This window comes from Aegilops tauschii, chromosome 7 (genome assembly GCF_002575655.3).
Source record: "Aegilops tauschii subsp. strangulata cultivar AL8/78 chromosome 7, Aet v6.0, whole genome shotgun sequence".
Taxonomy (NCBI): Eukaryota; Viridiplantae; Streptophyta; class Magnoliopsida; order Poales; family Poaceae; genus Aegilops; species Aegilops tauschii.
Window position 1 is genome coordinate 33,734,338 of NC_053041.3, and position 72,089 is coordinate 33,806,426.

The following is a 72,089-nucleotide window of genomic DNA, read 5'->3' on the forward strand; positions in this document are numbered from 1 at the left end:
CCGGGTGATGGAAGGGAACGGGACCAGGAGGTGGGTGGAGGTGACCACCATGGTATCATGCGCTCTATGGTCGGATCCGTGCAGTTGTGTGCCCTTGGATCCATTGAAGGAGAGATATGACAAGGCCAAGTCGGGAAGAGGCGGCAATGGCGGGTACTAGTCTGTTGATCCCGAAAGTAATTTGAAATTCTAGGTGTTGATGTATTTTTCTATAAATTTGATCAACTTAGAGAATTTTACTTAGGATAAACCTAGGATTTTATTTAATTTAAAACAAAGGGTTGGCTACATGGAAATCATTGAGCGATGATTGTATTTTTTGGTGCTTCCAAAACCAATACTCCTACTATATTCATATCCATTGGAGGAGAGATATGACATTCGAGTGAGAGCAACCAAGAGCATCGACAGTCATGCATGTGTCAGTGTACACCTACTTGAGCATGCATGCACAGATTCACGTTAGCGTGAGTGCTGCGCATTACGAGTGCAATACATCGTGCGTGCACTGGTACTTGCTATTATTAGTATTTTTGCGGGGGACACTTGCTATTGTTTTTTATAGATTTTTCAGGTCCGGCTCATAGGCCGTGCAATTTAGTGAACACTATAATATCATCTGCTACATTTAAGATGCTATTGAATATCAGAAATAATAAAAGGCTCAATTTGCACAAGCAAATGCACAACACGGACCAATACCACGTGTCAGGTACAGAAAAACCCAATATGATTGTGGGCAACGTGTTTAATTAGGACGCTAGTCTCTTTGATGGATATCCTACATGTTATGCTGAAACCGAGATTTCAATTTTAGTTTTGTTAGAAAATATTTCAATTTTAGTTTTGTGCAAGACTAACTTGCAGGAGCACTTGTATACACCAGAATACGAGATGATAGCAAGTGCATTGCAGGCGAGCATATGTAGTAATAAAGTGTATGTAAGCAGAAGTACACTGATATTTTTTATGTGTCCCGATGATTACATTAAATATGTTATTTCATACAGGTGTAGTATGCACACATTGCCAATATTACTGAATCCGTTGTAACTAACAGATTCACTAGACCAACAAAATACCTGCAATCAGCTAAAGAATGTCAATGATTGTACTTATACTCTAGAAGTTCCTACAAATATGCTTTATGTCAATGGTTCAACTTACATACTGTAGAAGTTTCTATAATTGTGATTTACTAAGTATACACTAGAAACCGCTATTAAGATATTTGTTTGGTTATACGCTTTACAAGTGGTATGTAAGAATATTAAGATATACATGAATGTACACTAAAAAATTCACACTATATATAGTATATGTGATTGACTACAATAATTCAAGGTGGTTTTGTTACAAAATACAATAGTTTCACGCTTGCTCATCCTCTACTTTTCGGTTAAATTTGTTGTTGCCAAGTGAGGATGGACAGAGGGTCGCCATACTCAAGTAATTAATGTACTAGTTTTTTATTTTTCTGTAGCCTAACTGAATCATAGGTCTAGCTAAATTCTGGGTTCAGTAGGCAATATTGTTATTTGAGATCTCCATTTACTTGTTGGTATAAACCAATATGTTCCAATGCCTCTAAGGAAAATATGTTACACTTAAATTATAGTCCAAGGGGATTTTGATCATGTATTATATTTTTTATTTACTAGATAGCCACAAAAGAAAACTTCTTTGTTGCTTCATGCTGCTATACCATCTTTGACAAACTGTTTGCATTGTGTGTAGGAGCTCGTTCCTCCAAGTACAAGGACCCAGAGATATCATCCGGTGAAGAAGAGGAAGACTTAGGTACATATTCTTATGTTTCTTGTTTCTTTACTAATATTGCGTCCGGAATTGTATGGTTTAATATTGATTCCGGAGTTGTATGGTTCAGAATCAAACCCTGCAAATAGTGCTTATATTTAATCATTAGAACAAAATAATTTGGGGCTAGACAAAAATGAAGAACCTGATGTCACATTAAATCATGTATGCTGATCTGCACTGACGTATTTTTTGTATATATAACTTGCAACATCCATCAATGTCTATTTTATAGAATTATATCCTTCAGTGTATGAGACTACCTAACATATTGGAAACTGCAGATTTAGATCTGACCCTGAACATAGAAGATGACTACAAAGACGAGGTTAAACCCATGCCCGGCTCACCTCCAACAGATGTGGTAGACTCACCTGATGAAGACGAGAAGAGGGCTTGGCACAATGAGGAGAGGAGAAGAAAGATAGAAGAGAAAATAAAGGAGGCATTGGAGAGGCGGAAGAAGAGGAAGCAGGAGCAAGAGAGAAAGAAAGAGGATGAAAAAAGGGTACAAAAGCGCATCGCAGGGGCTGACAGTATTGCAATGGCGCTGCATTGATTAGCGATTTCACCTAGTATTTGAACATGAGGTTGAGGTCGAGTCAGAAATATGGTTTCGATGGAGTCCTAGCTAGTTCGAGTATGTTTGGTCGCAATGTAGAGTCTATATTTGCCAGTCATTGTAATATGATACATCAATAAATGAAATAAAAATAACCGATGAAGCCCTTCGGGCCGAGGCAAAAAACAAAGTTGAGTGTGTACAAATTGAGTTTCCTAGTGTGGCTAAGTATTAAGGGTGCGCCTATTTAACAGGCGCACGATTTTTTTTACAGGACAGTAGCATTTTTTGGTAAAGACTATATACTCAAACTAACATAAAAACTAAAACAAAATCAAGAAATTTAGTTTTTTAAGGAATAATGAATTAGTAGCATTGGTATTACCCTAAGAGAAGTAAGAAAATGGAAAAAAAACTTTAAAAATGATGAAAAAACTTGTGCACCATTTGCGCAGAAATTACATTTTGTTTCGGGCATCCATACACGATGAAGCAGCTTAACGGATATGTTATGTACTAATGTGTGTCTACGTCCTATGAACCGTCCCTCGCTGCAGGGAGACAAGAAAAACATCGCTAGTGATAGTAATTCATAATTCTAAGTTGGGATGGTGTTTGGTAATAATAATAGCAAAGGGTTCGTGTACAGTCACGCCAAAACAACAACCAAGTTGTTATGTGACTGCTCCCTATGTTTCTTATTGGTTTAAGTTCTAGGTTTATCTTAAATCAAACTTGCTTAAATTTGACTAAGTTTTACAAAAATATTGTAAGATCTACAACCCCAAACATACATAGTACTGATGTATCTTTATCTTTATATTTACTAATTGGAGGCACCGTAAGAGGCCTCACGTTAATCCACATCAGAATAATTAAATTAGCCTTTAGATTTGAATTTTAATGGTCAAGATCTACTGGAGAACGTTACCTAAATAAAAAATATACCACGTACAAAAATAGAATTGAGCTTGCACGTACAAAATAGAATCCTCAATGCTCACGTCTAAGTTTTCTCAAAAAAAAAACCCCACCCAGGTAAGAGGCCTCACGTTAATCCACATCAGCATAATTAAATTAGCCTTTAGATTTTAATTTTAATGGTCAAGATCTACTGGAGAACGTTACCTGAATAAAAAATATACCACGTACAAAAATAGAATTGAGCTTGCACGTACAAAATAGAATCCTCAATGCTCACGTCTAAGTTTTCTCAAAAAAAAACCCCACCCAGGTCTAATTTCTGTAATGCCCACATCTGAGTTTTCTCAAAAAAAAGACGCCCAGATGTTATTCCGTAAAAAGAAAAGCAACGTGCCTTTTTTCCCACATGTACAAAAAAGCAGGAGTCCCCAACGGCCACGTCTTCCTTAAAAACAAAAGCAATGTGCCTTCCTTCCTTAAAAAGTGAAATAAATACATGTACAGAAAAAAAGTCTGCAGGCAAGATAAAAAAAGTCCTAAAAAAACGCCCAGGTCTAATTCCGTAAGAAGAAAAGCCATGTGCCTTCTTCCCACATGTACAAAAAAGAGTCCCCAAAGGCCACGTCTTTTGTATAAACAAAAATAATATGCCCTCTCCCTTAAAAAGTGAAATAAATACATGTACAGAAAAGAAGTCCTCAGGCAAGATAAAAAAAGTCCTCATGCCGCAAGTTAACAAAGAGTCCACATCCCAGTCCCCAAAAAGAAAAGCCATGCACGTACAGAAAAATAAGGACCTCAAGTCTCGCGGTCAAGAAAGAGTTTGTGTCTATTTTTTTACGAGAGGTAGGAAGCTAGATGTGTTGTCGGCACCGTCGAAGTACTCTATGTATTTGGAGCTGTACTGAGGGATCGTACATTGGCGCAGTCTATGGTGCAGCCGACCTTGATGACGGTCTCGGAGTCTCCGGGCAGGAACTTCCGCGTCAGCAGCTCATATCATAATTTCTGCTTCCGCCGGATCTCTCTACTTCTCTATTTGACGTGAGGTTTTCCTCCAATATCTACTTGATAAAAGATAGAAATAGCTGCAAGTCAAAGAAACAGAATTAACTGCTTTTATGTGCCTCGGATTTATTGGTGCTTTTTAGTGTCTCTTAAAATTGGTGCTCCGTAAAATTGGTAGTATGTTTTTTGTTCCAGTTTTTTCCCAAATATCTTGATACTATGTTGAAAATGCAAGTACCTAGCCCGTGCGGCCGCACGGGTTGATGACTAGTATTGTATAATTAATATAATAAAACTAATATGGTGTTCTGGATGTTGAGACTGCACGCCCTAGCAGCACGCGGCGATGACCATACGCGCCTTGGCAAGACGATGCAACACCGCCCGTGTGCCCTGACATAAGCACCATAGCCCACGTGTGCTCCCTGGAGGCACACTCAACGCGCCCCCGCGTGCTCCATGCTATAACCACTACAGAGTAGGCCTCTCACCACTCTAATCCCCTCCCTCTCCATCCTATTAGCGACGCGACAGACCACGTAGCTGATCCTCACTGGTAAGGAAGTGATGGCCAGCCGCCACACCGAGTACATATCCCATGGGCCCTGTATCTCCTGAGTCGTGAGCAAAGACATGCTAGATATAACTCAATGCCACCAAACCGAATTGGCAGCATAGACTGTGGCTGCCAAGGCCATGGATTTCGAGCAGGCGCGCTTGGCTGCGGGAGTGCAACCCCGCCTTCGTGGAAAGCGAGGCTACCAACAATAAAAGCGAGTTCGCCCGCCACAAGAAACGAGACCTTTGGCGCCATGGCCGAGAGTTGGGCGAAGATCTAAGCACAGAGGGTTGCCGCCGCCAAGGCCGAGAAAGAGAACGACGACGGGTGGCCAGCATGGACGGATGCCTCCACATACCCAGACTGCGCCAGGAAGTAGCTTATCTTCTATCTATTGTTGTATACAAAAAGTGCTTTACGGGGTAACCAGAAAAAACAGAAATAGGCTAGAAAATCCAACAATGATTAGATAAATCTGACCATTGATATAATAGACTTCTATTAGTTAATAAATTATAGTCGTTAGATGTTCATAACCTGGAGGACCCTCACGCATCAATCCGGGGAGTAAAGACCTAAACTCTCACGTATCCATCCAAGGAAGATGAAAAAAGAAAGTAACCCCCCTCACGCATGAACACATCTAGACCTATGAGTGCGGACTTTTGGAGGCCGAGCTCCAGTGACCTCAATATTTTGAAAATATCAAACAACATATTTAAAAGTTTCGAAAAATCTGAACAAATAATCCATGGAAACATATATGTATTCCGCAAGAACGTGGTAAATTTCGTCTAAAAATGTTGTGATTTGTAGGTTGTACAAAAGAATAATTTCTGGCCCAATAACAAAAATAAAAGCCCTGTTTAAAAATGGGTATTTGTCTTTTTTCCATACGCCACATGCAAAAGTATAATGCTGTGAAATTTTGCACATACATAGTATAAATGTGCACGTGTGTTCACAACTACATTTGGAATTTTTCGCGCTCTGGAAAAATAAAATTTGAAAACGAGCTCATTATATACAGAAAGTGCTTTACGAGGTAACCAGAAAAAAGAGAAATAGGCTAGAAAATCCCACAATAATTAGATAAATCTGATCATTGATTTAATAGGCTTCTAATATTTATTGTATACAAAAAGTGCTTTACAGGGTAACCAGAAAAAAGAGAAATAGGCTTCAAAATCCCATAATGATGAGATTAATCTGACCATTGATTTAATAGGCTTGTTTTATTTATTGTATACAAAAAGTGCATAGTATCATAATGCATAGTATCATATACTAGTATCATGTAGTACTTTATTTATTGCAATGCATGACACATAGTAGTATTGCATTTATTATGATACGGTATCATGATATGATACTGAACCATCTCTTTCTTCATTTATTTCTATGACACCTCATCAAAATTGCCTAGTTGGCTTGCATGATACTAGCTATGATACTACCATTACAACCACCCTAAATATAGTCCTTAGATGTTCAAAACCTGGTGGACCCTCACGCATCAATCCAGGGAGTAAACACCTAAACTCTCACGTATCCATCCAAGGAAAAAAGTAAACCCCCCTCATGTATGAACACATTTATTGTATACAAAAAGTGCTTTACGGGGTAACCAGAAAAGAAACAAATAGGCTAGAAAATCCCACAATAATTAGATAAATCTGATCATTGATTTAATAGACTTCTATTAGTTAATAAATCATAGTCCTTAGCTGTTCATAACTTGGTGGACCCTCACGCATGAATCCAGGAAGTAAAGACCTAAACTCTCACGTATCCATCTAAGGAAAAAAAGTAATCCCCCTCATGTATGAACACGTCTAGACCTATGAGTGCGGATTTTTGGACGCCGAGCTCCAATGAGCTCAATATTTTGAAAATACCAAACAACACATTTAAAATTTTCAAAAAGTCTGGAAAAATATCCATGGAAACATCTATTCCGCAAGAACGTGTAAAATTTCATCAAAAATGTTGTGATTTGTAGACTGTACAAAAATAAACAAAATAAAAGGCCAATAAAAAAAATAAAAGCCCTGTTTAAAATGTGTATTTTTCATATTTTTTTGTATGCCACATCTAAAAGTATAATGTTGTGAAATTTTGCACATACGTAGTATACATGTGCACGTGTGTTCACAACTAAATTTGGATTTTTTCGCGCTCTGAAAAATAAAATTTGAAAACAAGCTCATTTTATAAAAAAAAAGTGCTTTACGGGGTAGCCAGAAAAAAGAGAAATAGGTTAGAAAATCCCACAATAATTAGATAAATCTGACCATTGAGTTAATAGACTACTATTATTTAATAAATCTTAGTTTTTAGATCTTCATACCCAGGTGGACCCTCACGCATCAATCCAGGGAGTAAAGACCTGAACTTTCATGTATCCATCCAAGGAAAAAAAAAGTAAACCCCCCTCACGTATGAACACATTTATTGCATACAAAAAGTGCTTTACGGGGTAACCAGAAAAGAAACAAGTAGGCTAGAAAATCCCACAATAACTAGATAAATCTGATCATTGATTTAATAGACTTCTATTAGTTAATAAATCATAGTCATTAGATGTTCAAAACTTGGTGGACCCTCACGCATCAATCCAGGGAGTAAAGACCTAAACTCTCACGTATCCATCCAAGGAAAAAAAGTAATCCCCCTCATGTATGAACACATCTAGACCTATGAGTGCAGATTTTTGGATGTCGTGCTCCAGTGAGCTCAATATTTTGAAAATACCAAACAACACATTTAAAAATTTCAAAAAAGTCTGGAAAAATATCCATGGAAACATCTATTCCGCAAGAACGTGTTAAATTTCATCAAAAATGTTGTGATTTGTAAGCTGTACAAAGATAAACAAAATAAAAGCCCAATAACAAAAATAAAAGCCCCGTTTAAAATGTGTATTTTTCATTTTTTTGTACCCCACATGTAAAAGTATAATGTTGTGGAATTTTGCACATATGTAGTATACATGTGCATGTGTGTTCACAACTAAATTTGGAATTTTTCGCGCTCTGAAAAATAAAATTTGAAAACGAGCTCATTATATACAATATGTGCTTTACGGGATAGCCAGATAAAAGAGAAATAGATTAGAAAATCCCACAATAATTAGATAAATCTGACCATTGAGTTAATAGACTACTATTATTTAATAAATCTTAGTTGTTAGATGTTCATACCCAGGTGGACCCTCACGCATCAATCCAGGGAGTAAAGACCTAAACTCTAACGTATCCATCCAAGGAAAAAAAAGTAAACCCCCTCATGTATGAACACATTTATTGTATACAAAAAGTAATTTACGGGGTAACCAGAAAAGAAACAAATAGGCTAGAAAATTCCACAATAATTAGATAAATCTGATCATTGATTTAATAGACTTCTATTAGTTAATAAATCATAGTCCTTAGATGTTCATAACTTGGTGTACCCTCTCGCGTATCCATCCAAGGAAAAAAAAGTAACGCCCCCCCCCCCCCCCCCCATGTATTAACACGTCTAGACCTATGAGTGCGGATTTTTGGACGCCGAGCTCCAGTGAGCTCAATATTTTGAAAATACCAAACAACACATTTAAAAATTTCAAAAAAGTCTGGAAAAATATCCATGGAAACATCTATTCCAGAAGAACGTGTTAAATATCATTAAAAATGTTGTGATTTGTAGGCCGTACAAAAATAAGCAAAATAAAAGCCCAGTAACAAAAATAAAAGCCCCGTTTAAAATGTGTATTTTTTTTTGTACGCCACATGTAAAAGTATAATGCTGTGAAATTTTGCACATACGTAGTATACATGTGCACGTGTGTTCACAAATAAATTTGGTATTTTTCGCTCTCTACAAAATAAAATTTGAAAACGAGCTCATTATATACAAAAAGTGATTTACGGGGTAGTCAGATAAAAGAGAAATAGGTTAGAAAATCCCACAATAAGTAGATAAATCTGACCATTGAGTTAATAGACTACTATTATTTAATAAATCTTAGTTGTTAGATGTTCATACCCAGGTGGACCCTCAAGTATCAATCCAGGGAGTAAAGACCTAAACTCTCACGTATCCGTCCATGGAAAAAAGGTAAACCCCCCTCATATATGAACACATTTATTGTATACAAAAAGTGCTTTACGGGGTAACCAGAAAAGAAACAAATAGGCTAGAAAATACCACAATAATTAGATAAATCTGATCATTGATTTAATAGACTTCTATTAGTTAATAAATCATAGTCCTTAGATGTTCATAACTTGGTGGACCCTCACACATCAATCCAGGGAGTAAAGACCTAAACTCTCACGTGTCCATCCAAGGAAAATAAGTAACACCCCCTCATGTATGAACACGTCTAGACCTATGAGTGCGGATTTTTGGACGCCGAGCTCTAGTGAGCTCAATATTTTGAAAATACCAAACAACACATTTAAAAATTTCAAAAAAAGTCTGGAAAGATATCCATGGAAACATCTATTCCGCAAGAACGTGTTAAATTTCATCAAAAATGTTGTGATGTGTAGGCTGTAATAAAATAAACAAAATAAAAGCCCAACTACAAAAATAAAAGCCCCGTTTAAAATGTGTATTTTTCATTTTTTTTTGTACGCCACATGTAAAAGTATAATGCTGTGAATTTTTGCAAATACGTAGTATACATGTGCACGTGTGTTCACAAATAAATTTGGAATTTTTTGCGCTCTGAAAAATAAAATTTGAAAACGAGCTCATTATATACAAAAAATGCTTTACGGGGTAGCAGATAAAAGAGAAATAGGTTAGAAAATCCCACAATAATTAGATAAATCTGACCATTGAGTTAATAGACTACTATTATTGAATAAATCTTAGTTGTTAGATCTTCATACCCAGGTGGACCCTCACGCATCAATCCAGGGAGTAAAGACCTAAACTTTCATGTATCCATCCAAGGAAAAAAAAAGTAAACCCCCCTCACGTATGAACACATTTATTGCATACAAAAAGTGCTTTACGGGGTAACCAGAAAAGAAACAAATAGGCTAGAAAATCCCACAATAATTAGATAAATCTGATCATTGATTTAATAGACTTCTATTAGTTAATAAATCATAGTCATTAGATGTTCAAAACTTGGTGGACCCTCACGCATCAATCCAGGGAGTAAAGGCCTAAACTCTCACGTATCCATCCAAGGAAAAAAAGTAATCCCCCTCATGCATGAACACATCTAGACCTATGAGTGCAGATTTTTGGATGTCGTGCTCCAGTGAGCTCAATATTTTGAAAATACCAAACAACACATTTAAAAATTTCAAAAAAGTCTAGAAAAATATCCATGGAAACATCTATTCCGCAAGAACGTGTTAAATTTCATCAAAAATGTTGTGATTTGTAAGCTGTACAAAGATAAACAAAATAAAAGCCCAATAACAAAAATAAAAGCCCCGTTTAAAATGTGTATTTTTCATTTTTTTTTTGGTACCCCACATGTAAAAGTATAATGTTGTGGAATTTTGCACATATGTAGTATACCTGTGCATGTGTGTTCACAACTAAATTTGGAATTTTTCGCGCTCTGAAAAATAAAATTTGAAAACGACCTCATTATATACAAAATGTGCTTTACGGGATAGCCAGATAAAAGAGAAATAGATTAGAAAATCCCACAATAATTAGATAAATCTGACCATTGAGTTAATAGACTACTATTATTTAATAAATCTTAGTTGTTAGATGTTCATACACAGGTGGACCCTCACGCATCAATCCAGGGAGTAAAGACCTAAACTCTAACGTATCCATCCAAGGAAAAAAAAGTAAACCCCCCTCATGTATGAACACATTTATTGTATACAAAAAGTGATTTACGGGGTAACCAGAAAAGAAACAAATAGGCTAGAAAATTCCACAATAATTAGATAAATCTGATCATTGATTTAATAGACTTCTATTAGTTAATAAATCATAGTCCTTAGATGTTCATAACTTGGTGGACCCTCTCGCGTATCCATCCAAGGAAAAAAAGTAACACCCCCCCCCCCCCCCCCCCCCTCATGTATGAACACGTCTAGAGTTATGAGTGCGGATTTTTGGACGCCGAGCTCCAGTGAGCTCAATATTTTGAAAATACCAAACAACACATTTAAAAATTTCAAAAAAAGTCTGGAAAGATATCCATGGAAACATCTATTCTGCAAGAACGTGTGAAATTTCATCAAAAAATGTTGTGATGTGTAGGCTGTAATAAAATAAACAAAATAAAAGCCCCGTTTAAAATGTGTATTTTTCATTTTTTTTGTACGCCACATGTAAAAGTATAATGCTGTGAATTTTTGCAAATACGTAGTATACATGTGCACGTGTGTTCACAAATAAATTTGGAATTTTTTGCGCTCTGAAAAATAAAATTTGAAAACGAGCTCATTATATACAAAAAATGCTTTACGGGGTAGCAGATAAAAGAGAAATAGGTTAGAAAATCCCACAATAATTAGATAAATCTGACCATTGAGTTAATAGACTAGTATTATTGAATAAATCTTAGTTGTTAGATATTCATACCCAGGTGGACCCTCACGCATCAATCCAGGGAGTAAAGACCTAAACTCTCACGTATCCATCCAAGGAAGAAAAAAAGAAAGTAATCCCCCTCACACATGAACACATCTAGACCTAAGAGTGCGGATTTTTGGAGGTCGAGCTCGAGTGAGCTCAGTATTTTGAAAATACTAAACAAAATGTTTAAAAGTTCCAAAAAATCTGAAAAAAGATGGAAACATATATGTATTCCGCAAGAATTTGTTAAATTTCATCAAAAAAATGTTGTGATTCGTAGGCTGTACAAAAAAAATTGCGGCCCAATAACAAAAATAAAAGGCCAGTTTAAAAATGCGTATTTGTCTTTTTTCTGTACGCCACATGTAAAAGTATAATGTTGTGAAATTTTGCACATACATAGCATACATGTGCACTTGTGTTCACAACTAAATTTGAAAAATTTCGCGCTCTGGAAAAATAAAATTTAAACCCGAGATCACTGGAGCTCGCCTTTGTTGGCATTTTTCGCTAGACCTACCCCTTACATACGCATCCAGAAAGAAAGAATTAACCACTCACTTACCCATCCAAGGAAGAAAAAAAGGGAATCAATTCCCCTCACGCATGAAAGCACAGATGCATCTAGAAACCGTATGGTTTGCCACCCGTTAAAAAAAACTGTATGGTTCCCTCGATTCCTCCGGCTCACACATCCTTGCATTCCCTTTATACCCCAACTGGATGAATGAAAGCACGGATGCATCTAGCAATATCATGCTCCTTAACTATGCCCGCATGCACACGCCCCAGCTGATAGAGGTAAGCATCAGTATATATATTAAAACTAAGACATATTTTCATATATAATATCTAGACGTTTAGGTCTATTTTTTAGTCCTTCTGTTTTAGAAATTCTATAGTGTGTACTTGGATGAGGACCGTGCAGTGCAACACGTGGCCGGCTGCTGGCCCGGTTGCTGGGCGCCAGAACACTGGGCGCGGCCGCGATGGAGTTCCTGCTCGAGACCATTATGGGGGCGGCCGGGAGAACTACGGTGGTGACGGTTATCGATACCCACCTCGAGGACAGTGGGGCGACGACGGATATGATGCTTACCGCGAGGGCCAACACCGTGGCTCGTCATCCACTGGAGGTGGTGGTGTGTATGCGTGGTACAATGGCGGAGGACCAGGACGCGGTTTCCAAGGACCTCCCGGAAATTTCGTCGAAGGGGTAGCCGGCCCTAACAACCGGTATAACCGGGGAGGTCACCGAGGCTTCCGCGGTGGGAGAGGAGGGGGTCGGCGCCCGCCTCCACCGTGACCTCCACCACCGCCTGTTGATTCGGCTGATGTGGCCCAAGCCGAGCCGGTTGATGCCACGGCTGCTGTGGCGTCGGCCTCGCCTGTCCTGCCCGAGGTTGCTGTAGACACAGTCCGGGCTCTTGCGGCGATCAACATTCCGGTGGTCGGTTCAGGGGCTGCTAAGACAGGTGACGGTGGGTCTGTTTAGGGGACGGACAAAACAGACGGTGAAAAACTATCTAAATGGGCCATTAAGAAGAAGAAGTTGACATGCTAAGATGTGCCGAGCCGGGACACTTTGTCGCAGATTGTACTAAAGAGCTTTGTGATTATTGCCATAAGTTGAAACATCTGTCCGGTGAGTGTCCGCTTCTTTCAGGTCCTAAACTGGTGGTCAATATATACGGAGTTTGCTGTCAGGAGTTGTTGTTCTTTGAGTCACTTGATGTGGCACCATCGATGCATGTGATGGAGAGCTCCTTCCCAGCAGTTATCAGAGTGACTAATGGGTCCATGACAGAGGCACAGATTGTGCAACATTTGCGGGAGTTGGTACCGGGTAACTTTCAGTGGAACCTTGTCAAGTTGGAGAACCAGACTTACAAGGTAGATTTTCCCATGAAGGAGGATCAGTTACATATTCTTAAGTTTGGCATGTGGAGAGTACCGAGTACTAACATCATCATGGCATCCGACGAGTGCAAGCAGAAAGAACCTCAGGGTACACCTTTAGATCAAATTTGGGTACGTCTCTCGGGTGCACCACCCAAACCGCTGAACTTTCTGGTAACCTGGAGCTTGGGATCTCTCATTGGCAAGACAAAACAGGTAGATATGCCTTTCACTCGTGCACATGGTGTGGCGAGGCTACTTGTTAGTGTGGTTAGTATTGAGTTCGTGCCGTATGTGGTCAAGTGGACACATGCAGGGGTCACGTACGAGCTAGAGATTTTGATCGAGGATACACCGTTACTATAGGAGGGGGATGACCAACATGATATGGATACGACTGAGGGCGATGGAGCCCCTAGGAATCAAAACAAGGGGTCTAAGAACACACCACGGGAGTCGGCTAAGGGGCCGAACTCGCAGTCTGATAAGGCGGATAAGTCTGCCAAGGGGACGTCATCTTCCACGACTCCGATGAATACACTTCGTTTTGGTTCCTTTGGATTGTGTTCTGCTCCAAGTCGGTTATGGAGCAACAGAGTCAAGATGGATGATTCGGCGGAACTTGAGCTACCGCCGGTGATGCTTCATGATTCCATATCGCCGACGGTTCCCACACCTCCTAGGGATGTTACCGGGCCGGAGGTGGTTACGCCGCGTCTTGAGGCTGCTGTGACCGGAGGGACGGACGGGCAGGAGGCCCGCACTTGCGTCTCTTCGGTAGCAGTCACTCCAGGTGCCGATCCGGTCGGGGAGAGGAGGCACAGCCAAATGGCATACACGGCTGATGGTGCTACGGACGTCGGGACGGACGTCGCGAGTGGGAGGGGTTGCGGGCAGGAGGCACACACCACCCTCTCACCCGTGGCGATCCCCGGCCACTGTGGGAAGGGGCGCGGGCAGGAGGCCCGCACCACCCCCTCACCCCTAGCGAGCCCCAGCCGATGTGGGGAGGGGCACGGGCAGGAGGCCCGCAGCTCCCCCTCTCCCGTGACATTTCCAAGCCGCTGTGAACGGTTTGGTGGGGTTAAATATACTTTTGGGCGCATCTTCATCCAAGGTTGTTTATGGCCTCTGAGAGTCAAAAACCAAACTGATGTCTCGGACTTGCCTAAATCCGAGTTCGGTTAATTTTGGAAAGATTTGGACGGGATTTGGAGTCCTTTTCTTGTACGGTAAGTCCCGCCGCCTCATAAATAGATGAGAGGTGACGGACGATTGAACAACACACAATCGGACAAATCATCTACCAGTTTTACCTTTACTTTTTATCTCTCTCCCTTGTTCTTCTTCTTCTCGTTCTTCGCTCGTTCTTCATTTGCAGGGCGGCAATCCACGAGGCCCTAGGAGCGATCAGATCAACCTAGGGCAGCCCATAGCCGCCATGTGCCCGGACGGGGTCCCTCCCGAACGTGTGGGGGGTTTCGGGTCTACAAAAGCATCTGTCGATTGTCCTGCGTATCGCGCTGCCGGTTGGGTCTCCTTCGACATGAGCTGCGGAGTATCACCCCCAGCGTCGAGGGTACACGGTGACGTGTTCGTGTGCGAACACACTTTTTGGCGACTCCATTGGGGACGAAGCTTTGAACGGCCTCCAGCCCGTTCTTGGTACGAAGAGATCGTCATCTAGGGTTTACAATCTACAAAGGTAATATGAATACCCAATTCCCTACCGTAGATGCAAAAAATTCATATGGTATTACTAGATCGTTCAATGAGTATACTCTATCGGTCAGTCCTAGTTTTTCAATCATGCCTCTAATTACGTGCAAAGGTCGATTCAAAGTAGTTTACATGCTTCAACTTCTTATGATACTAGTTACATGCACCATATGTTTTCCAACTCTCATGCATCATTCAGCGTCGTCACTGTCGCCGCTGAAGCCAAGACGATGAACAGCCTAAAAACCTAGACTACGAGGGAGTAAAAATGATTCACACGTTTGCAGTGGCGGTGCCATGATCAGAAGTCTATGATGTCATTTCAAATATGTGATGTCAAATACATGTGTTTTCACCAATTTTATAAAAAAAAATACATGATTTCTACTTGTGTACAAAAGATTTGCCAAAAACCTATGTGGTCAATTGACCACACTCCTCTCAACGTGGCTTCGCCACTACACGTGTGGATCCGGCGATCCCCCTCACCACCGATGACCTAGGTCGCCAGCGGAGGGGAGCCGTCGAAAGACGACACTGGAAGATTGGCATCTCCTGGCGGCAGCTAGGGTTCCAGCCGCCAGGGACGAGAGGAAAAACCAGCGTGCTGCTTCAAGGATGAATTCTCCCTTCTTATATGGTAATACGTGTCTCATTTATATCATAGAGATTATAGTAAAGTCCCGTAGACACAGAAGGTAGTGCCGACTATTTACTGTTCTCTATACAAGTGCTCAACTCTGTAAATATTATTTTTCACGGGGTGATGCGGAGGGAGTACATATATGGTTTGGAATTTCATATTATTTTTTTGTGCTCTCCTTTAATTTAGTCCGCCAATTTATTTTTCTATACTACGCTACCACCCTTTTTTGAGTTTGGCTGGCACAGGGTCCTGGATTTTGGCGGCTCGGCTTGTACCAGAAGACTAGCACGAATCATAACTCCTACTCCCTCCGTTCCAAAATAGATGACTCAACTTTATACTAACTTTAGTACAAAGTTAGTATAAAGTTGGGTCATCTATTTTGAAACGGAAAGAGTACTAATGAATACAGAAAATAGTTATCCATGGCAGATAGAATAACAATGGACGGTGGATCTTTCTAGAATTCTGGCAATATAAAATAGTACATGGCAAAACAAACAACACAATAAATTTGAATTCCAAATATCCGGGCCGCACAACCAAACTTCGCACAAAAGCATTTCAGCGTACAGGATCAAAAGCAGAGGGGCCGTGCAAACAATAAATTCCAACTTCCAAATGCCATCATCGCTGAACATAAGTAGTCACTTGTTAAATTACTTGAGCACCATCTTCAACTCAGGCTGAGTAGCATAGTCACGACACTACTTGTTAAATTACTTGAGCATCACCTTCCACCAGGCTGAAGTAGCATAGTCACAACACTACACCCCACAGCGGCTCTCAATTCTACAAACATCTTAATAAACGCTACCACAAGATGTTATTACCATGGGGTGAGAGACATGACGCTCGTCAGTCATGGAATGCAAATCTAAATCACTATCATACTCTTCGCTCATCAAAGTCAGGTCGCTACCATACCCATCACTACTATCCTCCAACGGATCATTGTAAAGGCGGTCCTCTTCTACCCTACCATTAAGCCTCTCCGTCGTCACGTGGCTATGGTCGATGATCTTCATGTTGGTGTAATATGACCGGTCCACTGCAGGATCAAAATCTTTGTCGCAGGGGTCTTCTCCACGGAACATCTTCTCAAACTCCAACTTGCGCCCATGGAAGTCTTCCCAAACTGGATGCACGATCCTGATCCCCATGTGATCGCAGTAAAGGCACCGTACCCGTTCTGTCAAACAACAAAGGTCATTCATGAATGGCCCCATCATAGACTATAAGTGTTCAAAATGTATTAACGATAAAATGTTTTTCATCATGCATAGAGCCATAGAACATTACTTGCACCTAATTACTATTGCAAAGTAAGGTAACCCATGCATACAAAAAGGGAGCAAAGCAAAGCTTTCATCTCACTGAGTCAAGACCGGGGTGCCATGTCAAGATAGAACCCGCTATGGCGACAATTAGGCATTGGGCCAAACATAATAATGAATGATATGTTTTATGACAGGAAATAAGAAATTATGCCTCTCCTTTTATGAGAGCAAATTATGCCTCCTATGGCTGCAAATTCCAACCTTATGTGACGGTTAGGCCCAAAATGTATTCCTGGGCCAGCCCATTAGGCGCAGCTCTTTTGTATGATGAAACAGTTGAGTCTTTCTAATGGCCTTTTAATAACACTTTCCTAATTGGAAGCAACCTAGAAAAAAAATATCAAGATTTTGCACTTCGAAAGGCTGTTGAACATGTATTTCCAGAAGCGCGGCAAGTGCCTTCTCTTCAAGAGAATAGAGCATAATCGTAGAATTATATGGATATCAGTGCTTTTATTCAATTCCCGAGGCACTCTTCAACGATTGAGGAGATTCCCGAGGCAGTCTTAGTGCTATCATCCAGGTCACCAGCATACTGTACCCCTTATTCTGGCTTGCGCACTTTTTACATAACGCAAATGCAACAGGACACCTATCTAGCTACAAGGTCAAGGGAGCAAATCTTTCCTAAATAGTTTAGTGCTTGCATGTAACAATACGAGGATGTGAGAGGAAGCGATATATGAGGATGTGAGAGGAAGCGATCATGAGATCGAAGGTGGAGAAACAAACTTGGTTTGATAGCATCTATGAGGCAAAAGATAATTGGGCTGAATGTTAGATGAGGGACGCTTTCACCTTGGGAATGCAAAGCACACAACTAAGTGAGACCTTAAACGATGACTAAGAACACCATGGAAATCAGATTGATATTGTTCAGTTTTTGAAGCATTTTGAACAGGCTGTGCAAGGAAAACAAGACATTGAGCTGGATGCAGAGTATGAGTCAATGGGGGTAAATACCTAGGATAAAAATCAAAACACCCATGTTGATCCAAGCAAGCCAGGTTTACACCCATACCATATTTGAATGCAACAGGACACTTATCTAGCTACAACGTCAAGGGAGCAGATATTTCCTAAATAGTTTAGTGCTTGCATGTAACAATATGAGGATGTGAGAGGAAGCGATATATGAGGATGTGAGAGGAAGCGATCATGAGATCGAAGGTGGAGAAACAAACTTGGTTTGATAGCATCTATGAGGCAAAAGATAATTGGGCTGAATGTTAGATGAGGGACGCTTTCACCTTGGGAATGCAAAGCACGCAACTAAGTGAGACCTTAAACGATGACCAAGAACACCACGGAAATCAGATTGATATTGTTCAGTTTTTGAAGCATTTTGAACAGGCTGTGCAAGGAAAACAAGACATTGAGCTGGATGCAGAGTACGAGTCAATGGGGGTAAATACCTAGGATAAAAATCAAAACACCCATGTTGATCCAAGCAAGCCAGGTTTACACCCATACCATATTTGAATGTTTCCAAACAGAGTACAGAGAGCTCTATCGCAGCTTATGCTAGAGTACTGAATGGAAATTTGCAGTAGCATTTGGTAGTCAACATGAAGATCCAACCTTTGAAGATGAATGCATAGTATTGGTAATCCGTTGGAAATACAACTACCTGCAGTTGTGGGCAATTTGAGAGAACAGGAATATTGTGTGCTCATGCTCTAAGAGTTCTTGATTTGATGGATGTTATGATATTGCCAGCGCATTGCATTTTAAAGTGGTGGACTCGGAAAGCACTATGGAACTATTAAAGATAGCTGTGGAAGGAATGTTGTTGAAAATCCAATGTTGGACGCCATCTTTCGCCATAGGTTACTCTTGCAGAATTTCGCAATTTAGCTACTCAAGCAGCAAGGTCCGAAGAATGTTGTATTTTGGTGGAGAATACCTTGATAGCTTCATTAATAAGGAAGTTCAAGGACGGATGAAAAATCCATGTGGGAGTAACCCTCGAGCTGGAAGTGCTACCCAAGAGATAGTTGAGGAATCAAAAGCAATTTTAAGTACTCTACGCCTTAAGAGAAAATCTCCTCAGAAAAAAGTTCAAACCGAAGGCTGCACAAGAAATGGTTTAAACAAATGAAGAAAGAAAAAATATCTAAAGTATGTTCTTTATATACTATAGGATGGGAAATAATTACTTTGCCGTTGGTTCAACAAAGCCTATTCTGCCTAACGCTTTGTGCTAATTTTGATTGCCAGCAACAAGGTGAGATCAAGCAAACTATAAGAAGAAAAAGAAAGTACCAACTAAAGTTACAAAGGGAATAAAGGACAAACAAGATTGCCTGTGGTATGTTCTTTCTATATATATAAATACTTTCTTGTTTATTTAATACCGATACTATTTTGATTGGCATTCATGTTTATTTGCAGAAACTTCAACATTTAACAACGAGAGCAGCACGCCACAACTTGGTTCAATAGAAGGGCAAGATTATGGGAGCGTTCCAAATGGTTCACAAGGTTACGGATTCCTTACGGGTTATACTGATCTGTTGGCGGCACACTTCATTTGCGATTTAGATGTTTTGTGATTTTAAATGATCTTTACTCTGCAGAATACTACTGTCAAAAACTAGAGGCACAAGATGACCTCTTGATCACCGGAATATTTGAACAGGATGATGCAGCAGCTGCAGTCTAGAAATTTCAGAACTTGGGTTTTCCCAGAACATACGGAAGAAACATCGATAGATTCCAGGATTTTGAATAAATCAAAATCCACAAGTTTCAGAACTTTATTGGTAGTACAATGCAGATTATCTTCAGTAAAACATGGATCTAAATGTTTGAAGCAAATGGCAAGATGCAGAACTTCCTTTATTCAGTTTGCTGATTTCAGAACCAAGTCGAAGTGCTGTAGTGTTCTTTTTATAGGCAATATAGGATTACGTCGAACAGACACGGTACCTCTGACTTGAGGATCTGATTCCATCAACACACTTAGCAAAAGTGATTAATTTATTAACAGCCAGTTGTTAATAAATTAACTAGCTATACTACTTAGCAACAACTAGATAACCAAAGTATACATAATGGTCATGCTTCTCACGTGTTTACTTAAGGATACGATGAAAACAATTTGCACAGGGTTAGCTAGATCATACCAGCGCATGGTAACGGCACTGACACAGGGCAGACGAAGGGTTGTGCTCCAGCTCTGTGCTCATCATCACCATTGCACACCTCAGCAAAGAATAGCAACGGAGTTGTGCCGGTAGGAAACTGAGCGCCTTTGGGAGTTGCCAGGAAATTGGCATGAGTGTGGTAGCACTTAGCATCAGTGCCAACTGGGCCTGACACGCATTCGTTCACACCACAGATAGTATGAAGCTCATACATGGTTTCCTGTAAATGGAGAGGGGAGGTAAATTAAATTAATATGGTGAGCTACTTTTACATAGCACAAGCATGTGGAAAAATATAAGCGACATAACAACGACTGAAACAAACCTACCCCACCAAGCATTGCAGCATATGCACTCAATGCAGCACTTATCTTCTTGGAGATCCTTGTATGCGAAAACAAGTAGTCTGGATGGGGCCGAAGTGGCTGCTCGCTGCAGGCGGCCTCGGGACACAACAACCTGGCAAGGCACTGAACTTCTTCAGAAGAGAGTTGGCCACTACCCTGCAGTAGCCTTGATATCTCCTGAGATGGACAGGAATGCAAAAGCTTTGCTTGAGCATCAGGGTTGGGGTGATAGGCAGCCCTAGCAGCAGCCAAAAAGGATTTCTCCAAGCCGGTGGTGAACTCCCGCCGGAAGCCAGCATCAAGGCGATGATCAGCTTGGAGTAGGTTGCCATTTGCCTGGAGCAAGCATCGAATAGCTTGATTGAAATCGATGTGATGGTGCCGCGTGCAGAGGAAGGAGATGAGGCCGAACAAGGAGCAGTTCTCCATCCGGTGGAGAATCATTGTGCCGATGACATCCACCTCGAGTTTTGCAGTCTGTGGGAACGCTGCATCATACCAGATGGTGTTGATGATGATGTTGGAGACAGGGTCGAGCGGGCCATAGCAGTTGCCTGCAACGAGCAGACTGCGGTGGAAGCGGGAGCGCAGCTCGCCGGCCGGCAGCCGGGCGAGGGCCTGGAGGTAGAACCCGTGGACCGCGTCCTGGAGCGTCCCCTTGAGAGCGCTGCTGTGCAGGTGCGGCACGCTGCCGAGACGAGAACCCGCGACTAAAAACGAAAGCCAGAGGCATGAGTCGAGCGGCAGCGGTGATCCGTCGACCAGCTTGGCGACCTTGTCGAGGGTGGATGGCGGGGAGCGGCGGCGCACCTCGGCGAGGAGGCCCACGTTGTCGGGGAGTCGGCTGGAGATGGCGAGCCAGTCGCGCAAGAGTCGGTCAGGGTCTGGGTGCTTGGCGGCCATGGCGGCGCACTTAAAGGCCATGCCGAGGGCCTCGTCGAAGGCGCGCTTGTCGGACCCGATTCGGCTGATGCCGAGGTCCGACGCGGCGATGCGGAGGGCGACCATCGGGTGGGCGTCGGCGAGGAGCAGGAAGCGCACGGCGTGGCAGTCGGGGAGGTAGGGGAAGAAGCGGGTGAGGAAGGTGACCAGGCCGTCCAGCGAGCGGCGCTCCAGGTCCCTGAGCTTCTCCTCGGGGACGTAGACGAGGTCGCGCTCGCCGGCCGATTCCGCGCGCCCGTGGGAGACGAGCGTGTTGGCGAGGACGTTGGAGACCGGGTCGACGAAGCCCAGGCAGAAACCACCGGCGTGGAGGAAGCGCGCCGCCATGCCGGGCCTCGCCCTGGGGTTGAGCCGCTCCAGCGCCTTGCGGTAGGAGTCCCGGATCTTGTCCAGCAGCCGCGACCTATGCTCCGCCTGCTCCCGGCGCGAGGACAGCCCGCAATCGTAAACCGAATCGTAGATCCGGAGATCCGGGGGGCAGTTGGGCACCAGCGCCATCGCCGGCCAGCCGGAGATTCGATCGGATTGGGCGAGGAACGGCGCTAGGTCGAGAAAGAAAGGGGAAATCTTGCTTTTATTTCTTGGACTTGGACTGGAAAGAGGACTTCCGAGTTCGACCCACTGATTCTTGGTTTCCGTCGGCCGCACAGCGCACCGTGGGATCCTGTTTGGGGACGTGTCTAGCGACCGCGCATCGGCACGCTAGCGCTTCCGAGCGGCCGGCCACATAAGGAAACCACCTCGTCCCAAAAAGGAAAGTACACCCCGCGGCTACCCGATGAGGCGCGCGCCCTTCCCAAGCACTTCTGCGTGGTGCGGTCAGCTGGCCATGGGGATCACGTGCCTCTCCCCGATGCCTTCCTCAGTACAACTGGCCCACGCTCCTCCCCTCCACCCCAACTGCCCCACCGCATCTTCTTCTTGTCCACGAAAGAAACTCCCCCTCCAAGATGATCCCTCATCGCCAGACCTACCATGGCGGCTGAAACAAGCTGAGATTCAAGTGGATCTCCCTAGTTTTTATGCCAATAAGAAAAAGAAGATTAGGAAGACGAACCAGGTAGCACCGGGAGGAGGAGAAAAGGTGAGGATCCATTCAGTTTCATCCTCTTTCACTACCTTGTTCACCCATGGTTTTGTCATCTTCAAGAAAAACATTGTTTTCTATGCTAAGGAATAGGCAAGAAACACATGGCATTCTGAAAAAAAAATTGTGCAAATTTTTATTATTTTCGTGCAACTCCTCCACATGCAGCAACCAACTTTTGCTACACTGTGTGCAACAAAAGAAACGACACGCATAGACTAGAAACAATCAATCATATATGAAGCCTTTTGTTCACACACTGCGGTATATATGCCTAGAGTAGAAAAAGAAAGAAATAGATAAATTGTTCCGGGAAATATGAAACATAACTAACAGCTAGACAAATTGTTAACAACTGTTTTCGTTTTGCTCTTTCCAATAGAAGTAGAGCTAACTTGGTATATGGGGATGTGTTGTTTTCTACAGCAACTCCTCCAACCATAAAACCTGCACATGGTGCAGGAAAAATGCACCTATTACCGTGTTGAATATGTGCAACTTATATACTCCCTCCGTTCACTTTTGTAAGTCGTTTCAGACAATTCAAAATAGGTTGTTTTGCAGATTGTCTGAAATATCTTCAAGGTCTTATAAAAGTGAACAGAGGGAGTAGTACATTTCGTGTAACTTATATAGTATGTTTGTGCAATTGACATCAGTCTGTGCAACTACAAAACAACATAAAATACCTGAGGTGGTTAGTTGTTTGAGCGTTCCAAGTTGTGTGATTGTTATGTGCAACACTACATATAATCACCTAACTAAACAAAAATTGCACCTAACTAGGTGGTGCTATGCAACTTTTTATGACTATTGTGCAACTTAAATAACTTATTTATGCAAATGAGAATTGACATGTGTACAACTACAACAGAAAGATGAAAAAAGATATATAACATTTTTTTCTTGTACAATAGTGCAGACAAAAAAAACTTGGTTGATGTGTTTGTTCTCTCTTCCTCTCTTGCAACTAGTAGGTTTTTCTTGAAATTAGTTTGAATAAAGTACCCAAAAAATGTTGGTTGATGTGTTTGTTCTCTCTTCCTCTGTTGCAAAATGCAGGTTGGTCAGCAGTAAAAGAGCGAAAAAAAAGACTTCAGAAGGAACCATGATTGATCTCAATGAGTTGTCTCCTGACCTCGATGAGGTGCCTCACAATGATGTTAGTTTGTGCAGCCAATGTTTTGCACGCAACCAAATCCAGGGCGGGCTCCTATGGATGGTGATGGTGTTGCAATCAACACTCACTACTAACCCTGTGGTGATATCTCTGTAGTCAGAGAGTCGTACTCTAGCTGAAACGCACACCGTGGGGGCATCTGCTGGATCGACATAAATTGAACTAAGAGCAGGGGCTATGGGTGGTGGTGAGGATGGTGAGAAGATGATGAGGCTTGGTCCCAGCCAAGGGAGCCATATGTTGGGATGAGATTTGATGACTGCAAGGTGTTAGGGTGCATTACAACTCCTATGTGCTAATATTGGGACTCTCTATCAAGATGAACACTTCGAGGCGGTCTGCGTGAAGCGTGAAAAGGCAGAAGCGTGAAACTATAAAGCAAAAATGTTGGTAAAGTTGAAGGATGGACGGTGGGAGGTAACCCACCTTATACGTGATCATATACATCTTTTGGTCAACAAAGCATCATTGTCCAAATACTTCGATCTCACCAGGGGATCTCTCTGGGAAGCAATTTCTACAAATCTTGCATAAATGCAACTTGTCTTTAGGTGTATTTTATGCACTCCAAGTGAAAAAAGGAGAAAATTGTTTTGTGTGCAACTACAATAGGGCAACTGTGCATCTATATCTAATATATATCGTGCAACCTTTTATGTTCAATTATGTAACTTAAAAAGGTTTTACCCTCAACTCCATGATGTTTGGTGTGCAACTATTGTGTACATCTGTGCTAGATTGCAAAGAGAGTCTTGATCTTCATGTCTCTGGCCAAGCTGAAAGATCGTGGATGTCGCCTAGAGGGGGGGTGAATAGGCGCTTTAAAATAATTACGGTTTAGGCTTGAACAAAGGCGGAATAAACCTAGCGGTTAATTTGACAAGCACAAAACCTACAACAACTAGGCTCACCTATGTGCACCAACAACTTATGCTAAGCAAGATAAACAACTAAGTGATAGCAAAATATATGACAAGAAACAATATGGCTATCACAAAGTAAAGTGCATAAGTAAAGGGTTCGGGTAAGAGATAACCGAGGCACGCGGAAACGACGATGTATCCCAAAGTTCACACCCTTGCGGATGCTAATCTCCGTTTGGAGCGGTGTGGAGGCACAATGCTCCCCAAGAAGCCACTAGGGCCACCGTAATCTCCTCACGCCCTCGCACAATGCAAGATGCCGTGATTCCACTAAGGGACCCTTGAGGGCGGTCACCGAACCCGTACAAATGGCAACCCTTGGGGGCGGTCACCGAACCCGTACACTTTGGCAACCCTTGGTGGCGGTCACCGGTACCCGTCAAATTGCTCGGGGCGATCTCCACAACCTAATTGGAGACCCCGACGCTTGCCCGGAGCTTTACACCACAATGTTTGAGCTCCGAACACCACCAGCCGTCTAGGGCGCCCAAGCACCCAAGAGGAACAAGCTCAAGGGTACCAAGCACCCAAGAGTAATAAGCTTCTCAACTTGTAACTTCCACGTATCACCGTGGAGAACTCAAACCGATGCACCAAATGCAATGGCACGGGCACACGGAGTGCCCAAGTCCTTCTCTCTCAAATCCCACCGAAGCAACTAATGCTAGGGAGGAAAAAAAGAGGAAGAACAAGAAGGAGAACACCAAGAACTCCAAGATCTAGATCCAAGGGGTTCCCCTCACAAAGAGGAGAAAGTGATTGGTGGAAATGTGGATCTAGATCTCCTCTCTCTTTTCCCTTAAAAACTAGCAAGAATCCATGGAGGGATTGAGAGTTAGCAAGCTCGAAGAAGGTCAACAATGGGGGAAGGACACGAGCTCAACGGATAAGGTCCATTGGGGAAGAAGGCTTCCTTATATAGTGGGGGGAACAATCCAACCGTTACCCCACTTCAGCCCCGCAGAAAGCGGTACTACCGCTTGGCCAGCGGTACCACCGCTTGCCCCTACAAGCGGTACTACCGCTCCCCCTCGCGGTACTGCCGCTGGGCCTAGAGCGGTACTACCGCGGTGGCAGGGCGGTACTACCGCAAACGAGCGGTACTACGGCCCCCACTGCCGCGCTAGTACCGTAAAACCCGACACGAAAACAGACCCCTCGAATCGAGGCGGTACTAGCACGAGACCGCAGCGGTACTACGGCTGGGGGCTACCAGCGGTACTACCGCTCGGGAGCGGTACTACCGCTTGTAGCACTCAAGCGGTACTACCGCTCCGGCCCGCGGTACTACCGCTTGTAGCACTCAAGCGGTACTACCGCTCTGGCCCGCGGTACTACCGCAAGGAAACCAAAACTGCCATAACTTCTGCATATGAGCTCCGAATTGAGCAAACTCAAGCTTGTTGGATAGAGGGAGACGAGTAGCATCAAAACAGCGACTGGTTATAGTAAGAAGAGGCAGGGGAGGTATGCCAACAAATAGAGGAGTGAAACCTCCAACCGAGAAGAACCGGCATAACCTCCAACATCGAAAACATCATAGAAGATGCGAGTGAACTCCGTTTTCGATGAACTCGAGCTTGTCATCAAGATGATCATAAGCTCCAAAACTCACAAAGAGAAGAACCAAACAAGAACCAATAAAGATGATGCAAGGATGCAATGGTTTGAGCTCTCAATGAACGATACGATCAAGCTACTCATCGAGAGCCCCCCTTGATAGTACGACAATCGATCCTATAACCCGGTCTCCCAACTACCATCATGAGACCGATAAAATAGAAAACCTATCAAGAGCAAACCTTTGCCTTGCACATGGTCCACTTGAGCTAGATGATGACGATCTTGACTCCCTCAAGTTGGACCACCTTTCTTGGTTGCGTTGGCTCGATGAAGACTAGTTGATTGCTCCCCCATGCTCCACTATGGGTGAGCCACTCTTCCGCACATCTTCACAAGTCCATTGTCACCACAATGGACGGCAAGCTTCAAGCATTTGATCTCTTCATGATGCTTCACTTGAACTTGCACACCGCAACATCTTCACAAGTCCATTGTCACCACAATGGATGGCAAGCTTCAAGCATTTGATCTCTTCATGATGCTTCACTTGAACTTGCACACCGCAACCTAACCCCACAAAGAACTCTCACGAAGATCATGGGTTAGTACACAAAGCGTAATTGACAATGCTTACCACACCATGGGATCGCTTGATCCCTCTCGGTACATCTTCTACGCTTTGTGAGTTGATCAAGTTGATTCACTCTTGACTTAGTGTTGATCAACCATGAATCTTTTCAACTCTCTTCATTTGGATGATGTCTTGAAGATATACATGAATGATCACACAATCTTCTTCTCCAAGACATGCTTGCAATAAGCTCAACTCTCACATGACCAATCTTTGGATAATTCCTTAATAACACCTTGGTCACCACATAAACTCCTTGAAACCAACACATGAACTTCAAGAAATGCCTATGGACAAATCCTTCAAATATAACTCAAGGCAACCATTAGTCCATAGAGATTGTCATCAATTACCAAAACCAAACATGGGGCCACCGCATGTTCTTTCACAAGCCCATGTAGCCCGCATATTCTTGAAGAACTAGTAGCTTTAGAAGGATGATCCGTATGAACCCGAACAATGAACAACCGACAGGTCTCTTACGGCGGCGCCTTATCCAGATTGAACACCACATCATCCAGATCTTTCCCAGTCAATCCCAGCTCCATCATCACGGCATCAAGGTCCCCTTGACCTGCAGTCCGTGATGTAGATCACTGATCACTACTCGCCTTCTTGCGTAGAAACCAAACTTGGAGCCCTGGTATCGACCACAAACAAGTGAGACCTCCAAACCCTAGCCTTCCCAGAAGACTACCAAGGTACAGTCGATCGTGCGAGGAGCACCCTTGAATCGGCCCAAGTAGAGCAGGAGCCGTCAAGACATGCTCCGGCTGAAGCAGCTCAGTGGAAGCCACGCTGCTTCTCCGCTGAGATGGCGGGGTAGCTTCGGGGGTAGTTTCGGCACGTCGATTGCCGTCTCGTTCCTCTAGCGCTGGAACCCTTTCGTGCAGCTTCTGAATTTGGGTCTGCTCCACTTTTTTCCTCCTCTCCTGACTTTTGTAACCGCCTGCGTCCGGAAAACCAGCCTTCCACGGAACAGAGCCTGGCGTGCCTCGTGTCCGTCCAGGGTGCTCAGGATTCCCGAGGGCCATTGTGAGCTCGTCGTTTTCTTTGTCTGGAACGAACGTCCCTGGCTGCGCTGCATCGATATAGTGCTGAAGCCTGTTGACTGGTATTCTCAAAAGCTCGTCCGTCCAAACGCACCTCCCTGATACAGGGTCCAATTTTCCGCCAGCCCCGAAGAACCAAGTCCGGCAACGGTCTGGCCAGTTCATTGTCTCTAGTTCGATCCCTTTATCAAGCAGATCATTCTCAGCCTTGGCCCACTTAGGCCGGGCTTTGAGGTAGCCACCTGACCCCGTGCGATGGTGAAGCTTCTTTTTCGCAGCATTCTTCTTGTTTGTCGCTGACATCTTCTTACTCTTTTCCGATGTCTTGTGGGCCACAAATGCGGGCCAGTGATCTCTGATCTTCTCATACCGGCCGATGAATTCTAGTGTCTCTTCTTTGTCGACAAACGTTTTCAGCTCATTCTTCCACCTCCTGAATAGGACATCAAGATGGAGGAAGGATAGATCTCTAACGCCAATCGTTGGCTAGAGGTCGATAACCCTAAATCAAAAGGGGAAATTGATATGTAAACACACACAACCCTAGGCGCGAGTTTTTTTAGGCAAACCAGATACGCTTTATTATCGATCAAACTTCACACTTTTGTGGTATACATCATGGATCATTTTGTTTTTGAGAAATATATATGCATGAGGATGGCCTACAGTTCAGGTTGGAAAATGAGTCCTGAGCCCGGACCATTATGAAACCCTAGCTTCAGGCGGGGCCGTCCCTCCCCACCATCTCCCGAAATTCCCCCCTAGCCGCCACCCTCTCTCTCGTTCCCCAAAAAATCCCCTTTCTCTCTCGCGCGACTGCGACGACGAAGGACAGCGTAGCCGGCGGAGTCCTGCCTCGCGGTGATCAACCGGGTGAGATCACTGTAGCCCGGGTGCTTCTTCGTCGTGCTTCTCGCTTCAATGAGCAGGTTGACTGTCATTGTGCGGTCGGGCGCGCCGGAGGCTTGCTGTTGTTGCATCATGACGAGCTTGGATTCGGTGTCGGCGATGCGGCTATAGCGCGTGTAGTACTTGCTCAGCTCCTCTGCCCTGACCTTGAGCTCCTCCAAGTCGGCCACCGCCTGGTCCAGCAGCGGTGGCGCCATCATGAAGGATGGGATCAACCGGAGCCACGACCTTGCCCTGTTGTCCAGGTGGACAACGAACTCGATGCAGTCCTAAAAGTCATAGGCCATTTCACGGACCTGCCTCACCAGGTCCTTAGAGCATCTCCGGCCGTTGGCCCCTCAGGGGGCTCGAAAAATCGCCGCCTGGGGGCGACCTGGCGAAAAAATCAGCTTGGGGCCGATCTGGTTCCCAGCCGCCGGCCCCAGGGTCGCCCCAGAAGGCTTTTTAATTATTTTTTCAAAGACATTCGGTTAAATTTCGGCAAACGGGCATAAACTTCGGCGACTTAAAGAGTTTTTTACATAGCAAACTTAAAAAATAAAGGCCTAGTCTATAGGAAGAACGCGCTGAGCGCGGCGAAGTCGCCGCCGTCGCCGCCATCGCCGTTGTCCTCGTCGTCGTCCTTCTCCTCCTTGACGCGTTCGCCCCTGCTGGACCCCTGCCCGGGGTCGCCCTGGCGGACCGGTGGCGGCGCGTCGTCGTCGCTGTCGTCGTCGAGAACGACAACGCCTCCCTCGTCGCGGCCGCGGCGACGAGCGGCAAACTGCTCCAGGGCGAGGCACTGGCGCTCTAGCTCCGTCCGCTCCCAGGCTTCACGCGCCCACTTCAAGGCCGCCTCGTTGGAGAGCCCCGGTTCCGTCTTCACCGCGGCGAGTCCTGGCTCCGTCTTGACGGCGGCGAGCCGCGGCTCCATCTTCGGCCTGACGAAGCGCGGAGGAGCCGAGGAGGAGGCGCGCCCGCCATCATTGATGACGATGCCGGCGCTGCGTGTGCGCCGGCCGAGCGGCGTCTCGGCGGGCTCGGCCTTCACGCTGAGCAGCGCCGGCGACCCGGAGGAGGAGGAGCGGGAGGAGGAGGAAGAAGAGGACGCCGTCATCCTCGGCATCCACTGGCCGCCGCTCCGGGCCAGGGCGGTAGGGTATGTCAAGGGCGGGTCTTTGCCGCCCTCGAGGTGCCGGAGAACTTCGTGAAGCGAGCGGCCGGGGGCGCCCCACCACAGGCGGCGCCCCTCGCTGTTCTTGGTGCCCCGCACCACCGGCGCCGCGTTGGTGGAGGCGAGCCGCCGCGCCTACCGGTGCTGGAAGTACGCCGCCCACGCCTTGTGGTTGTCGGCGGCGTACTGCGGGAGGGCCCGCTGCTCGTCCGTCAGCGACGCCCGCACGCGATCGACCTCGGTGTTGAAGTAGTCGGGGCACACATCGACGTCGGGCACCGGGGGAAAGGGGACGCCACCGGCGCTGAGCCTCCACCCCCACGGCCCTGCGCGCATGTCGTGAAGCGCCGGGATGTTGGCCTCGAAGAGCAGGTATGCTTCCCACTCGTGCAGCGAGTGGCGGCCGAAGCCGTTGGCCGCCACCCCATCGCTGGGGAATCGCCCGCCCATCGTCACGGCAGGGAAGAGAGAGCAGGCTTGAGGAGAGAAGGGAGGAACGTTGGCGGCGGCTGCGCGCGGGGAGAGAGGCAGAGCTCGGCGGCGGCTGTGGGCGGGTGTGGCCAGAGGCGAGGGGGAGGCGTGCTTTTATAGCCGGGCGTCATGTGTATGCGTGGCGGGAGGGGGGGGTCGCCGCCCCGCCCATGAGGAATCAATAGAAGGCTGACCGACGGCAGCCTTGGCATTGATTCCCCGCGGGAAAGCGAGGCGTTGTGAGGACAACGAGGCGAGTGTCGCTGACTCGGCAGGCCCACAGTTTGTTCGTGCCAAAATCGCTCGCTCCGGCGCCCCCCAGCGCGTCGGGTTCGGCCTGGGTCCGCCAGCGCTAGTTTCGGCCCAAACTGGTGAAAAACAGGCTCCTAAGGACACGACTGGACCGATTTTTGGGCGCCGGCGCGGAAAAATCGCCTGGGACACCTGTTGAGGGCGCGGCTGGAGATGCTCTTACCATCATGTTCTTGAGGCACTAGTCATCTTCCCGCGTTTCACCCAAGGCATTGTGAGAATGGAACTACTGATATTTATTTGCATGACCAAGAGACGGGGCGACCGCTACTGCGACGGCGGCCCAGGTGCTTCGACGCTCGACGGCCTTGCTCCGAGTCCACCGGAGTTGCTACAACGGTGGCGTTGTTGCGAGCCGCTGCTGCGAGGGGCGCCGACCGACGATGCTTGTAGGGGCTGCGGATCTGTGAGAGGTGCCTATCTTCGCCGGAGGCTGCCGGTGATGATGCAACCACTGTTGCAAGGCCGCTGGAGCTGCTACGAGCAGTGCTGCGATGGGCGGTGTCGCTGAAGGTGGTGTGGCGAGGAGCCAAGGATGTCGGTGTGCCGCACGTAGATGCTGCGAAGGCGCCGCCGTGCAACTCGGCCGGGACGACGTTGCTGCGACGATGATTGGGGCTGCTCCGTTGATGCTGCGACAGCGGCTCGGGGTTTCTCCGGTGATGCTACGACGACGGCTAGGTCTGCTCCGGCGATGCTGCGACGGCTTCGCCGTGCGGCGAACCGGTGCTGTGAGGCCACCGGAGTTGTCGCGAACTGGTGCTGCCGGCGTTCTGCCATGCCACCGAAGCTTGCTATGCAGGGCGAGGATGTGTGTGCGGTGCTCTGCAATGAGAAGAAAATAAGATTGTAGATTACGTTGCGTTGACTTGCATCGAACGACTAAGGCGTCCAAATCGTATGGTTCAGAAGGCAGATGTTGTTTTGCCTTTTCTGCATCCGGATGACGCCTAGTAGTCGCCTTAAAATTTTTAAGGGGCATCGAGAATCCATCCGCGAGAACCTTATTTGTACAGGTTGGAAGGTAGTATACTGTTTCAACCCGTAAAAGGTCAAATCTTGTCCGAGCAGGTGCGCCGCCGCGAAACTGGCCGGAATCAACCTGAAACTCGCCAGAATCCGTTGCCGCACATCGACAAAGGTCGCCACACGCCGGAATTTGTCGGTGCCTGTCCAAATTGTTGCCGGCTCGACCATCACCGCCAAGGCGAGGCCGGCCACGGGCAGGGTGGAGCAGGCCGCTGGCGGGGCGGCGCCGGAGAAGGGTGAGAGAGGCGCGGCCGCGGCAGGGGAGGGGCAACAAGGGCAGGCATGGCCGGGGCAGAGTGCAGCTTCGGCGGGCACGGACGGGCAGGGCTAGACGGGCGGGGCTGGTGGCGGCCGCGGCGCGGCGCGGCCGAAGGGAGCGCGGCTGGAGCAGGACGATTGCTTGTTGTATCGTTCCGGATACAGTTTGTAATACGGTGTCTGTTCTTTTGGGCCCAGTTTCGCTCCATAAAAACAGTTTAAAGAGCCCTTTAAATGTGTTTTTAGGGGGTCTGCTAGAGATGCCCTAACCTTGCAAGTCCTTATTTCTAGAATGCCATCATGCTCTAGCAGGGGCGCTGCTTGCGTTTGCGTTTGGCTTGTAGTAAAGGTTCTGTCTGAAGTTTGTATAAAGTTTAAGTACAGGATCTGCGGGCAGCAAGGTGCTGCTCTCTTTTTTTAGCACAGCAGCAAACCAAAGGGTAGTATGTAAGTTCGTAAAAAATCTTGGTAAAGTCAGTCTCTAGGAGAACTGACGAAATAAACCACTTCACAAATATGCAAACAATAATAAATAAAAGTCAAGTAAATCCGTTGCTGTTTACGAGCGCGTCCAACAAAAACAAAGTTTCGAAGGCTGCATCTAGGTCTGCCAGTTACTTATTTCAGCTGCTTACTGAAATCTGGGAGATCGATGAGCTGGATCCTCGATATGGCCCCTGCTTCTTCCCTCTCTTCTTGCGTGTTGTATCCCCATTTCACTGCCCAAACAGCATCCCTCAACATCATCAGCCACATAAAGGCGAGCAATCAATCAACCACCGGGTTTAGCTAGCACCATGACTTACCCAGGTAGAGGTTCCATTTGTCCAGCGCTGGTTCTTTTATCACGTTCTTCAGAGTTGCTAGTCGGTCCTCGACGAAACTGTTAAGGTGCAACAAAGGAAAAAAAAATAGACACAATTGTCACTCCTTGATTTTCTTGAGTTTGAATGAAGGTACTATTATCCATTGCATAATTTGCATATCAAACAATGATTCAGATGAGCTAACTTTTGATCCATGTTAACTTTCCAATGCAGTATATGGTATTAAATTCAATCATACAAATGATGGACTTACTGAAGTGTAAGACCTTGGTGCTGTGGCATTTCCTGCAACTGCTGGAGAACTTTTACCTTCGGACTGAATAATGAAATCGGAGTCAGTAAGAAAATCCTTGATAAGTGAAGGAACGGCAAGAAAGGGCCCTACTAACCCAGTGCCAAGGCCATATATCCTTTCAGAGGGAAAATCTACTCCAGCCAATTCTTTAAGTAGTGCTCCAGTAAATCTACTCTGAAAGACAATAAAAAAGTGATCAATAGAAGATCAGCATTCTGCGTTACCTACAGGGCAGCTGTGAATTAACTAAAAGCTAAATCATCACTATAAAAAACATCAACAAAATGATAAAGCCTAAAGATGGTTGTTACAACCATTTGTTGAAACAAAATGCTTGGTTGTTCATAAAACAGAAACTGAAACCCTATGATATAGAAGATCATGATAAGTTAGGTTGCACAGAAGAAAAATGTAGGAGATAGACCTGTTTTGTTGTGACTATGTAAAGTTCAGAGCTTGAAAGCTTTAATGCATCAGCCGTCCCAGGATAAAACCTGCAGCCACACATTGGTTTGTCCATGAGTTGCACAATGTCCTTTGTTGGATATGTATAATGAACATGAGACACTTCAGAGACACCACGCCATTTCAACTTTTTCGGACGTGTACTAGCTATAAAACTGAAAAGAGAGTGGGAAAAGTGCAGATACTGCCCGCTCGGAAGTGACATACAGAATTCTGATTTGTCAAGTGAAACAAAACTTTTACGTGGAGCAATAAAATCAACTTAAATTGTAAGACAGAATCATAGACACAAGCAATATTAACACACAACAAAGCACATATGTTCTCATGGAGACACACATGCACATAAAGGGCTAGGGTGCAGACGTGGAGCCAATAATCAAGAACTATTAATGATCAATATTCTTTCCAACGTATTTGAAAACCACTAATCAACATATCACATCGAGTAACACAAATTAGAAAGTCATTTACAAGTTAGTCCCACTTAGATGCAATGAGTCTTCTGCTACTATTTCTTAAACTATCTTTGCATCTCTGTCTAAGAGAAATAGGGAATAGAAATGCACGATCTGTATTGCATCCATGTGGGCATGGGCCTGAGAGTGTTTTGGAAAGTTTTGAAGTATACCTCTCAACTGAGGATAAAACACCAACCGTCAATAGTGAAAAAACAAAATGTTTAGTTAAATGCAACTCCATTTCTCCGAGTATATTGGTCAGACCAGCAAGAAAATATACACCAATTATTCCATAGATCAGTCACCTGTTAGCACCTATCCAGCCAGACAAATCATTTTCAAGCCAGTCATCCCTTACACGGCCAAAGAGATCTACAAGAGATTCCCTATCTTCTTGCCACTCGTCCATGAGAGTGGGCAACAGTTTTGACCAGTTGTCCAATATTTCTTGGATGCTAAGCCCATCTGCAACCTTGCAAATATCACCTTAATATAAAAATTCGATCAAGCTAGAAGCCTAACATCATTTGCCTATTCTTTTACCGCCTTTGATAGGACTGATGTTATTTGGTCATGAATACAATACAGATGAAGCACTACAGAACTTACTGATGACTTTCGAGCAGAGGGTATCTGGATCTCAACAAGCAACCTTACAAGCAACAGGTTCTCATATCCTGTTTCTATCACTGGACGAAGCTGAAATGGAACAAAACATCCTAAGTAATGAACTATAACAGTAAAATTATAAGAGGGATACTATGTTACTCGTCATGGAACCAATATGAGAACATGGTCGTATTAAGGTTCATGAGGATGAGCAGCTCAATTTATTCATAGCACCATTCATTAAAACCCTTATTTGAGAAAAAGAAAAGGTTAATTATCACTGGTGTTCTACTATCCACAGTAGTACAAGATATTTGTAGCATGTGGACTGCTCATATGTTTAGGCAAATGTGGGCAAACAAGTACGTAACAATACATTTGTAGTAGTATATATGGGATAACTTCATATAGTGGATATATGAATGAAGGGGGCAATATTCACTTTGTTTGCTTGGTCAAAAAATCATGTTTCATGTGTTCTGGAGAAACTAAGCAAGGAAGGTTTGACACCATTATTCTGTACCATCATCCTCTCAACTCTCAAGTGACCACCTGCTTACAACAACCTTAAAATTTGTTTAGATACCGACATTGTCCCTCAATGCCAGGGCTCTTAATTACCAAAAAAATGCACCTAAATTTAACCCAGTCCCGGATCTGTATCTGCACCTTGAGGAGCAGAGAACTGCACCGAAGTTGCTGCAAAGCTTCTGAATAACTATGGCGGCTCGCAGATGTGCAGTGGTGATTTCACTACTAAGGATGGATGGATGGTGATGATTGGCGAGGAGCATCAGGGGAAGTAGATTCTGGGTTGAATTTGAGAGCCCGAGGCAACAATAAGCTAAGTTGAACTAAGGGGCTGAGTAGTTCAGGACAGGGCACCAAAAGACGTCACAAAACCAGCAACACGAGCAAGCTGCACATTGCATACTGTTCCAACACACTAACCTCAATTATCCATCACATTTGGGGGCAAGTGCTAGCTATTCATATTACTGTTCTTTTTTGTCACATTCTTGTGATAAAACAGCTACAGTAAGCTGCAAAATTTGCTCTGCAACATAGAATCTACTTAGGGGGAGATTTACTAGTCCCCACATCTCCATAAATTCAGTTTTGCAAAACCACAGCATTTCTAAATGGAGATTTTGACATGCTATTATGAGCTAATTTGGTAGTTGGAAACCATGTCAAGAAACAATCTGGCCGGATGGAATATCCATACTGACATACTGTACACAGGCAGCAGCAAATACAGTTCAGGGTGAGGAACAAAAGAGGCTTACGGTGTGCATCTGCTCCACTATCCACTCTTCCATGGCGGCGTCGACCTGCTCAAACGCCCACGGCCACCTCACCTTGGCGGCCTGCCACAGCGCACCGGGTCAACCACATCTACTGTACTTATTCAACGCAAGAAACACGGCGGAGACGGAGTTAGGAGCGGACCTTGACGGCGGAGAGGGAGCTCTCGCCGCAGCTGTCGCAGAAGACGCCGTCGAAGTCGAGGGCGTACAGGTCGCCGCCGCCCATCGCGGCGCGCAAGGGCCTCGCCGCCCTTGCCCCGCCCCTCCCCGCTCGCCCGGGCGGCGGAACGGACCGAAGGGGGCGCGCGCGGGCACGCCAGCCCCAGCTAACCGCGTCAGGTGAAGCCCTCGCCTGCCTCTCAAGGCGGCCGGTCGCCGGAGCTGGACGCACGCCGAGAAGACCAACGGCGGCCATTGCGTCCGAGGCTGAGCAAGAAGAAAAGAGGCAGTTTGGATGAGAGTTGGGGCTATATGGGCTTTCTGCTCTGGTGGGCCAAGAAGGAAACGAGGGAGAGGAAAGGAATGATGATGGAAAGCCCTTCATGCTGGGCGCAGCTGTTGCGCCGGGAGCTATATTTTCCTATTTGGCGCCACAGGCGCCAGTTAACGTGCATTTTGTTAACTGGCGCGCGTGGCGTCTGTAAATGGGCCGGCCCATCTAGGCGCCGGTCGAAGATTATTTTTTTTGAAAATTCTGTGAACTTTTTTGAGATTGATGAACTTTTTTGAATATTGATGAACTTTTTGCGAAACTTAATGAATATTTATCTTGAAAATGGATGAATTTTTTTTGATTAATGAACTTCTTTTCAGTTCCATGAACTTTTTCTGAATTTTTTTTCAATTTCTATGAACTTTTTTCAAATTTAATGAACTTTTGCTAAATTGGATGAACATTTTTTCAATTTGAATGAACTTTTTTTCAAATTGATAAACTTTTTAAAAATTTATAAACCTTTTATAAAGATGTGAACGTATTTTTTCAAATGGCTGAACTTTTTTTCTTTAAATCTGCAAACCTTTCTTCATTCCATATGTTCTTTCGTAAAAAAATTTAAAAAAAACTTGGGGTAGCACGCTAATGGGCCGGTCCGTGCTAGCAGCGCCGCAGGCGCCGGATCGTTAACGGGCACCTACAGCACTGTATAGGAGCTCCCTGTTCGAAGGCCGTGCTGCCAGTGTTAGAAGCATATACTGTTTACGATTTCCGCACGCGGAGTTTCTCCTCCGGGGTTCATCTGCACCCGCACCCAGAAAAAAAACAAATACTAAAAATTTCAACTTTTTTTTTGTGTGGTAGATAATTTGATGCGTGAGGTACACTCCAAATTTAAACTTATTTGGAGATCTGAGCAGCTCTCGGCAAAACAGACAAATTGGAGTTTGTAAAAAAGTTTACTGTTCACGCACTGTTCTGACCCGGTTTGTCTTTTTTGCCGAGAGCTGCTCAGATGTCCAAATGAGTTGAAATTTGGAGCGGACCTCACGTATCGAATTATTTACCTCACGCACTGTTCAATTACTTGCATTAGAAAATTGTAACACCAGCACTCCGTTTTGATAAATTGAAAAAAAATCATACATTACAAAATTGTTTGCAGATTTAAAAACTATCTTGAATTTGAAAAAAAATGTTTGTGGATTTTTTAAAATTTCATGAATTTGAAAAAACACAAATTTTAAATATGTTTGTGAATTAAAAAATCTTGAATATTTAAAAAGTTGAGAATTTTAAAAAATGATTGCGGAGTTGTAAAAATGGTCACAATATTTAAAAATATTCATGATTCTTAGGAAGGTTTAGAAAATGGACAAAAATGGATAATGAAAAACCAAGTAAAAAAAAAAGGAGAAACCACAGATAAAGAAAAGAAAGCAGGATCGTAAGCATCTAGACACTTCCCAAAACTGGTGCAAAAAGAAACACTACATGGGCCGGCCCACTACCGAAGATGCGCCAGAGGGGTATAAGGATAGAGTAAATGAATAGGACCTTCCCATGTTTATATAGTAACTATTGGTTGCCTAATGGTTTGTTAAGATAGAGATCAATAAATACTAGTCAAATATGACCAACACATCTTCTACCTTGGCTCTCTTTCCTCTGAAAATGCATTGGTTTCGTTCTATCCATAATTCCCACAAAACCAGGATGATCAATTGCCTTTGGTAGATTAAAAAAATTGTTGCTGTAATTTTACAATCTTTTCACGACTTAAAAAATGTTCGGTCATTTAAGATAAATTCACGGATTACAAAATAAAATCATGATTTTTAAACCATTTAAAAAATGTAAACGGATCTTGAAATGTCTATAATTTTTAGAAAATGTTTGTGAAATTTATAAATGTTCACAAACTTGAGTAGAAGGTTCATTAAATTTACAATAAATATTTATAATTTTATAAAAATAAAAAAGTCATCAACTTTTAAATAATATTCTTATGTGAAAATGATGAAAATTGAAACGAAGAAAAAAAATTGAAAAATCGTAGAAAGGAAAAAGGGAAGAAAACTAGTAAAGAAGCACAAAAAGGAATGCTAATGAGTTGTGTCGGCGATAGCGCTGGAGTGCACCATTTGTACGCTTTGTGTAGTATCCTTTGCAGTGACATATCGTTCAAAGAAAGCTCACAGCTTCAGGCCTTTTAGCAAAGTTCCTTTTCATTTTCCCACCTTTATAATTATTTCGAAATGGTCTACACATTTGTATATTTTGTAAAAACTTATTTTACAAATTTAATGCAACCGGAGTTAAAAGTTATAAATGAAAAGTCCACGTAATTTCAAAAGTGTGAAGCATTTCAGGAGAATGTACAAGTAATTTTAGAGAAGTTTCCAACCATTTGAACCAAATGTTCATGAATACTTTAAAATTTTCTGTGTCTTTAAAAAACGTGTTCACATATTTATACAACTATCCATGTTACTTAAAAAGTCTTAACATATTTTTTAAAAAAATATTTTAATTTTAAAAACTTTCACAAGTATAAAAAATGTCAATTCAATTTTATATGTGTCCACACATTTTTATAAAATTGATGCATATTCTAGAGAATTTTACTGTATCTAAAAAGATTAGTGCACTTCTATAAAATATGTACAGATGATATAAAAGTATTCATGAACTTATAAATGTTTGGATAATTTTAAAACTTGTTCAAACATTTTATAAAAAGATGCCCTTGAAAATTTAAAAAAATCACTTGTTTAAAAACATTAATAAAATGGAAAAGGAACCTAAAAGTAATTTAAAAATAAAAATGAATAACTCAACTTAAAACACTGAAAACCAAGTAAAAAACTGCTTCCAAGAGAAACCCAAAAAATATATATGAAAAAATGGTGGCTGAAACCCCCCGAAAAGAAAGCTGCCCCCAAACCCTGAGCACTACCCGCCAGAGGTAGAGGAGTTAGTATGGCGTAGTGGCGTGAGGGTCAAGCATCGGTCCAACTCCTTAACAAGCATTGCCACAAGATTTTGAAACAAAGACCATGGGGCTTCGTTACATTTTCACCCTTGGTATTAATTTTTTTTATGTTTGGCTGGCATGGTTGACTTTTGTGTCGTGGGCCAGTATTTGGCGGGTCGTGTGATAGTCAAAGGAGGGGTAATGTCAAAATGAATGTAACGTCACTCCATGAACTTGATCCAACACCGTGATTTCTTGTAGTGTGCATCAGATGGCCATGAATAGGCAGAGCGGGAGGAGCTGAGATGAAACATTGTAAGTACCTTAGAGTATGCAGTTCTGATATGTTTCTTGTGCTTCACTGTAAAAAAATGCATTTCATGGCTTGCTCAATTTCTCAAGAGCGCCCATACCCATCTTTTTCCTATCATGTACAAACTCACAGTGCCAACCTCTCAGCTATTCGAGATTGTTGCAATGTGTGATCCACGATGCGCTGAACGCTATCATATTTTTATTTATAGTTTCAGTATTTTATATGAACTTCTATCTGTCTGTCATTATTTGTTTGATATCGTTTTTGTTTGAAATCTTTAATGGGAATTAGTCAAAAGCCATACTATTATAGTCATCACTAAGCCATACTATTATAGTCATCACTAAGCCATACTATTATAGTCATCACTTTAGTGATATACATATAGCACTACAGAAGGCTCTCAAGAGAATGTGTGTGAAATACCCCCTTTCTTTCAACACGCCCGTGTTCCCACACCCTCGTGCAAACATTGTAAACATCATTTGAGTGTAGCTCATATATACTTTTTCCTGCATCGGCACAAACACTACGTCCAAAAACCCAATAACACTAGAGTTTAAACAAAAACATTGTCACTAGATACCATGTGGCACATGTCGTAAGCAACATAAAATAGATGAAATAAAAACATTGTCACTAGATATTACACTACTGGGCGAAAGCCAGACAACACTAGAGTTTAACCGACAACATTTTCACTAGATATTGCATAATCAGCGCGCATTGCAGAATCTTAGATCACAACCACGAAGCAGCAAATTAAATGATTGAATAACAACATCCGGCATCCAGGACTTCGCAACAATCAGAAGTGTCTTTAGGCACCCCCTCCAGACATAGGAGCCCATCAATCAGTATCACTGGCCTAGGATGCGGAGCACAGGGTAATCAGCCCCTTGACAACACAAGGGCAGCTTTTGCTCAGATGCTCGAAGCCGTCAGTGGCCATGGCCCCGCTTAGATTTTGAGGAGTGATGAGAAATTCGAAGCACGCACCCTTGAGATCACGGCAGTGGTGTAGCTCAGCCAATGCTAACACGTTGGCCACAGTGCTTGCATCGATTCTCTTGCACAACTTGTCTTTGCACATCAACTTGAGCCTCTCCATGTTATACCTGTCTGCCGCCACAAGGAAATGCCGGTACATGGCGTCCTCCTCCTTCTTTGCCATCTCCGGCAACGAGTTGGTGTACATGTAGCTGAGCAAGGCCTTGAACACCTACGCCTCCATGTCACCTATGCCGACCACGCCGGCGGCGACGTCGCTCTCCTTCATTGAGTGAAATAACTCTGCATTGAAGACCGGCGACCGGGCCACGCACAACCAGTGATGCGTGGAGAACTTGTGGCCGGTGACCTATTGCAGGCGACTTGACATGAACATGACACAAAGGTAGGGGATTCTCCCTAAAAGAATGGGTAGAGATTTTGTATGTATTTTCATTTTTACTCGTCACATTGGCAATGTATATCCGCGCGACTGGCTTTTTTACCATGTTTACTTGTTACTACCTCTGTACTAATTTACTAGTCCTATTCTGAGTCATATTTTGATCGTGATTTAAAATATATGTTAATTATACGTAGCAAAAATAATATCATTGAAAACTACATTCAAATATGAATCCAACAATATAATTTTCAGTGACATTTATTTATATTTTGCTAGTCAAATATAAAGTCAAATTTTGACCCGAAATATGATGGGAACTACTCCCTTCATTCCTAAATGTAAGCCTTTTAGAGATTCTATGCTGGAAATATTAGCTCTTTCGATTAATCTAATGCACGAGTAGATAATAAACATGGCAATCGCAGTATATGCAACTCATACCGATAACCAAAACATCTATGAAAATAGCTTACACGGCTACCACATAAACGAGCAGATAAGGGATGAACAAATCATACCCTCCGGTTAGCAAGGCCAATGCAGCAGCGGCGGCAGCAGCCTCGACGTCTTCTGCGGCCTTCTTGGCTACTTCGTTGTCTGCCATGAAGTCGATGCAGGGGAAGTAGTCGAAGAAGATGAGGATAGAGACGAGGACGGGCCGGGAGCGGTCGCGCCGAGACGTGATGGAGATATGCCCTAGAGGCAATAATATTTGTATTATTATATTTTCATATTCATAATTAAAGAGTTTATATCCTATGTTATAACTGCTATGATCCTGGAATATGCGACTCAGTGGAAAACTCATATGCACGTGTGGAATGACAAACAGTTAAATAAAAGGTTATTAGTCTTGCCTCTAGGACTACCTCAACTGTTGTTGGTAATCATGTTTTCCGGATCTTAGGATATCGTTAAGTGTAACGATGATTCTAAAACAACATAGAGATTATGACGTTGGAAGAACGATCATAATGAATCGACCCAACTTGTCTGTATAAATTGAGTTAATATCATCTGTAATCAATTGTAATAATAACGAAATGTTAACGTGTGATTTTGCTCCTTATACCATGAGAGTATCATAGTCACTTCTTAACATACGGTGGGCTTTGGGGTGGCTCGAACGTCACCCGTAACACGGTGATCATAACGACAACTTACGGGTTCATCGAAAAGTTTGACAAGGGAGTAGATAGATCAAGAGAGGGATTTTCTCCTCCGATGATGGAGAGATATTCTTAGGGCCCTCTCGGTGTGACGACATCCATCATCGTCTAGCCAGACACAGGTGACTTTGTCACGGTAATGCCAGAACACGATAACAAGAAAAAAGAACAAAAGGATATCGTTCTAGTGAGCATGTGATGACTTAGGAGGACACTGACGCATCCCGGGTTTTGTGAAGTATCTCGAAGCAAAGGGAATATCACACGAAAACCAAAGTTTCACTCGAATATCATTTGTATGCTCATAGGGATCGATGTGCAAGGACTAAAGGAGCCTAGTTCGATGTGCCCAAGAAGACAGCACGGGACATTCCCTAACCCGGGAAGAGTATCCCTTGAAGCCTTCTAAAAACCCCTCATGGGAGGGGAGAACATTAAAGGGGCCTAGTTCGATGGGCCCAAGAAGACAGCACGGGACATTCCCTGTAGCACGACGCAGTAGATTTCTCTCTGTGTGTTATGTTTTTAGCCACTGGATAGGATCAATGTGAGCGATGCAAAACTTCTTTTCAGATGCCTGACGTACAGTACAGGCGCTCCCCTTTTTTATTCAAAAGTTTTGGCTGGATGCCCTTATAAAAAAAAAGAGAGAAGTTTTGGCTGGATGCACGGTTTAATCGAATTTCCCTTCCTGGAAGGCGCCGGTCAGAGCGAGGCTATTCTGGTTGATGTCGTGCACAAAAACGGAACGGAGCTGCTGCACACACACCAGGCGGTGCTACTTACTGCTAACCTACTCCTACCATGCTCATCCATTTGTTGTTGGTGCCAGATCTGCTGCCCCTAAAATGGGCGAATTCATGTGAATTTAAGAGCGTACGTTCTCCCTTAAACTCGCTGAGACCACTTGGTTGGTCCGACTATATGCATCGCTGTATATATTGGAGCTGGAGAACGATCTTAGGTTGTTAATTATCATGTCTATTTTGGGGTGAAGTTTTGTCTCTATCATTGCACAGGTGGGCTGGTTAATAGTACAGCCAGCTGCTGGCCATATGGTGTTGCAATGTTATCTATAGACAAACTTATAAACGGCGAGTACAATATTTAGATGTAAATAACTACTTTTTTTATTGATACATGCCCCACATCCCTCTCTCATAAAGTCTCTAGGAGCACATGTTGCAGCCGGCTGTTAGTTTGTAGCCAGGTTTTCTTCTCTCTCTATCAATTAAGCAAAAATATATTATTTAAAGTCTTCCAGCCCACCTAGCCACCTTATTGTACTTGCCCTTATGATTGTTGGATATGCTCCCATGGATGTTTATGGTCCATCAGGGAGTAGCATATCATGCTTGTTATGACCTTCATTCCTATTATTGGTCCAAGATTGTACTTTCTCTGTCCCAAAATAAATGTCTTAACTTACACTTATTTCGAGACGGATAAATACTACTCCATGAAATATTCGTTTCGGTGCCCAGGTTCAGATGCTCCTGAAATCTATCCCGTCGGTTGAGCATGTGGATCTGAGCCAAGGCACGTATTCGTTCGCGTATTGGTGTTGCTGGTCGTCCAAAAGAAACGGGCCTTTGGCTGCAGTATAAATGCGCAGGTGGCCGTTTGTACCAGACGGAGCTGAATTCTGTTCAACGGCTCAGATGTTATTCTGTACGTGCCTGAGCCGACGGCGTCAACGGACAGCTGTAACGACAACGGCAGTCCGTCACGCGTTCTATATTTTAACCCCCGCGGCCGCCCCCCAAAATCTCATCCTCGCCCACAGCGCACAGTTTTACTACAACCCATGAACTGCATTTACTCAGTACGAATTTTGAATGTTGAAAGCCATGGCGCATAGCCTGGCATAGTACAAATGATGTAAATATATGTCTTTTTAAAGATTTCAATGCGGACTACGTATGAATGTATATAGACTTGTTTAAAAGTGTAGATTCACTCATTTTGCTCCGTATGTAGTTCGCATTGAAATCTCTAAAAAGACATATATATTTAGGAACGGAGAGAGTAGTCTGCACGCCTCTAATTTTAATATGATGATTAATTTTCGCTACGATTAACTTGTGCCCCCTTGTAGCAGAGCTCGCACTCGCTAGCTCCACAATAGATCTCAAGTTTTTTTTGCGAGGAATAGATCTCAAGTTTGTATACTAAAATAAAATGGCACGGACTGTGCAGTAGCCGAGCCCAGTTGTAGGATTGGATAACTATACAGCCATTTTCTCTTGGAGTTGGTTTCATATCATATTCAAAAAATACAAGTGTGGAAAGGGGCAACCACCCTTGGAGCGTCAGAAACAGGGCTCATGCGGACAACGATAGTCAGTTGGCGAGCGCCTCGGTGCGTCAGTGCATACCGTTGAGCATTGTTCAACCAATATATTGTGCCTCCGTGATAGTTTGTCTCCCATTTTGATAATGATGGTTACTTTTCGATATGTTAACTTAGGCTAGTCATAGTGAGGAGTAACTTAGACTAAGAACATTCATATATTATTACTTGTCTATGTTACTAACTCTGTAGTTGGTAGTGTCATAGGAGTGATAACATAACTATCTTCATTTATTACTTTGTAGTGTCATTTTGCAATCGCTATCTAATAATGACATATTATGTTACTTTATTTGCGTCCCTCCTCTTCAATAATTTGTCACACACTCCTTTTGGCTTATGTGGCATGCATGTCACTACCCATGTTACCTCCATTATGACCAGCCTTAGCACCCCTTGCGGAATTGATCCGATGTTGGTGAAGCAGCTATTATTTGATGATGCGGGGTACCCATGGACGGCACCGGTTGTCAGGATAATATTTCTGTGGCTCGTGGCAGACAATTATCGCACATGATTTCTTTGGCCGTGGGGCATAATTGCAGTTCAGTAGGGATCACTAGACACAATCCCTTGTGCGAGTAATAGCACTACTCACTCCTAGAAATCATTGTGCACTAGATTGGATTTTGTCTTATTAGCTAGGCTGGCGGTGAAATATTTAAATCCGTCACGCATCATTCTTTGTATCTCTAAGGATAGTAAGTGAGTATCATGACCGACTTGCCCAGTTTTAATAGGAGAAACACAAACAGAAGTATATTTCGTGAAAGGCCTCTCTATTCTCTAGGCTTTAAAACTTTCAGACATGGTCATTTTTTTCCCATAAAAGTTTGAGTGTTATGAAATTGCAAGTGCTAGTTCCAGCACCGTTGGAAGCAAAAAAGAGAAATTATTCTAACTAGTAGAATGTTCGTGCGTTGCAACGGGCTTATGAGAAAAAAAAAGATGCTATGAAGCTAAAATAACCGAGAACAATGCCATCTCAACCAACACACATCTTTTTTTGACAATCAGCTAACACATATCATATTATCAAACATAATAATATTATTGACAGATAAAAAATGTGTTTTAATTGGAATGAGTTGTGATTCAGTCATCTCGGCACAATCCGAGTCCAGAGCATTGATTTTGTTTTTTTGCCACATTTTTCATGAATGTCATATGATGATGAAATTTGCAAGCTATGAAAACATTTGCCAAAGTTTCACACAAAAAAAAGAAATTATTTTAATTTATTTCCAAATGTTCTTTATTTTACTGTTCACCATGTGAGCTCGGGATTAGAACAGTTGTGTCTTGTTTTTTTCTTTTTGAAAAAGGAATATATTAATATCGCGAAGATACCAGCCTTTGCACCAACAAGATGTCTAAAAGACATCCAGGATGCACACAGCCCGAAACGATAAAAAAACAAAGGCCTCGCCACACTGAACAACTCCAAACCACCACCAAAGACAATACCCGGAAAACATAAAAGGTCTCCAAAAGCGATGCCTTCAAGAAGAAAACTGTCGACAAGCGTCGTCATTGACCGATCCAAGATCTTAGATTTTCATTCTGAAGAAATCCAAGCTCTCAAAACAAATCCTTCAGCAATGCAATTGCAAGGCACATCCAATGAAGGTCAAACTTTAGTTTTTCACCCTGAAATTCAAGACTCGGCACCCGAGGAGCACCACCAAAAATGAAATCCTCTAGTGCTGCGGCCCCCACTTGTCGCTGCTACTTGTGAAAGTTACCAAATTGTTGTGTCCTGTTTATATACCATTACATAGTAACATGTGGTTGTGTAATGCTTTCCTTAAGATAGGAAACCGTTTAACACTGGCCAAATCCGACCGTTGTATCTCACATCATAACAAATATTCATATCTTAATAAGGGCATTGTCACAGCTAGACCTCCAAGTATGACTCACACTACGGACACTCAAAGAGACAAATTTTATTCAACTCGTGAAAACTAATATACATAGGGCCCGTATGTGGCGTAAATATACATGCATGCTACCCTAGACCACAATACCAATACGCATGCTACCCATGCATCTACTCAGTGTTTACTGTATAGCGTGACGTTGGTCCACCGTGACTCCATGCAGCTGGACTGGTCGTGGTGCTGCATGTAAACCCCAAACTTGAAGTAGTAGGAATCGCTCGGGGTAACGCTGGTGCCGAACTTGTGCTTGCCGTCGACGTACACGGTCACCGTTGACGTCCGGACGTTGTGCACCACGTTTAGGCGGAACCAACGGTTGTAGATGTCGGGCTCGACCTCTGCCCCGCTGTAGAAGCGCAGGACACCGTTGTAGACGTGTAACATCAGCACCGTCGAGTGCGCGGCACCCTCCTGGTTGTGGATCTGCATCACGGACGCACCAGAGGTCCCCGACGGTATGTAGCCATAGCCCTCAAACTGCCACACCCCCGACGAGTAGTCATGGCCCTGAAATATCGACAACGATACATTCATATATGTGTGTGTGACGCTATGCACGGCCAATTTGGATGGAGCGCAGGTACATATGGTGACGGACAGTGTACTTACCCGGAGCCTGACTTCGGAGCGGGGATTGGTGTGGGTGGCGGTGTTGAAGGGCTTGTCGTTTCGGTGCACCCAGAATGTCCGCACGCCGTTGCGGTATTGGAACCGCTGGCTCTCCGGCACGTTGAACGGGCTCTGCACCTGGAAGTCGCCATCGGTGAGCTCCACCTTCTCGAACCCGGCGGTGGGGTTCCCGCTACCACCGCGGGCTGCCACGAGGAAGGTGCAGCCCATGGCCACGAGAAGAAATAGCCATGGACTTGTGAGAGAAGCCATTATTACAGTATGTGAGCAGGATGTGTGTAGCTAGCTAGCAGGTACATATGTGCACAGTGAGTTTGTAATTGATGTGTAGCAAGCAAGCTGCCGATGGATGTTGGAGAAGATCGAGAGGTTAAATAGCACTTGCTGGGTTTGGCGATCGACGTTCAGTTGTTTGACGTGCATTGGGGTGCACGGTGTATTATATTCGTTTCATGCACTTGCGTACGTAGTAGGCAGCCTTTTCTCTTTTGATATTCATCAGAGAACACAAGTGTGGAAAGCGGGCAACCACCCTTGGAACGTCAGGAAAGGGGGCTTATGCGGACAGGGATAGTAAGTTGGCGACAGCGTCGGTACGTCAGTGCACACCGTACTTGCTGGAACATTGTTGGGCCAATATATTGTGACCCCGTGGTAGTCTGCGCGCCTCTAATTTTTAATACGATGATTAATTCTCGCCTCCACAATAGATCTCAAGTTTGTATACTAAAATAAACCGGTACGGACTGTTTGTAGTGGCCATTTTGTGGGATTGGATAACTATGCATCCATTTTCTCTTTCGACTTGTTATTTTCATTATCATATTTAAAAAACACATGTGTGGAAAGGGGCAACCGCCCTTGGAGCGTCAGGAACAGGGCTCATGCGGACAACAATAGTGAGTCGGCGAGAGCCTCGGTACGTCAGTGTGCATACCGTGCTAGAGCATTGTTGGACCAATATATTGTGCCTCCGTGATAGTCTGCCTCTCATTTCAATACGATGGTTACTTTTCTGTTAGCTAACGCTGCTCCGGCCCGTACACAGCCGATAGCTCCACAATAGATCTCACGTTTGTACGTATACAATAAAATAAAATGGTGGAAACAAACAATTTTCAATCTAAAATGCAAATACATCGACTCACCTAAACATCACTATTAACCTTTGCTTATCCACAACATGAATAACTATTGGAGTTTTTCTTTTCTTTGGAAAAAACTTTTGATCTATTCATCAACTGTCAAGGTAGTTCAAAGAACACCAGAAGTAAAAATGACATGCCGATCCGTAGACCGCCTAGTGACTACTATGAGCACTGGAGCGAGCCGAAGGCGCGTCGCCATCATTGCCCCTCCGTTACTTGAGCTACTAGCACATAACCCAAGAAAAGGCACTCCCTATGGTTGGGTTTATTATAAGTAGGGTATGGGTTTTCAGGTCTTTGATTTGACTAATAAAACATTTATAATATGCCAAAAATCATTATATGTTTAGAAAGTTCATTTGATGAAGAATCTAAAATTATTTTTTCTAAAATATAATAAATATTTCCCTAGTCAAATTAAAGACCGAAGAACTCATGCTCGACATATAAACCCAATCAGAGGGAGAACCTGGAAACCAAGCTCCACCAAACATGCCCTTTTGGGTTAACCATATGAAAGAATTAATTGTCAAAATGTTAGTACATATAATAGATTGGCATGTGCTACAAAAGGGCTTACAAAGGCATATACATGATTTTGAGTGGACAGTAGTTATTTTAACCTTTGCTGGATATTCAACCACTGAATTGAGTTCAAATATGGTTGGTACGTGTGCAAGAGAATCCTGAATGACTTCATTCCGGCAGATCCTTGTAAAATCATTGTGCGGTAGTAAACAATGGAATACAAAGTCGGCATGCAGGCATGATTGGCTGTCCGGGTGTGAAGAACACCTCGGTATTTTGGTAGGACCGTGAAACGTTGCGGGATTGAAGTGATACAATTGCTAGGAATTCATAAGAGGGGTCATGAAAATAGGTCCTAAGGTGATTGGAAGATGGTGATCAAGGCGATTGTTTGTGGTGTCCTACAACTGCACACGAGTGGATGATATTGTCTTTGAGCACCACGTCTCAATAGCTGGAATTTTCCATATTCTTGAGTAAAATTGAACCGATGATTTTATCACGCAAGGTACCGACGAACGGTACGGGTTGTCGGGGTAATTTTTCGTTGCCTCATGGAAATCCAATTCTCGCACACGATTTCTTTGGTCTTGGGGTATAATTGCAGTTCACTAGAGATCAGTAGACATGATCCCTTGTGCGAGTAACAGCCCTACTCAGTACTAGAAATCATTGTGCACCAAATCAAATTTTACATTATTAGCTAGGCCGGCGGCCAAATATTTAATTCCATCATATGTCATTCTTTAAATCTCTAAGGAGAGTAAGTGAGTATCATGACCAACTTACCACGTTTTATTTTAATAGGAGGAGAAACACAAACAGAAGTATATTTTGCTAAATTCTCCTCTATTTTCTTGGCTGTGAAACTTTCAGACATGCTCGTATTTTCCCCCATAAATGTTTGACTGTTAAGAAAATGCAAGTTCTAGTTACTGTGCTGTCGGAAGCAAAAAAAGGGAAATTGTTTTAATTTTCTGTGTGATCTGGAAGTGATGTCTAAATTTTACTTGTGTATATGGTTGTTTGGGTTCTGAATTTCAATACTCGGTCGAAGCAATGCAGAAGATCCACATACTGGAGTAGATTATAAGTCAGTATATGCTCTCAAGAGCTCTAAATGCTTGATACTCAGTACAGAGAAGCTCTTGGATCTGCCGATCGGGAGGCATTTCCATAGCATTGACATTCAACCATTGTACCTAGATCGCGCTGTCTCTAATCAGTACTAATTTTGAATTTTGTCTATGCTATATCAACAATAATGCAAAATGGGGCAACCCGGTTCAAGAAATAGAAAATGCATGACAAAAAATATGGTGAGTGCCCATAAGGCAGTCATACCAGCTGACGAAACTGAAACAATCGATCAAGGGAGCGGGCAGGAATTAGATAAGACAACACAAAAGTTGAGCAAACTACAAACAACAACCTGCCACAACTCTTTCATGTGTAAATTTTTTTTATCGAGGGTAGCTGGCAGACAACACGAACTCCTCTTCCTGAGTATATTGCCTAATAACTTTCTCCAAGCTTGTCCTTTCAATTGCTGATGCATATCTGGCTGTCGAATAATTCAACTCATTTGTTTTTATGGAAAAACTTCCAGGGCAGGCTCCTTGTGTCCTTGGAGGCGTTCCAATGTCATTTCCAATGATCTCATGGTTGGTCGCTCCTCTGCTATTAGTTTTATGCATGACATGGCTAGAACAGCTACTTCCTCAAGCTGGCTACCTCCCTCCTTCATGACTTGTGGATCCAGTATTTCAACCAATTTACCTTCTGCAAATAGTTCAACAAATTGTGCAACAAGTCCATCTCTTTAGGATGATCTATATGTAGCTGAAATTTTCCTAGTAAGCAACTCAATGAGAATTACCCGTAGCTATAAATATCCAAAAGTTCCTTGAACCACTGTTGTTGTAGTTGATTGATCACGAGGAATGTACCTTGAAGCTCCAAAGTCACACACCTTTGTTGTGAATGCAGCATCAAGAAGTATATTGGCTGACTCAATATCTCTGTATTACTGGGACTGAAATGGCTGAGTGAAGGTAAACAAGGGCTTTGCCAATTTCTGTTGCGATTCTTAATCTATTTTTCCAAGTTATTGATCCCAGCGGTTCCTTGTGAAGAAGATCACATAGGGTACCATTGGAAATGAATTCATAGACCAACAAAGAGACTTCAGTCTCGAGACAACATCCAAGAAGCTTTACACTATTCCTATGGTTGACTTGTGAGAGTATGGCAACTTTATTTATAAACTCACTAATTTCTCTCTTGACCACAATATTTGACTTTTTAATGGCTACAACATGCAAGTCAGACAAAATCCCTTTGTATACAGTACCATGCCCTCCTCCTCCAAGCTTACTCTCAGAAAACCGCCATTTTACAAAACGTGACACTTTGCACCGAACCGAAGAATTGACAGTGACAAAAAAACACTGATGAGAAATGCTAACAAGTTTGATGACCTAACTGATCGGTTGGGCCCGCCTGTCGGGCTGAGTTGGCATAACAAAGTGACACATATTGACAAAAAATGCCAAGTCTTCTTCTTCCTCCTCTCTCTCTGGTCAAACAAATAATAATGCCACGACCACCGCTGTGACCTCTCGCCTCCGCCTCGATCCGGTCAGAGACCGAGCCCTGGTGACCCCCACATTCGGATCCGGCGCCGATTCGTCCATTTCGCTGCCCGCCAGACATCCCCGACCTCTACCGCGCCCGTTCCCTACCGTGCCAGTCCTTGACGCGCCAGATCCGACGCGTCCCTGGCGGAGTTGACCTCCAACACCGCTGCCGCCTGCCTCCTCTACTTGCCACAGATCTGGATGGAAGTGATGTTGAGGTGCCCGTGTGGCACCTTCAGTAGCTGTCCGAAGACCCTTGCAACGTCCAGGCATCCACCGTGAGCAGGAGCAGCTGCTTGGCAATGCCCTCCACGCGCCTCTGAAGCTCCTCTTACGCCAGTCCAGTTCATGGACGGCGTCGGCAACGGCGGTGACGGGGTACCGCCGGCGGCGGCCTAAGCGACTTGGTTGTCCCTGAACTTCGTGAGGCGCGAGGCGTGGTCGGTGAAGTGGGCCCATCTAACCAAACGTCGTCGTACTGCTGGTGCCGCTCGTCGGCGCCGCATACTGCCCAAGCAAGATTGTTCCCTCGTAGGCTCAAAAACGTTACATGATAATAACTAATCATGTTTAATAGAGAACAGATAACCCCAAGGAAGATTGTTGATGGGGTGGGGTGTTGCATTGAATTCCATCTTTATCTATTTTATCCCTCTAGATCATTGAATGTAGCTGAAAATACGAGGCACGCCAGCAATCCTCAGAGGCTTATTGATGTAGTCCTCAGCTCCCCCATGCAAGCACCTGAATAAAAAAATTGATTTCAATTTGAATACTTGTATAGAAAATAGTTAACTAATGCAATACTTGATGTTTTGCATTTACTCACTCCATAATTCTTTCAAGGATAACATCAATGCATGCAATCACTATTGGAATGTGCTACAGCCTATGAGATTCTTGATTTCATAAATACAGAGTTCATTATTACTTCATAACGAATTATAGTATTTACACGCACTTGAGTAAATATAGGACAACAAAACCACAATTGTGCTTATGATGAAGTTTAGAAATCTCCCAAAAAGTACATGCCTTCACCTCTCTAAGAAAATCATAACTAGTCATATATGGCTTGCAGTATTCAGTGAAAATCAAGTCCACATCATGTTCCTATATCCAAAGTTCACGATGTCAAATATGTCAAATATAGTAAGCAACGAAAGTAACTTCAATAAGTGTATATGTTCTATACTAAACGAAAGTACGAGACGGTGACACGCTGCCTGCAGCGGGGCGACAGGAGCATCACGAGCCCAGTTTGGGCTCGGCCGGGCCTAGGTTGCCTGGTTTGCTTCAAATGTTGCATCTGGTCAGTTACTGCCGAGGGTGGGGGAGATTGGCCCCTCTCGCGTGGCTGTTGACTCTGTCGCTCTTTTTTGACGGTGTGCGATGGATCGTCCGGGGCCGTGGTTGGTTGGCAGTCGGGGAAATCTTTGTCGTCTTGACCGACAACGACGTAGTGATGCCCGTGGGCGGCGACGTGCCTTCCTAAGGGCGTCGGGTATACCCCTTACCCCATGCCCCTTCACGTACCGGGGAAAATCCTGGGACAAGTCTGGGCAGCGTCATCGTTGTCGTGTTCCTTCTAGAAGGTGCCGCCTGGTATGCTGCGTTCCGGCGTGCTAGGAGCGTGGTGGAAATTTTCCGGTTGGGGCAATGGTTGCGGGTCATCATCATTTTCATTGATCCGACATGGTTGGCATTATTTTCTCTTTTGTTTCGTTTGGGCGTGCTTGTGCTGAGACCCCATCAGTTGTATCGTGTTGTTGATATATTAATATATAGCAGGGCGACATCCTATTTTGAGGATTCAGTTAGTTCCATGAGCCTGGAGCTTAGATTACATAGTCCGAGTGAGAGTACAAAGATTGGATATATACCCGTTGGGTTTCTATTTGATTTGATTTCTTGGATTTGTTCTTTGACTTGCTTGGAGCATAGATTAATTACATAGTCCAACTATGAACGAGTCTCATCTTTGTCAAAAAGAATGAACTAGTCTCATCTCAAATAGTTAAGACCGATGATATATTCATGCTGCGAACTGTTTGGTTGCTTGTCTTTGGTTTTCCTTAACGTTACCATGCTCAATTCTGTAACATGCTGTCCATTGCCAATTACTGCTTGCTTGGTCTATATTTGGTTCATAACCAAAGTATATATACCAAAACTGATAAAACAATTTGCCCAACTTGCTGCAATTGTGATAAACTGATAACTGATCCTACTGTCCTGCATCCAGGTCCGGGGGTAGTTGGGAGACTATTGAGAATAAGAAGAAGAAATCAGGGCAAACATCTGGGAGGGGACAATGGGCACCACAGACTTCATCCTCGAATGCTCCAGCCAATACAGCATGCCAAGCTTGAATGGCAATGGATCTTTGCGTCCTTCAGGAAACAATTCGGCTCCTCAACTTTAATTGCAATGTTCATCTTTGGGAACACGTAAGAAGTCAGATTTTGCATTTTGAGGCGATATCTGCTCCGAGATTTCGATTCAGTTAGTTGAAATTCCGATTCAGTTAGTTGAAAATTTCCAAATCTGGCCGAGATTTCGGATCTCCCTCCCCCCGTGTCATCTAACGGAGCGAGGAGACTAGGGGCTCCTCTCCCTCCTTACAGCGCCTTCCATAACCCCCTCAACCCTTGTGGTGCCAGGGGCGAATGCCCCAACTGCCCCCCCCCCCCCCCCCCGCCGCACCCCGCACGGCGATCCAGCTCGGGTGGAGGCGGCTGGCAGCGGTGCCCCTTGGCCTTTCCCGGATCCGGCGGCGGTGTGTCGTCTCGGGTAGCACAGTGCGGCTGCTTGGCCGCAGGGCATCACGGCGGCTGGCGGCGGTGCCCTCCCGGCCCGGATCTAGGCCCTTTTGGGCCCCATCTTGTCCTGAGCAGGACATGTTGGGTTTGCCTACGTCGTCTCCAGCAAAAGGAGGTGCGGCTCATGCTGGTGGTGGTAGAGACGCCGACACGCTGACTGCAGCGGGGCGACGGGAGCTTCACGAGCCCTTTTTGGGCACGGCCGGGCCTAGGTTGCCTAGTTTGCTTATGATGTTGCATCTGGTCAGTTACCGCCGAGGGCGGTGGAGATTGTCCCCTCCTGTGTGGCTGCTGACTCTACCGCTCCTCATTGATGGAGTGTGATGGATCGTCCGGGGTCGTGGTTGGTTGCCAGTCGGGGGAAATCATTGTCGGCTTGACCGACACCGACGCAGTGATGCCTGTGGGCGCCACTGTTCCTTCCTTAAAGGCGTCGGGTATACCCCTTACCCCATGCCCCTTCGCGTACCAGGGGAAACCCTGGGACAAGTCCGGGAAGCGTCATCGTCGTCGTGTTCCTTCTTGAAGGTGCTGCTTGGTATGCTGCGTTCCGGAGTGCTAGGAGCGTGGTGAGAATTTTCCGGTTGTCGCAACGGTTGCGGTTCATCATCGTTTTCACTGATCCGATGTGGTTGGCATTATTTTCTCTTTTGTTTCGTTTGGGTGTGCATGTGCTGAGACCCCGACAATTGTATCGTGTGGTTGATATATTAATATATATAGCAGGGCGAAAGTCTATTTTGAGCATTCGATTGGTTCGATGAGCTTGGAGCTTAGATTACACAGTCCGGGCGAGTGAACAGAGATTAGATATATACCCGTTGGGTTTCTATTTGATTTGATTTCTTGGATTTCTTCTTTGACTTGGTTGGAGCGTAGATTAATTACATAGTCCAACTATGAACGACTCTCATCTTTGTTGAAAAGACTGAACTAGTCTCGTCTCATATAGTTAAGACGGATGATATATTCATGCTGCCAACTGTTTGGTTGCTTGTCTCAGGTTTCCTTAACGTTACCATGCTCAATTCTATAACATGCTGTGCATTGCCAATTACTGCTTGCTTGGTCTATATTTGGTTCATAACCTAAGTATATATGCGTAAACTGATCAAACAATTTGCCCAGCTTGCTGCCATTGTGATAAACTGATAACTGATCCTACTGTCCTGCATCCAGGTCCGGGGTGGTTGGTAGACCATTGAGAATAAGAAGAAGAAATCAGGGCAAACATCTGGGAGGGGACAATGGGCACCACAGACTTCATCCTCGAATGCTCCAGCCAATACAGCATGCCAAGCTTGAATGGCAATGGATCTTCGCGTCCTTCAGGAAACAATTCGGCTCCTCAACTTGAATGGCAATGTTCATCTTTGGGAAAACGTAAGAAGTAAGATTTTGCATTTTCAGGCGATATCTGCTCCTCAACTCCTTGTAGATGTGATACTTGATTTGAATCTTTTTGGGATGTACCTATTTGGAAAGAAAGAAAAACTTCACAGTTGAAGTATCGTTATGATTCAACATGGAGAGGGACCGATATTTCATATGTAATAGGAAATGTTTCATAGTATTAATAAAATGTTCCCAACATTTTCAAAAAATGTATACACGTTTCAAGTATATGTTTGTGACACTTTAATAATTGTTCGTACAATCTAAGAAAAAGTTGTTCTCATAATTTCAATTGAAACGTTTTATCTCATTCCAAAAAAAATGTTTGTGCCATTTAAATGAAATATTTACACATTAAAAAATATGTTCATGAATTTTTATAAATTGCTTTATAAATTTTTTTAAAAATTGTATAATCTAAGAAAAAGTTTCGTACCATTAACAAATTCATTCATTCGTATGTGTCTGTCATAGTTTGTGTGTGTGTCAGCGCGCGCGTGAAAGTTGGCTCTCTCGCATGTTGTACTAGCTTTCTACTGATTAAGTTGGTTCTCGCTGTTGGAGTTGTGGCCAGACCTGGCCATGATGGAGTAGGCACAAGACATTGAAGAGGAAGGAGAGGGGACCGGAGAGGGCGAGAGGACTAAGGTTTTGACTAGGTTTTGTTAGACGCGGGTGGAGATTTATAGGGGGAGTGGTGGGTGGCGTGAGCCATAGCAGTCCGATACGACGTTGCGGCAGTGTCCAAGCCTCGCCATACCCGCGCCACATAAGTCTAGATATGGGTTTTCCGGACAGCCCTAACGGCTGGGCTGGTTGTGGGGCGGCTTTGAGGGCTCTAGTTGTAAATGCTCTTATTCCTTTTTACGGGTAAATGCTCTTACGCCTTGTCTCTAACTTAAGGAGGTGGGTTCGGTTTAGTAAACATTAAAAGATATTATCACGTGGTTCAAAAAAAAGATAGGAAAGAACATGTATATACAAAATATCAAAACCGTAATAATAATATTATGTATTGATCTGACTCGTATATATAAATTAGTGCGGGGGAGAAAGATTTGAAGTAGAGGGCAAGTGCTAAAGGCTTTTAAACCTATTATTCTTTTATAACTCTTACTATCTGTAAATTAAGGGAAACAAATGAATCCGCAAAAAAGGGGAAACAAATAAATTTCCTTCTTTCTAATTGTATAGTCTACAAAGCAGAGACATGAGCTGGAAATAAAGGGGATGTCTATGGTCGCCAGGGTTTAAAGTGATTTCCATCCAGCTCAAAAGGAAAGGAAAGTGGCAGCTCCGCTGGACAATAGAAGTAAGAGCAGAGCGAATCCTCGCGATGTCTGGCAGTAGACGCTACGGCGGGCCTCCCGGCAACGAAGAGAACCCCGGTGAGAGCCCCCCCTCCTTGCCGTGGTTCGGAGATGTCTATGCTTCTTTGGGGATCCGCGCGATAGCTGGAGCTGGGGCCGGGGGCGAATCAATTGTTGCATCTGGTGATTTGCTTTTGCTCGATCCATCCATCGGGGCAAGGACTGATGAGGAGTGATTTGTAAATTAGGCATGATTATTTTATTATTATTATTATTGTTATTAGGTTTTGGTTTGTTTGCTTTTAAGGGGACTCAGTTAGTTGAAAATCTTCAAATTTGGCCAAGATTTCGGATCTCCCTCCCCCGCGTCATCTAAACAAGCGAGGAAACTAGGGGCTCCTCGCCCACCTACAACGCCCCCCTTAACCCCATCAACCCTTGTGGTGCCAGCGGCGAAGGCCCCAAGTCCCCCCCCCCCGCCGCCCCTGCGCGGCTATCCGACTCGGGTGGAGGTGCCTGGCGGCGGTGCCCCTTGGCCGTTCACGGATCCGGCGGCGGTGTGTCATCTCGGGTAGCGCAGTGTCTGGTGGTGAGGTGGCGGTGGCGCGGCTGCTTGGCCGCGGGGCGGCGCGGCGGTTGGCGGCGGTGCCCTCCCGGCCAAGATCTAGGCCCTTTTGGGCCCCATCTGGGCCTGAGCAGGCCATGTTGGGTTTGCCTGCATCATCTCTAGCAAAAGGAGGTGCGGCTCATGCTGGTGGTGGTAGAGATGCCGACATGCTGACTACAACGGGACGACGGGAGCTTCACGAGCCAGTTTTGGGCACGACCGGGCCTAGGTTGCCTGGTTTGCTTCTGATGTCGCACCTGGTCAGTTACTGCCGAGGGCGGTGGAGATTGTCCCCTCCCGCGTGGCTGCTAACTCTACCGCTCCTCATTGATGGAGTGCGATGGATCGTCCGGGGTCGTGGTTGGTTGGCAGTCGGGGGAAATCCTTGTTGGCTTGATCGACACTGACGCAGTGATGCCCGTGGGCGCCACCATTCCTTCCTTAAGGGCGTCGGGTATACCCCTTACCCCACGCCCCTTCGCGTACCGGGGAAAACCCTGGGACAAGTCCGGGCAGTGTCGTCGTCGTCATGTTCTTTCTTGAAGGTGCTGCTTGGTATGCTGCGTTCCGGAGTGCTAAGAGCGTGGTGAGAAATTTCCGGTTGTCACAACGGTTGCGGTTCATCATCGTTTTCACTGATCCGATGTGGTTGGCATTATATTCTCTTTTTTTCCGTTTGGGCGTGGTTGTGCTGAGACCCCAGCAATTGTATCATGTGGTTGATATATTAATATTTATAGCAGGGCAAAAGCCTATTTTGAGCATTCGGTTAGTTCCATGAGCTTGGAGCTTAGATTACACAGTCCGGGTGAGTGAACAGAGATTAGATATATACCCGTTGGGTTTCTAATTGATTTGATTTCTTGGATTTCTTCTTTGACTTGCTTGGAGCGTGGAATAACTACATAGTCCAACTATGAACGACTCTCATCTTTGTCGAAAAGTATGAACTAGTCTCATCTCATATAGTTAAGACCGATGATACATTCATGCTGCCAACTGTTTGGTTGCTTGTCTCAGGTTTTCCTTAACGTTACGATGCTCAATTCTATAACATGCTGTCCATTGCAAATTACTGCTTGCTTGGTCTATATTTGGTTCGTAACCTAAGTATATATAACTAAACTAATCAAGCAATTTGCCCAATTTGCTGCAGTTGTGATAAACTGATAACTGATCATAGTCCTGCATCCAGGTCCGGGGTTGGTTGGGAGACTATTGAGAATAAGAAGAAGAAATCAGGGCAAACATCTAGGAGGGGCAATGGGCACCACGGACATCATCCTCGAATGCTCCACCCAATACAACATGCGAAGCTTGAATGGCAATGGATCTTTACATCCTTCAGGAAACAATTCGACTCCTCAACTTGAATGGCAATGTTCATCTTTGGGAACACGTAAGAAGTCAGAGTTTGCATTTTGAGGCAATATCTGCTCCTTTACTCCTTGTAGAGGTGATACTTGATTTCCATCTTTCTTGGGATGTACCTATCTGGAAAGAAAAACTTCACACTTGAAGTATCGTTATGATTCAACATGGAGAGGGACCGATATTTCATATGTAATAGGAAATGTTTCATAGTATTAATAAAATGTTCCCAACATTTTCAAAAAATGGATACACGTTTCAAGTATATGTTTGTGACACTGTAATAAATGTTCGTATAATCTAAAATAAAGTTGTTCCCATAATTTCAATAGATATGTTTCATCTCATTCGAAAAAAATGTTTGTGCCATTTAAATGAAATATTTACACATTAAATAATATGTTCATGAATCTATCTATCTATCTATCTATCTATCTATACCTATACTAATTACAGACTCCCTAAAAATTACCATGTTAATCAGTAATTAGGAGCCGTTAATCCGGTGGGACCGAGTTATTACGGTGTAGATCAACGCACATAATCCCAGCCTTTAATTATGATAAGTACGGAACAATTATTGACTAGAAAGCCCACGACTCTTTAGAAATAAGAATAGAACCGAACCAGAAGGCCCAGAAAGTTTTCACACGGTTGTAGAAATTGAAGCCCATGGTGCTGCCCCTAAAGTATCTTTGTACAGGACCTTCTATTCCTTTCCCAAGAGAAAAAACAACGTGAATCAATCTCACGCAATGGGATCTCGATCTACTGCCTCTCTTCCTGTGGAAAACGAATCTCTCTCAAATTGGATCAGGCAAGTTGGGGCAAGGATATGGTGTACTCACGGGGCTAAATTATTTTCCTCGGTAGTTCAGGTTCTTCTTCAATCACCAATGTTTTCTGAAGTTGTTATTTTTTGCCGGTTGGTAATTTAATCGACTGTATGTTTTCCGTTGTCTTCGAGCTGAATACAAGGACGAAGATGTGTTTCTCTAGACTCCAATTCCCCAATCCCTTCTCTAGACAGGAATCAGGTGCCAGGGATTGGGGCCAATCCCTCGACTCTCTCTGTAGTAGACAGGAAACATGGTCAGGGATTGCATGGCGGCCGCAACAATGACAGGGCTGCTGTTAACTGCTCCCGCTGGCGAGGAGAAGGAGAGGTCGTGGCACCCAGCCGCGAGGAAGACGGAGGATCGCTGCAGCTCCACCCAGTAGTAGCCGCTCCCACAGTCCCACCCACGAAGAAGACGGAGGTTGCTTCGGCTGCTCCTGGTCGTCCCTTGCACCTTCAGTTTGATAGGATAAAACCGTCTGATTCTTGAGGTGTTTCCTTGGTATGACACGTAGACATATATTTATTTGGTTTGACTTGGATAAGAGGAGACTACGCCAATGATTGCTTATGCCTTCATATGCAATTTCGTTCAAATTTTCAGGCACACGTGAGTTTGATCTGGAGCGAGACAATAGATTGGTTACTCTCTCTTATAAGACATGCAGATTATTATTTCAACCTTGCTATCGTCCATCTCATGCATAAAGCATATGAGTACATGCAAAGTGTTGTAGCTAATAACACATAATTATCTTCCGATCAACCACCAGACTAGATGGGTTCCGCACCATAGACAACCAGCGGCTCCATGTCTTACCCATCAACTGATTTTCTTCTTCTCATCACCCATGTGTATGGCGCATGCCAGCATGCAACAACGCCTCCCCCTGCAGGTATGAATAACATGCATGGAAATCAAATTTTTTTTTGAATCTACTCCCTCCGTTCTAAAATAGATGACCCAATTTTATACTAAAATTTGTATAAAGTTGAGTCATCTATTTTGGAACGGAGGGAGTAATAGTTACATCTCTAAATGATTTTTTATTTTGCTTCTGATTAACTTATGTGCATCGAGGTGCATCAGGTATCATGAATGGAAATATTATACCAATCTATGCGTCTCACAATCGTTTCTTAATTAAGCATACCAAGCGTGCAGTGAAGACATATTAATATATAAGGTAATACAAGAAACAGGAACATTGCTATTTGATCACTTAACAGTGGCAGTATACCAGGCTCAGACTGCGTGCATGTCTGCATACTGCATGTATGTGCGGTTTAATTTTTCAGTGCATGCTTACACATATATATCACAAGAAGATGTGGTCGACTTCGAGAACGTCTTAACATCTGACGGAGTAGGTACGTGATGGACTAGCTCCTTTTGTAACCTTCTTTACTATTAATCTACTAATTTGTCCATGGAATTTCTCTTATCCCCTCTGCTACGTAAATGTCATGAGTCAATTCAAAAGTTATTTCAGGATAAGGTATAGCATTAAACTGCGAAGGGGATGTTTGTAGGCTGGTACATAAATATGGTTCCTATGTACAAAAAACCATTTGTTCTAATACTGGGTGAGTTCTAATCAAGCATATTAATTAATTTTTGTTGTGGTATTTCATAGTAGTAGTATCTACCACTTATTAATAATCTTATTAGCTCATGATGTGATATAGTTTTGGATTACGACCATTGGTGTAGTAAGACAGTAATGAGTTCGATATTCATTTATTTCATAGTTTTCTTTAGTTGAACTGAACATGATCTAATAGGGAAAACTCATATTAGTCTGACTTATGAAATGCAAGACATGAAATGAACTCATTTTGTGCACTATATTTTGTCCAGGGATTGACGACCTTTTTTTAAAGACGTGGTAGCAACAACAGCACCATTTATTCTGGCGATGACATGTCCATGTACATTGATATGGTTGACACACACCTCAGGTAATTGCTCCTCCTCTTTGTATATATGTACGGATGTGTTTCTGTTGTTATATATAAATGAAATTTAAACTCCAGCATATTTCATGCAGGCTTCATGGCCATTTACAGTGTCTCTATATGGATGGAGTATTTGTTTGTTCTTTTCTAAAAAAAGGTAGTATAATCCATTAAATCTTTCTCCCTCTCGCCATGATACTTAATGTCGTTTGATTACTCAACAAGAAAAGATTTGAAGGCAGAAATTGATTCAAGATGGGACCTGTCTTGCATTCTAATTTTGTGCATTATATTTCTTACCAATATTTTGTAGTTGACATAGTGTAGAATGATATATTCTGATGAAAGGGATAAGGAAACAATACATGCAACAATGCAGATCTGCGTATATTAGCATAACTTCCACATTATATTGAGCCAATGGCCACTCCAGTACTTCTCTTTGAACAAAATGTGTGATATATGGCTGCATTAATTGCTGCTATGTAAATAAACTTTCATGTAAATTATTATTCCCTGAGAATTATACTAGGCAGGATATTCATTTGAACAGGCACGAGATTAAGCATTCGCATTGTGTTTAGTTGTAGGTTCATCCGTGGTATAAGTGTGAAACAAATAGTAGTTGAAACGTACACTCCATTTTAGACTTCATTCCAATTTAAATGAGTTATTTGACATTATTGTGATGAATAATAAAGCCTTCAATGGAAATGATGGAAGTAACTCACGTACTATTAGTGGGCATCAGGCCTTGGTGCCATTTAAATTTTAGCATCACAATTTCAGGTCAGCTAGCTCCCTCCAGGGGTTATATCATGAAAATCTAGACCCATTTAAAAGCTCATTCCTTTTAGTTTACAAGGCTGGCACATATTACCAGGTCAACTTTTACGATCAATTATACCAGTGGTATATTTGGGTAAACAAAATTTGTATCCTGTAAATCACTTGCATTCGTAAGAAATACGTCCGGTGCGTCCAAACACAACTTATTAATCATACTTGACCTATACCTATATTTGGAAGATTATGTTATTTTATAGAATATCACACATATACCTTCATACAACTTTCTTTCTAACTAAGTGCTAATGTTTATTGTATTGATGATCGACGTGTTTTTTCCTTTCTCACTTTACTTTTACTTTATAAATGTATGTCACAAAGGTTTATTTCCCAGCCAAAGGGAATTTATCCAGATGACGTAGCTACAGTTAATATAGTATGCATTCCATGATATTGCTTTGCTCGCTTTATTTGACCCATTAGATTTCTTGGTAGGAATTCTCTTGCCATTGACCTTATTTCATGTACACAATAACTACATACTTGCAAACCTGTAGCATAGAAGTGCTCTCTAATCTATCATCAGGGGAACAAGGTACTACTTGCTTAACTGCAAGCTTTGCATTTTAAGCTAAATCAGCTCGAAAGAAATTGACATACTTTAGAATATAGTACTAATAAAGATACATAAAGTGCATAAGCATGGAATATTTCTATATGTTAGATAACATAAAACAATATGAAATCATAAAGAAAGTAAATTTAATACAAATTAGTGAGGCATCACAATTATACAAAAAATGAAATTGAAAATGTACATACATAAATATAGTTGTTTTTTTCAAATATGTCAATACCAAATTTTAAAATTACAAGGTGTTCCACATGTGTTGGACAAAATCTACAAAAAAAGATAATTACATATTTACACATGTATCTTGGAACGGATAGACTATTTTTCAATAAACTAGCCCGTGCGAATGCACGGATTGGCGTCTAGTTTTTTTAATTTATTTATAAAAATTTAAAAATTTGTATAACTTAAGAAAAAGTTTCGTACCATTAACAAATTCATTCATTCATATGTGTGTGTGTGTCCGCGTGCGCGTGAAAGTTGGCTCTTTAGCACGTTGTACAAGCCTTGCGCTGATTAAGATGGGGCTCGCTGTCGGAGCTGTGGCTGGACCTAGCATGACGGATTGGGCAGAAGAGATTGGAGAGGAAGGAGAGGGGACGGGGGGACACTGGAGAGGGCGAGAGGACTAAGGTTTTGACTAGGGTTTGTTAGATGCGTGTTGAGTTTTTTAGTGGGAGTGGTGTGTGGCCTGGGCCATAGCTGGCCGATACGACGTGGCCGACATGTCCAAGCCTCGCCATAGCCGCCCCACATACATCTTGATATGGGGTTGCCGGACAGCCCAAACGGTTGGGCTGGTTGTGGGGCGGCTTTGAGGGCTCTAGTTGTAAATGCTCTTACTCCTTTTTTACGGGTAAATGCCCTTACTCCTTTTTTATGGGTAAATGCCCTTACTCCTTATCTCTAGCTTAAGGAGGTGGGGCCGGTTTAAGAAATGTTAAAAGATATTATCATGTGGTTTTAAAAAATCGAGAGGAAAGAACATGTATATACAAAATATCGAAACCGTACTAATATTCTTATGTATTGATCTGACTGTATATATAGAATAGTGCAGGGGGGAAGATTTGAAGTAGAGGGCAAGTGGTAAAGGCTTTTAAACATATTATTCTTTTATAACTCTTACTATCTGTAAATTAAGGGAAACAAATGAATCCGCAATAAAGGGAAACAAATAAATTTCCTTCTTTCTAATTGTATAGTCTACAAAGTAGAGACATGAGCTGGAAATAAAGGGGATGTCTACTTTGGTCGCCAGGGTTTAAAGTGATTTCCATCCAGCTTAAAAGGAAAGGAAAGTGGCAGCTTCGCTCGACACTAGAAGCAAGAGCAGAGCGAATCCTCGCGATGTCTGGCAGTAGACGCTGCGGCGGGCCTCCCGGCAATAGCGAGAACCACAGTGAGAGCCCCCCGCTCCTTGCCGTGGTTCGGAGATGTCTATGCTTCTTTGGGGATCCGCGTGATGGCTGGGGATGGGGCTGGGGGCGAATCAATTGTTGCACCTGGTGATTTGTTTTTGCTCGATCCATCCATCGGGGAAAGGACTGATGAGGAGTGATTTGTGAATTAGGCATGCTTATTTTATTATTATTGTTGTTATTAGGTTTTGGTTTGTTTGCTTTTAAGGGGATTCAGTTAGTTGAAAATTTTCAAATCTGGCCGAGATTTCGGATCTCCCTCCCCCGTGTCATCTAACCGACTGAGGCGACTAGGGGCTCCTCTCCCTCCTTACAGCGCCCCCCTTGACCCCCTCAACCCTTGTGGTGCCAGCGGCGAATGCCCAACTCCCCACCCGCCGCACCCCGCACGGTGATCCGGCTCGGGTGGAGGCGGCTGGCAGCGGTGCCCCTAGGACTTTCACGGATCCGGGGCGGTGTGTCGTCTCGGGTAGCGCAGTGTCGGGTGGTGAGGTGGCGGTGGCGCGGCTGCTTGGCCGCAGGGAGTTGCGGCGGCTGGCAGCGTTGCCCTCCCGGCCCAGATCTAGGCCCTTTTGGGCCCCATCTTGGCCTGAGTAGGCCATGTTGGGTTTGCCTGCGCCGTCTCTAGCAAAAGGAGGTGCGGCTGATGCTGGTGATGGTAGAGACGCCGACCGCTGACTGCAGCGGGGCGACGGGAGCTTCACGAGCCCGTTTTGGGCACGGCCGGACCTAGGTTGCCTGGTTTGCTTTTGATGTTGCATCTGGTCAGTTACCGCCGAGGGCGGTGGTATTGTCCCCTCCTGCGTGGCTACTGACTCTACCGCTCCTCATTGATGGAGTGCGATGGATCGTCCGGGGTCGTGGTTGGCCGGCGGTCGGGGGAAATCCTTGTCGGCTTGACTAACACCGACGCAGTGATGCCCGTGGGCACCACCGTTCCTTCCTTAATGGCGTCGGGTATACCCCTTACCCCATACCCCTTTGCGTACCAGGGGAAACCCTGGGACAAGTCCGGGCAGCGTCGTCATTGTCGTGTTCCTTCTTGAAGGTGCTGCTTTGTATGCTGCGTTCCGGAGTGCTAGGAGCGTGGTGAGAATTTTTCGGTTGTCACAACGGTTGCGGTTCATCATCGTTTTCACTGATCCGATATGGTTGGCATTATTTTCTCTTTTGTTTTGTTTGGGCGAAAGCCTATTTTGAGCATTCGGTTAGTTCGATGAGCTTGGAGCTTAGATTACACAGTCCGGGTGAGTGAACAGAGATTAGATATATACCCGTTGGGTTTCTATTTGATTTGATTTCTTGGATTTGTTCTTTGATTTGGTTGGAGCGTAGATTAATTACATAGTCCAACTATGAATGTCTCTCATCTTTGTCGAAAAGATTGAACTAGTCTGATCTCATATAGTTAAGACCGATGATATATTCATGCTGCCAACCGTTTGGTTGCTTGACTTAGGTTTTCCTTAACGTTACCATGCTCAATTCTATAACATGCTGTCCATTGCCAATTACTGCTTGCTTGGTCTATATTTGGTTCATAACCTAAGTATATATAACTAAACTGATCAAACAATTTGCCCAACTTGCTGCCATTGTGATAAGCTGATAACTGATCCTACTGTCCTGCATCCAGGTCTGGGGTAGTTGGGAGACTATTGAGAATAAGAAGAAGAAATCAGGGTAAACATCTGGGAGGGGACAATACAGCATGCCAAGCTTGAATGGCAATGGATCTTTGCGTCCTTCAGGAAACAATTCGGCTTCTCAACTTTAATGGCAATGTTCATCTTTGGGAACACGTAAGAAGTCAGATTTTGCATTTTGAGGCGATATCTGCTCCTCAACTCCTTGTAGATGTGATACTTGATTTCAATATTTTTGGGATGTACCTATTTGGAAAGAAAGAAAAACTTCATAGTTGAAGTATCGCTATGATTCAACATGGAGAGGGACCGATATTTCATATGTAATAGGAAATGTTTCATAGTATTAATAAAATGTTCCCAACATTTAAAAATATATATATACACGTTTCATGTATATGTTTGTGACACTTTAATAATTGTTCATACAATCTAAAATAAAGTTGTTCTCATAATTTCAATTGAAATGTTTTATCTCATTCCAAAAAAATGTTTGTGCCATTTAAATGAAATATTTATACATTAAAAAGTATGTTAATGAATATTTTTAAATTGCTTTATAATTTTTTTAAATTGTATAATTTAAGAAAAAGTTTTGTACAATTAGCAAATTCATTCATTCGTGTGTGTGTGTGTGTCATAGTTTGTGTGTGTGCGCGCGCGCGCGTGAAAGTTGGCTCTCCCGCATGTTGTACTAGCTTTCTACTGATTAAGATGGGGCTCGCTGTCGGAGTTGTGGCCGAACCTGGCCATGATGGAGTAGGCAGAACCTATGGCTGAGGCATAGGGAATGACTTTCATTTTCTCTCTATCTTCTGAAGTGGTCGGGCATTGAGTCTGACTCAACTTCACACCTTGTAACACAGGCAAGAACCCTTTCTTTGACTGATCCATTTTGAACTTTTTCAAAACTTTATCAAGGTATGTTATTTGTGAAAGTCCAATTGAGCGTCTTGATCTATCACTATAGATCTTGATGCCCAATATATAAGCAGCTTCACCGAGGTCTTTCATTGAAAAATTCTTATTCAAGTATCCTTTTATGCTATCCAGAAATTCTGTATTATTTCCAATCAACAATATGTCATCCACATATAATATTAGAAATGCTACAAAGCTCCCACTGACTTTCTTGTAAATACATGCTTCTCCAAAAGTCCGTATAAAACCATATGCTTTGATCACACTATCAAAGCGTATATTCCAACTCCGAGAGGCTTGTACCAGTCCATAAATGGATCGCTGGAGCTTGCACACTTTGTTAGCACCATTTGGATCGACAAAACCTTCTGGTTGCATCATATACAACTCTTCTTTAAGAAATCCATTAAGGAATGCAGTTTTGACATCCATTTGCCAAATTTCATAATCATAAAGTGTGGCAATTGCTAACATGATTCGGACAGACTTAAGCATCGCTACGGGTGAGAAGGTCTCATCGTAGTCAACTCCTTGAACTTGTCAAAAACCTTTCGCAACAAGTGGAGCTTTGTAGACAGTAACATTACCATCAGCGTCAGTCTTCTTCTTGAAGATCCATTTATTCTCTATGGCTTGCCGATCATTGGGCAAGTCAACCGAAGTCCACACTTTGTTCTCATACATGGATCCCATCTCAGATTTCATGGCCTCAAGCCATTTCGCGGAATCTGGGCTCATCATCGCTTCCTCATAGTTCGTAGGTTTGTCATGGTCTAGTAACATGACTTCCAGAACAGGATTACCGTACCACTTTGGTGCGGACCGTACTCTGGTTGACCTACGAGGTTCTGTAGTAACTTGATCTGAAGTTTCATGATCATCATCATTAACTTCCTCACTAATTGGTGTAGGCATCACTGGAACTGATTTTTGTGATGAACTGCTTTCCAATTCGGGAGAAGGTATGATTACCTCATCAAGTTCTTCTTTTCTCCCACTCAATTCTTTCAAGAGAAACTCCTTCTCTAGAAAGGATCTATTCCTAGCAAGGAATATTTTGCCTTCGGATCTGTGATAGAAGGTGTACCCAACAGTTTCCTTTGGGTATCCTATGAAGACCCATTTCTTCGATTTGGGTTCGAGCTTATCAGGTTGAAGCTTTTTCACATAAGCATCGCAGCCCCAAACTTTAAGCAATGACAGCTTAGTTTTTTTTTGCCAAACCACAGTTCATATGGTGTCGTCTCAACGAATTTAGATGGTGCCCTATTTAACGTGAATGCAGCCGTCTCTAAAGCATAACCCCAAAATGATAGTGGTAAATCAGTAAGAGACATCATAGATTGCACCATATCTAATAAAGTACGATTACGACGTTCGGACACACCATTACGCTGTGGTGTTCCAGGTGGCGTGAGTTGCGGAACTATTCCACATTGTTTCAAATGAAGACCAAACTCATTACTCAAATATTCACCTCCACGATCAGATCGTAGAAACTTTATTTTGTTGTTATGATGATTTTCCACTTCACTCTGAAATTCTTTGAACTTTTCAAATGTTTCAGACTTATGTTTCATGAAGTAGATATACCCATATCTGCTCAAATCATCTGTGAAGGTCAAAAAATAACGATACCCGCCGCGAGCCTCAACACTCATCGGACCGCATACATCAGTATGTATTATTTTCAATAAGTCAGTTGCTCGCTCCATTGTTCCGGAGAACGGAGTCTTAGTCATCTTGCCCATGAGGCATGGTTCGCAAGCATCAAGTGATTCATAATCAAGTGATTCCAAAAGCCCATCAGCATGAAATTTCTTCATGCGCTTTACACCAATATGACCTAAACGGCAGTGCCACAAATAAGTTGCACTATCATTATTAACTTTGCATCTTTTGGCTTCAATATTACTAATATGTGTATCACTACAATCGAGATTCAAAAAAATAGACCACTCATCAAGGGTGCATGACCATAAAAGATATTACTCATATAAATAGAACAACCATTATTCTCCGATTTAAATGAATAACCGTCTCGCATCAAACAAGATCCAGATATAATGGTCATGCTCACTGGCACCAAATAACAATTATTCAGGTCTAAAACTAATCCCGAAGGTAGATGTAGAGGTAGCGTGCCGACGGCGATCACATCGACTTTGGAACCATTTCCCACGCGCATCGCCACCTCGTCCTTAGCCAATCTTCGTTTAATCCGTAGCCCCTGTTTCGAGTTGCAAATATGAGCAACATAACCAGTATCAAATACCCAGGCGCTACTACGAGCATTAGTAAGGTACACATCAATAACATGTATATCAAATATACCTTTCACTTTGCCATCCTTCTTATCCGCCAAATACTTGGGGCAGTTCCGCTTCCAGTGACCAGTCCCTTTGCAGTAGAAGCACTCAGTTTCAGGCTTAAGTCCAGACTTAGGCTTCTCCTAGGAGTAGCAACTTGCTTGCTATTCTTGTTGAAGTTCCCCTTATTCCCTTTGCCCTTTTTTTGAAACTAGTGGTCTTGTTAACCATCAACACTTGATGCTCCTTCTTGATTTCTACCTCCGCAACCTTTAGCATTGCGAAGAGCTCGGGAATTGTCTTTTCCATCCCTTGCATATTATAGTTCATCACGAAGCCTTTATAGCTTGGTGGCAGTGATTGAAGAACTTTGTCAATGACACTATCATCAGGAAGATTAACTCCCAGCTGAGTTAAGTGGTTATGGTTCCCAGACATTCTGAGAATGTGTTCACTGGCAGAACTGTTCTCCTCCATCTTGCAGCTATAGAACTTGTTGGAGACTTCATATCTCTCAACTCGGGCATTTCCTTGAACTATTAACTTCAAGTCCTGGAACATCTCATATGCTCCGTGACGTTCAAAACGCCTTTGAAGTCCCGATTCTAAGCCGTAAAGCATGGCACATTGAAGTATAGAGTAGTCATAAGCTTTAGTCTGCCAGACGTTCATAACATCCGGAGTTACTCCTCCAGCGGGCCTTGCACCTAGCGGTGCTTCCAGGACATAATTCTTCTATGCAGCAATGAGGATATTCCTCATGTTACGGACCCAGTCCGTGTAGTTGCTACCATCATATTTCAACTTTGCTTTCTCTAGGAACCCATTAAAATTCAAGGGAACGGTAGCACGGGCCATTGATCTACAACAACATAGATATGCAAAAACTATCAGGTACTAAGTTCATGATAAATTAAAGTTCAATTAATCATATTACTTAAGAACTCACACTTAGATAGACATCCCTCTAGTCATCTAAATGATCACGTGATCCAAACCAACTAAACCATGTCCGATCATCACGTGAGATGGATGTTGGGGAACGTAGTAATTTCAAAAAAATTCCTATGCACACGCAAGATCATGGTGATGCATAGCAACAAGAGGGGAGAGTGTTGTCCACGTACCCTTGTAGACCGAAAGCGGAAGCGTTATCACAACGCGGTTGATGTAGTCGTACGTCTTCACGATCCGACCGATCAAGTACCGAACGCACGGCACCTCCGAGTTCAGCACACGTTCAGCTCGATGACGTCCCTCGAACTCCGATCCAGCCGAGTGTTGAGGGAGAGTTTCGTCAGCACGACGGCGTGGTGACGATGATGATGTTCTACCGACGCAGGGCTTCGCCTAAGCTCCGCAACGATATTATCGAGGTGTAATATGGTGGAGGGGGGCACCGCACACGGCTAAAATATCGTATATCAATTGTGTGTTCAGAGGTGCCCCCCTGCCCCGGTATATAAAGGAGCAAGGGGGGAGGCCGGCTGCCCTTGGGGCGCGCCAAGGAGAGGGGGGGAGTCCTCCTCCTAGTAGGAGTAGGACTCCCCTTTCCTAGTCCAACTAGGAAGAGAGAGGGGGAAGGAAAGAGAGGGAGAGGGAGAGGGAAAGAGGGGCTGCGCCCCCTCCCCTAGTCCAATTCGGACTCCCCTTGGGAGGGGCGCGCCACCTCCTGGGCTGCTGCGCTCTCTCTCCCCTCAGGCCCACTAAGGCCCAATACTTCCCCGGGGGGTTCCGGTAACCCCTCCGGCACTCCGGTTTTATCCGAAACTTCTCCGGAACACTTCCGGTGTCCGAATATAGCCGTCCAATATATCAATCTTTATGTCTCGACCATTTCGAGACTCCTCGTCATGTCTGTGATCACATCCGGGACTCCGAACAACCTTCGGTACATCAAAACATATAAACTCATAATATAACTGTCATCGTAACGTTAAGCGTGCGGACCCTACGGGTTCGAGAACTATGTAGACATGACCGAGACACCTCTCCGGTCAATAACCAATAGCGGAACCTGGATGCTCATATTGGTTCCTACATATTCTACGAAGATCTTTATCGGTCAGACCGCATAACAACATACGTTGTTCCCTTTGTCATCGGTATGTTACTTGCCCGAGATTCGATCGTCGGTATCTCGATACCTAGTTCAATCTCGTTACCGGGAAGTCTCTTTACTCGTTCCGTAATACATCATCCCGCAACTAACTCATTAGTCACAATGCTTGCAAGGCTTATAGTGATGTGCATTACCGAGTGGGCCCAGAGATACCTCTCCGACAATCGGAGTGACAAATCCTAATCTCGAAATACGCCAACCCAACAAGTACCTTTGGAGACACCTGTAGAGCACCTTTATAATCACCCAGTTACGTTGTGACGTTTGGTAGCACACAAAGTGTTCCTCCGGTAAACGGGAGTTGCATAATCTCATAGTCATAGGAACATGTATAAGTCATGAAGAAAGCAATAGCAACATACTAAACGATCGAGTGCTAAGCTAACGGAATGGGTCAAGTCAATCACGTC

At 43.8% G+C, this 72,089-nt stretch overlaps 4 protein-coding genes across 4 annotated transcripts; all 4 read right to left on the reverse strand.

Annotated features, from left to right (window-relative positions):
* Positions 1 to 16,321: 16,321 nt before the first annotated feature.
* LOC109737273 (uncharacterized) lies at positions 16,322 to 22,087 on the reverse strand. Its single transcript, XM_020296447.4, has 3 exons — positions 20,506 to 22,087; positions 20,156 to 20,396; positions 16,322 to 16,879 (listed from the first exon to the last, which is right to left on the reverse strand). The coding sequence occupies exons 1-3, from the start codon at positions 21,961 to 21,963 to the stop codon at positions 16,491 to 16,493; spliced, it is 2,088 nt and encodes a 695-aa protein (XP_020152036.1). The 5' UTR covers positions 21,964 to 22,087; the 3' UTR covers positions 16,322 to 16,490.
* A 10,394-nt stretch (positions 22,088 to 32,481) lies between these two features.
* LOC109737272 (uncharacterized) lies at positions 32,482 to 36,449 on the reverse strand. The gene is made up of 9 exons (XM_020296446.3): positions 36,143 to 36,449; positions 35,980 to 36,060; positions 34,691 to 34,780; positions 34,387 to 34,553; positions 33,580 to 33,649; positions 33,250 to 33,329; positions 33,114 to 33,176; positions 32,840 to 32,916; positions 32,482 to 32,752 (listed from the first exon to the last, which is right to left on the reverse strand). The coding sequence occupies exons 1-9, from the start codon at positions 36,413 to 36,415 to the stop codon at positions 32,652 to 32,654; spliced, it is 1,002 nt and encodes a 333-aa protein (XP_020152035.1). The 5' UTR covers positions 36,416 to 36,449; the 3' UTR covers positions 32,482 to 32,651.
* Positions 36,450 to 40,597: 4,148 nt separating this feature from the next.
* Positions 40,598 to 40,903, reverse strand: LOC141026712 (BTB/POZ and MATH domain-containing protein 2-like). The gene has a single exon (XM_073503555.1). The coding sequence runs from the start codon at positions 40,901 to 40,903 to the stop codon at positions 40,598 to 40,600; it is 306 nt and encodes a 101-aa protein (XP_073359656.1).
* Positions 40,904 to 40,951: 48 nt separating this feature from the next.
* LOC109737262 (citrate-binding protein-like) lies at positions 40,952 to 47,430 on the reverse strand. Its single transcript, XM_020296437.1, has 4 exons — positions 47,200 to 47,430; positions 46,716 to 47,097; positions 41,607 to 41,821; positions 40,952 to 41,089 (listed from the first exon to the last, which is right to left on the reverse strand). The coding sequence occupies exons 1-4, from the start codon at positions 47,428 to 47,430 to the stop codon at positions 40,952 to 40,954; spliced, it is 966 nt and encodes a 321-aa protein (XP_020152026.1).
* Positions 47,431 to 72,089: the final 24,659 nt, after the last annotated feature.

Excerpts from the sequence above, each read along its gene's own strand:
- LOC109737272 (XM_020296446.3), bottom strand. The coding sequence starts at position 36,415 with ATGGCCGCCGTTGGTCTTCTCGGCGTGCGTCCAGCTCCGGCGACCGGC. Across the intron at positions 32,917-33,113 it reads CACCAAGGTCTTACACTTCA|TTTCGTCGAGGACCGACTAG; the intron begins GTAAGTCCATCA and ends GCACCTTAACAG. Across the intron at positions 32,753-32,839 it reads CAAATGGAACCTCTACCTGG|TGAAATGGGGATACAACACG; the intron begins GTAAGTCATGGT and ends CTGTTTGGGCAG.
- LOC109737262 (XM_020296437.1), bottom strand. The coding sequence starts at position 47,430 with ATGGGCTGCACCTTCCTCGTGGCAGCCCGCGGTGGTAGCGGGAACCCC. Across the intron at positions 47,098-47,199 it reads GCTCCGAAGTCAGGCTCCGG|GGCCATGACTACTCGTCGGG; the intron begins GTAAGTACACTG and ends TCGATATTTCAG. Across the intron at positions 41,090-41,606 it reads CTTATCTGCTCGTTTATGTG|GTCACCGGCCACAAGTTCTC; the intron begins GTAGCCGTGTAA and ends CGCCTGCAATAG.
- LOC109737273 (XM_020296447.4), bottom strand. The coding sequence starts at position 21,963 with ATGGCGCTGGTGCCCAACTGCCCCCCGGATCTCCGGATCTACGATTCG. Across the intron at positions 20,397-20,505 it reads ATGCTGCAATGCTTGGTGGG|GAAACCATGTATGAGCTTCA; the intron begins GTAGGTTTGTTT and ends CTCCATTTACAG. Across the intron at positions 16,880-20,155 it reads AGTGCCGTTACCATGCGCTG|AACGGGTACGGTGCCTTTAC; the intron begins GTATGATCTAGC and ends GTTGTTTGACAG.
- LOC141026712 (XM_073503555.1), bottom strand. The coding sequence starts at position 40,903 with ATGGCAAAGAAGGAGGAGGACGCCATGTACCGGCATTTCCTTGTGGCG.